At 41.6% G+C, this 72,089-nt stretch overlaps 2 protein-coding genes across 3 annotated transcripts in view; one reads left to right on the forward strand and one right to left on the reverse strand.

Moving 5' to 3' along the window:
• tcea2 (transcription elongation factor A (SII), 2) overlaps window positions 1–2,593 on the reverse strand; it is a 12,883-nt gene extending 10,290 nt beyond the window's left edge. For both annotated transcript variants that reach the window (XM_073470628.1, XM_073470627.1), the window contains exon 1: window positions 2,340–2,593. In XM_073470628.1, the coding sequence (XP_073326729.1) occupies window positions 2,340–2,408 (69 nt within the window). In that variant the 5' untranslated portion in view covers window positions 2,409–2,593. The remainder of the gene's footprint in view (window positions 1–2,339) is intronic.
• A 39,228-nt stretch (window positions 2,594–41,821) lies between these two features.
• sox18 (SRY-box transcription factor 18) lies at window positions 41,822–50,050 on the forward strand. Its single transcript, XM_073470596.1, has 2 exons — window positions 41,822–42,666; window positions 45,158–50,050. Exons 1-2 carry the CDS (start codon window positions 42,261–42,263, stop codon window positions 46,528–46,530), a joined length of 1,779 nt encoding a protein of 592 aa, XP_073326697.1. The 5' UTR covers window positions 41,822–42,260; the 3' UTR covers window positions 46,531–50,050.
• Window positions 50,051–72,089: the final 22,039 nt, after the last annotated feature.

Below are 72,089 nucleotides of genomic sequence, written 5' to 3' on the forward strand. Positions count from 1 at the left end.
GGAAGAGGTGACTGTGGAGGAGAGTCCATGACAGTCGGGACTCCTCGGTCTTCTTTGGTCGTCAGGTTCTAGTTGTGTCAGAGCTCTGAGGTGTGTCTGGACTTGTTGTCCTGCTGCAGGATGAATCATTCTCCACAAAGATCAATCCAGAGGGTGGGGATTGGCACCATGAAGGATGGAGTGGTGCTTCTCCTCGGTCAGGGTGGAGTCAGTTCTGAGCAAGAGTCCAAAACAGCCCCAGACTTGAATCTTCATACCACCATGTTTCACTGTGGTATCATTCTCTCTCCTGCCCGTCTCCTTCCACACACCCTCCGTCGCTGAAAAACATTGGATTCATCAGTAAAGACGACTTTATTGTGAAATTCTGGTATTTCTTAGCCCACCTCAAGTATTTGTCCTTGGTTCCCCTCCTGAGAAGTGGTTCAAAACCGGCTCTTCATCCTCTGAGACGCTACGAGACGGCCTTATTTTGACAGGACGACTGCTGATTGGAGTCTTACGTTCTTTATTTAATAAATCCTGCATCTGTGATGAAGTTGCTTTTCTATCTCTCAGGGGAATAAGCTTGATGTTTGGCTCTCCTGATGGTTTGGTCACTCTGGTTCTGCCGGATCGTACTTTGGATGCAAAGAGCTTTACGGTACAATCACTGCCCCGTTAGGAACCTTTAGTCCTGCCACGATTTGATGCTGAGAAAGCCCCTCATCGCTTAGAATAACAATTTCTGACACGTCCACTTACTTCCTGACTCCTCTCATTTTGTGATTATTCCAGATTTACATGACGACAATATTAGAGACTTTCAATGTCGCCTCAGAAACTACAAAACAGTTTTTACCTTCACCTGCTGAGGGAGGACAGTCGTCTCGTTGCTCACCTTAAACGAGACCGATTATGCTTTTTCAATTTTTTTCTTTCGGTCATGAATGTTAAAAAGCCCCAATTCTGTGCCAACAAAACGCCTCGTCAGTAGTCCGTCAGTAGCACTTTTGGCCACGGCGAGTCAAATCGAGCCGAGCCGACCTGCTTTTCTATCACCAGTTTTACTGCGCCGAGTTGAGCCGGGTCGCGCCGGTACTGCACCAAGCCGCCACCCCGCCTCCCAGCAGGCCACGGTGACGACTCGTGACTCCAGCCAACCCGCAACAAGCACCGTCTCCCCCTCAAACCGATACTCAACTCATGTCTGTGCAGGAAACCTGAGAAAGACGTTTCTAACTCTTTAGTTCCTCTCGTCCTGTTTGTTCTGCTGTGTTGTACCGTTTCACCGTGTTCGCTTTCAGCCATGTCAGGAGTCGTGTTTAGTTACTGCTGGTGAAAACGCAGCGTTTCCTGAAATGCTGCTTCATAATAAAAGCTTTTAAACGACTAAATAACGGGGGGCTTTTATTGTGAAGAAGTTACAATTAAACGTGTTTGTAACTGAATTAGCGGGGCAGCTTTGTTAGCGGTGATTCTTCGATAGAAGAATGAAGAATAAAGACTTTAATGAGATAAAACATGGAAAAAGACTCCAGCACGCTGTTCACTTCACTTGCGATTAAGTTTAACGATAATTGCAAGTGAAGTGGACAGCGTGCGGGAGTCTTTTTCCTGATTTTGTCGGCCTTTCGGTCTTCTCCTACACACCTGTCGACCTTCAGGTGTACTCTGTGAACGAGACAAAACATAAAACACAAAAAGCATGTGCGGAGGGGATGTTTAAAATTATGTAAATGTCACATAACAACCTCACAGGTTAACACTAAACTCAACATATCAGGTCAAACTTTGCCTCACACTTTCTTGCGTTATTAGACATATTTTCAAAATAAAGTTCTACATGTTGTGTCACTAATTTGCTGATTTCTTGGTGTTTGTCGTCCATTTTAAAAAGTAAAAACTGGGTTTTATAGAAGCTTCCTGAGAGCACATGTTGAGCATCATGTGCTTCAGAATAAACTACAGATAGACACAGTTTTAAGTTCACATGCAGCCTCGCTCACTCACTGTCAGCTCCATGTGAGTGTAACAGCCTCTGGATGTGCAGATAATAAACTGAGCTGAGTTGACTGGATGATTGACTCAAGGTGTGGCTGTTTTAATCGGCGGCTGCTGCTGTGATTTCCTGACAAACAGCAGCAGCAGTTAGTTGTGAGGTACAGAGCTCAGGCTCGGTTCTGTGAGCTCAGGCTCGGTTCTGTGAGCTCAGACTCGGTTCTGTGAGCTCAGACTCGCTCTGTGTGTGAACGCACGGACAGCCGTGTTTTTTCCAGAACGATCTCCTCTCGGCAGCTGAAGGTGGAGCTCATCACCTGATCGTGTTTTCAGCGGATGCAGCGTCTCTTTTCACTCACCGTGTTCTTCTTGTGCACCATTTTATCCAGCTTTTTGGCGATGCGCTCCACTTCCTGGTTTTTCGCCATGTCGAGCGTCACTTCTGCTCCTCCGCTGCGGTGAGAAGCTCCATGGATGTGGAGGAGAAACTCTCTCCTCCTCTCTTCTCTGCTCTCTCCTCTCCTCTTCACGGTGCAGCCCGTCTGTCTCCTTCCCTCCCAGCTGCTGACGGCCTCTCGATTGTTGTTGTGGGACGCTGAGGGACGCTGGGAGATGTAGTCTTCTGTTTGGCTCTGGCCAAATTCAGCCCGGACGCACTGGACCGAAACTTTTAAATGCGACCCAGCAGCCGTCCAGCGACCACAGCCGGAATTATACTGCGATAACAGTATGAGAATACTAGTGTGAGATGAACAGTAAAAAAAAAAAAAAAAAAGAGATAAAAAGTTTTAAATTAAAAAAAAAAAAAAAGACGTAAAAAGTAAAAAAATAAGAGAAAGTTTTTTATTTTTTTTTTATAAAAAATGACATAAAAAGTAAAAAAAAAAAAAACAGACAAAGTGTTTTATTTTCTAAAAAAATGACAAAAAGTAAAAAAAAAATAGAGAAAGTTTTTAATTTTTTTTATAAAAAATGACAAAAAGTAAAAAAAAAAACAAAACAGACAGTGTTTTATTTTCTAAAAAAATGACAAAAAGTAAAAAAAAAAATAAGAGAAAGTTTTTAATTTTTTTTTTAAAAAATGACATAAAAAGTCAAGATTATGAGAAAAAAAGTCATAATTGTGAGACTGAAACTTTTAAATGAGACCCAGCAGTGTAGTCCAGCAATCACAGATGAAATAATACTGCGATAATTTTAGGTTTAATCGCGATACACACAATATATATATCGAGCAAACCCAGCAAATAAAATGATGAAAACTTTGATTTAAAATAAATTAAAAAAAAAAAAAAAACATGAGTCATAATAATTATCAGATAAAAAGTCAAAATTAAGACATAAAAAGTGATTAGATAAAACATCCTAATTATGAGAAAAAAGTCACAATCGTGAGAAAAAAGTTATAATTATTACAAAAAAGTCAAAATGATCAGATAAAAAGTCATAATTATGAGACCGCAACATTTAAATGAGACCCAGCAGCAGTCCAGCAATCACAGATGAAATAATACTGCGATAATTATAGTCTGTATCGCAATACACAAGATATATATCGAGCAAACCCAGCAAATAAAACGATGAAAACTTTGAAAACCTTGATCAAAAACAAACAAACAAAAAAAAACATGGCGAGTCATAATAATAATCAGATAACACTCAAAATTATGAGCTGCACTGTTTTCCTGTGCAGCTCCAGAATCCAGAATCAGCGTCACAATCCTCATCACTGTGTGTTTTTGATGCGACTTCTCTTATTTCATGTTGTGTTTCTGTAACTTTGCCAACAAAAACACAACATCACAGTCAGACTTCATCACAGTTTACTGCAAAAGACTCTCATCACGCTCTTACAGCATTGTAGATGGCATCTTTAGGGCTGGAGGTCCACATCCACCAGCCCAACTCGACACCAGCAGAACTCTACTGACCGCTCAGAGTCGTCGCTGATGACAGAACCACAGTTTTAAGTGCTGCTGTGGGCTCATTCTCGACAGTGTGTCTAAATCCAGTGCAGACCGTCCTGCCACAACAGATCAGTACAGACAAATGACTACAGGATACTCCACACATGGGTGGATTACCCAACGGGCCCGCCGGTTCCCCAGGCCCAGGGGCCCAAAGGGCTCAGGGGGGGCCTCTAAGCCAGAGCCTCTGAGTGAAGTCACTGTTTTTTAACTTTCGTGTCAGTAACAGAGTCAGACTGAAAAAACTGAGGGAATGTCCAAAACATTCAGTTTGAGGATGTGAGAAGAAAGATCCCGTCCTGCCTCTCGACACAGAGACGCTGAGCTGTGAAACGTCTCTCTGAGCTTGAACTTGAAGTAAAACTGCAGATCTGTTTTAGAGACACAGCCTCATAACGGGAACACAGAGTTACATCAGTGAACGATTTAAGCAACAAGTGAGAAACATTGTGTCTGTGTTAAAAGGGAAATACACACCTTACACAAGGCAGATCAGACATGATCAGTTCCTCTGGATGTACTTACTCGTTCTGCCACTAGATGTCAGTGTTGTTATATTGTTTTGTACTTGATGTCTAGTGCATGTTGATACATACAGTACATTTATACTGTGTGTGTGTGTGTGTGTGTGTGTGTGTGTGTGTGTGTGAACAAACTCTGTAAATATATAATACACCATTTATTTAGACACTACTTGACTTATTGCTGGTTGTTCTGCTGGTTGTCTCGGCTTATCTTTGTTCATTTGGGTCCAGTGTAATAAAGTAATGATTGAGCTTCCTCAATATTCTGATATTATTTTGTAAGTAGCTGAAAAATATGAACCTTTATTTTCAACCCAAGTTCAAAAATCACACCACACAAGGCAATAAAATGTGATCAGATGGATTTGATTTATAAAAAATAAAGTGAAATTTAAATAAACCAAAATCAAAATAAGCTAAAGAACACAGGTACGTTTTAAAAGAAAATTAAAAAATGATACTGACTCAAAATTGTGGTGGTTTTCTCTAAAGTTTCATTTAACATGTGAAATAGTTTGATTCTGTAATTTCTGTTGTAGGAATTGAAGGTTTTTAGGTGATTTTAAAGTAAATAACCGACATATCTTCTCTGTCCCATGACCCAGTTACAGCGTAGCAGCTTTATTCTTCCAAGAGACATTTCATAAAAAAACATGTCAAACAAACATCAGTTTACTTTTGGAAATCTCCCACAATATTACACGTGCTTACAGTTTATGCCCATCTTTTACACCAAAGTCTGTTTTTTTAATTATTTTATTCTTCATGGGTCCTCCTGCATTATGTGAACAAACCCTTTAATCAGAGGCGGCTTCATCTGAAGACAACAAGTCTGAAAATGAAACAACACTGATGGTGTGGAGTCTGTAGCTGCTCCTCATCTCTGATTGAAGCCTGCTCCTTGAGGCATCTATCAGCCTCTGTTAGCGTAAAACACTCAGATCTCCGGCCGAACTGTTAGCAGTCATGTTGCATTGTGGGTAAGAGTTTTAACAATAAATAATGTGTGTAATAAAAGAGACAGTTTCTCTGGTTCTGCTGCATCTGATTGCGATTTTTAGAGAATTTGAAGGTCATAAACTCTGATGAGGTGTTACAAGACGACCTTGTGTCATTTTAACGGGTCGCAACCAAAAGAAGGTTGGCAACCACCACTGTGATCTGTTCGAGAGATGCTCCCTGTGAGACAGCGGGTATTGATTTATGTCAAGGACGAGCAAAAACAAATAGAAATGTCCAATTTTTTTATTTTCTTTTTTTTGCTGTAATCAAGAACAGATCTTAGATTTTTAAACAAACTTCCCCGACACTGCCTGCCAGCTACAGCTCAGTCAGGGTCTACTGTAGTGGTCGCGTCTCTTTCTCTCTCTCTCTAAATTTAAATCAGACTCTCCTCTCTGCATTCCAGACGAGTAAATAATTCTTGGAGAAACTTTTTTTTTTTGCTCTCATGAATTCTTGCTGCTTGATGTCTGCAGCCAAGAACCTCCTCCAGCTGAGGATCTGCAGAGCAGAGCTGGCAGCGACATCGACAGCTGCCGGGTGAGATAGCTGCCAGTCCGAGTGTGTGTGTGTGTGTGTGTGTGTGTGTGTGTGTGTGTGTGTGTGTGCGTGTGTGTGTTTACTACAGAGGACCTGCAGAGCTCAGAGGTATGCAACGAGGGGGGAAAAGATGCTCCTCCAAAACCTGATTGAAAGGAAACAAAAGCAACTTCTTCGTCCTCCTCTTCTTTTATCCTTCTGGACTCTTTGTCTCGTCTTTTTCTCGTTCTTTTCTTCTTCCTCTCATTAAAACACGAGGGAATATATACAGTATAACAATGAATATGCAACCGTTGTCATTTTCCCTCAAAGTCCCGAAAGGAAAATGTTTCCTGATACGTACCAAGTGGACGAGTATCAGACTTTAGCTTGACTTGATAGAATCAGTGAGTGAGTACATAATGTGATCGATATTATTTTATTGCATCTACCAGGTTGCTCTTTATAAAAAAAAAACTTTCAAATGCACCGCAAATTATCTTTTAAGTGTGCACAATGCCATGTGAATCCATTTGCAAAGTCATGAATGTGAAATAAAAGCTTCTCCAGTGGCAGTTCAAGTCACACCAGTGGATCTTGTTAAAGACACCTGAGGATATTTCAATCCGTCTTTGTCGTGTAAAAACAAGGTTCTTCTGAGGAGAGCTGCAGATATTTCCAGCGGGTTTTGTGGAGACCAAAACTAGCTATCTTTCACGGGAAGTCAGACCACCTCTATCCGCGATCGTGACGACCAAAACACAGGTATTTTAGGCCAAACCATGATGTTTTATCCTGTGCCTTGACCCAGCATGAGCACAGCGTTGTGACAAGAGAGAAATAGGAAAATTCAACATAAAGAAACGTTTGGTTTGAACGTTTTGCAGAAACGTACTTAGCTACAGTTACTCTATCGGCCGGGTCCTGAGGCAACAGGCAACAAAAATGACGAGGCACTGAAACATGACGCGTCTTCACAGAATCCTTCTGGATAATTCTGATTTTTAAAACATTGTCAACAGACATTTTTGATTATTTGACATTTCCAATGTCTGTTTATTACTTTCTAAATAGACAATATGACATTCTTACACTCCACATCATACACCAACGATGCATCATCCACTGAGAAGACTCAATCATGAAGCGAACATGGGTGTCTGTGTCATGGTTTACAAAAATCTCCATTTCTGTCCTCTCTTTCTTTCTTTCTTTCTTTCTTTCTTTTCGTTTCTTCTCGTCCCTCTCCCATCAGTCCTTTGCTCTCGTCCTCTCACCATCGCCCCTCTTGGTATCTCTTCTTTCTTATTTGTAACCTTTTGCCTATTTTATCCTTCCTCTGCACTTTTTCATCCTCTGTTTCTTCCAAACACGTGTAAAAGAACATGTGGCAATTGAACAGAATGTATCTGCTTATTGTCGCTGATGATGTTGATGATGTTTTTACTGCGCAGACCATCAGCAGCTTCCATTGAAGTTTATTCATACTTAAAATTGTTCTAGATTTCCAGCAAAGTAAACAGACAAAGGCAAATGTCGGAAAGGGCGGTGGATGAGGTGATAGATGATGGTAATATAATGAGAAAAACATTGACCACCAAAATCAAGCAAATGAGTCACGTCCGTCTCTACATCTGTGATTTACCAATCGTTTCCTGAGAACTGATGCAGTTTCAAGAAAACTTTATCGTAATTGAACTTGTTTTTTAATGAGTAACTGTGGAATGTTCGACAAACCTCAAGTTTTACTTCTTCATAACTCACTTCGATTGATGATGAGTTCGAAGTGGGCCGGTACTGACCAGTACGCCAAACCGACACTTTAGCATTTTATTTTTGGGCGTACCGTGACTTTATGAAACTTTCCATCAGCATGAGGGTGAGGAGACAACGACTGCAATTTCATTTTTAAGGTGAACTTATCCTTTAAGCTTTGTGGCTGTTGTGAACGGTGTTCGGATTCTTGGTTAAGTTCTTCTGCGCTCTCTGACCTTCGTCTATGGATCAACCCCTGACGGCAGGAAGTGTTGGCTCTACCTGCAGTAGATCTATGTATCCAGGAAGTGTTTGTTCTGCGTGTATTAGATCAATGAAACCTGCTATCAGGAGCTGGATTCAGGAAGTGCTCTCTTCTGGTGATCTATGGACTCATTCGAAGTCACCTCTGACGCCAGGAAGTGTTTCTCTGCTCCAAATGGATCTTTGGAGTCTCCGTTATTGACCATCCGAAGCAGGAAGTGCCCACTCTCCTTGATCTGGAGCTGTTCATTCTGACCCCTTGGCACCAGGAAGTGTCCTTTTCTACTTAGACTAGATCTATGGAGTCAGCGCTAGTTATGACCTCAGACAGGAAGTTTCCTCTCTGTTGGATGGATGGAGCTATTCTTATTTCCTTCAGAAAGCAGGCCAAGTATTGTGTGGACTCGGCTCCGTCTTCCGCTCTGATGGTAAATGAGTCTGCCGAGGCTTCGTCAGAACGGAGGCTGTTTTCATCATTTTTTAGATGTGAGTAAGATGCTTGTTTAGATTTGGTTCTTTCGGTCACTGACTGGACATGAAGAGATTTTCTGGGGAAATTTGATGTTGGGACATGTTCCCTGTTTTAATCTTTTACATTTTAGATCGCTGAAGCATTTTTTTCATATCAAACGCAACCAAAGCTGCAGGTAATATATCAGGATGTCATGCCACACAGAAAAATAATGTTCTGCTCTTGAATATTTAACATAAAGTAAATCAGATACATCTTTGGTTTTAGTAGGAAAACGTGTTAACAGTTGCCGGCAAGTACTTGTGTACTGTTTGTACACTTTTCTATTGATGTTATTGGTTCAGGACAATGGTGTCATTATATCGCGGAAGTTTGGCCACCCATAATGTTCATGCTGTAATACAGTTTAAAAACATCAAAGAAGAAAAATCCCCAATTGTGGGAAGAGGAAACACTGAGCGGACCGACGATCAATCTGCGGCATGAAAGGCCGTCTGACACCTGACAAGACGGAACCGAGACGTGAATCATCATGAAAAGTTCTGACGGGGTTTGCAGTTTGACAAAAAGGACTTTCTTATTCTTTATTCTTTCATTCGCTTAAATGCAATCTAAGTTTTCTTGTGGCCGTTAGAGGAACTGCAGGTTGAGACACCTCGAGCATCAGCACGACGGTGATCCTGCTTATTTAAAACATGTCTCTCAGTAAACATCTAATGGATTCACAGTCTTGTGTGCAATAGAAGACTCCAGTATTCATTAAAGGGGCAATGTGTAAGATATGGCCAGAATTTCAGCCCAATCAATTATCAAACAGAACATATTTAAATCTGCTGGATCCAGATTTGTATTAATTATGCTCACTCATAGATACCAGCCACCTAATTACCTTTTTTTCATCAAGGTCCACGCATTATTCCCTGAGCAATTAACAAAAATGTTGAAAAACAAAATGTTGCAGAAAGTGAGAAAGGATTCCTGGATATGTCCCTTTATTCTGGGCCAGGACCCATCATCCAGCCAAGTTTGGTGAAAATATGTTCTGTAGTCTTTGTGTAATCCTGCTGACAAACCAACCAACCGCTCAACCAAACAAACAGACACGGGTGAACAAATAACCTCCTCGTAACAAACTCTCCAACAGACTGTGAAGAAAGAAAAGTGTTGAAATTTTTCAGATGTCATAACACCAGTTTGCAACCAGATAACTTCCTTTGTTTCAGCAAGGACATGTGTACCCCTCCAACCATTGTTCCGACCAAACACCTTCTGAATTAAGTTTCTCAAGAATGTAATCGCCTCGTTATCTCATCATAAATCACACTTAATTCAAACTCCACATAAACGAAAAACAGTCACCAAAACCAAAACAGTCTTGGTTTGTCTTTCCAGTGTCACCAGGGCCACTTTGCTGTTGCTGTCTTTGGCTGTAGCTGACGTTAGCAAGTTAGCTCAGTTAGCCGTGCAGCTAAGAGTAATAAAAGCCTTGCGTATCTTCTACGGAAGGGTCCGGACTGCTGGAGCTGTAACGGAGTAGATACGCTGCCGTGGCTGATTGGCAACGGGCCAAACACGGATCTGGAGGAATTTAGGGGTTAGTCGTTATATTACCACCTACACCGATCTGGCATAACATTATGACCACCTGCCTAATATTGTGAAGGTTCCTCTTGTGCAGCCAAAACAGCTCTGACCTGTCAAGACATGGACTTAAGACCTCTGGGGGTATAGTGGATCCTCTGGGTCCTGTATGTTGGGGGGTGGGGCCTCCATGGATCAGAACCTGCTCCAGCACGTCTTACAGATGCTCGATCAGATTGGGATCTGGGGAATTGGGAGGCCCGGTCACCACCTCGGGCCCTTTATTGTGTTCCTCGAGCTGTTCCTGAGCAGTGTTTGAGGTGTGTCAGGGCACATCGTCCTGCTGGGGGGCCACTGCCATCGGGTTGTGTCGTCGTGATGAGGGGGTGTACTTGGTCCACAACAGTGTTTGGATGGGTGGTGCGTGTCAAGTGGTATTCACATGAATGTCAGCACCCAAGGTTTCCCAGCAGAACATCGTATTGTGATGAGATGATCAATGTTATCACCTGTCACCTGTCAGTGGTTTTAATGTTGTGGCTGATCGGTGTATATACACTCACACACAATCCAACCTCGAAAGGTGGCCCTAACTTACAAGATACACCTTAAAAGAAATACGAAATTATTTAAGATCATTAATGTTATTCCCTAACGAGGGATTGTATTTGGATTTCCTCTAGAATTCAGGATATGTATCTTTTTCTCTAATCCTGACCCTCATCTGGTCAAACCGCTGCTGCCAGAAAAAATCTTACGACCGTCCTGGGATTAAACATGAGTTATTCATCTGAACTGATTAAAGGTAACTATTCCGTCATGGCTATCCCTCGATACATCTGATGATGTCGACTTTGACCTTCTGTGTGTGTGAATGAGCCTGCGTAGGTACCAGTGCGTCCAAGCGTGTGTGCATTTGTTTGTTTCCCGGCCGGGTGCCAACATTCCAGCCAGGCGGCCCCACCAGGAGACAGGAAGTCAGGAACGAGGTGATTATTATGTCATCATCCTGGGACAGAGAATGAGACCGTCGGTCCTGCGTGGCACAGGTTCGGCACACGTCCAGTCATTCTCCGCACGGCAGGGGCTCCGACATGTGGCGCGTCGATAAACAGGACTCCGCCTGAGACACATGTGAGGAATTAAAAATTAATTTCAGTCCAGTGCTTCAAGAGTGAACCAGCTATTGACAACATGAGCGTCAGCAGGAAAGTAAAACTCATGACTCATTGCTACTGATGTCAAAAAAGGCTATTGGTATTCATACTTTCATTCAATACACATCAACAGTCCCCCACCCATCAAACATGAGTTGTGCTTATTACCTCACTGCAGCGTGTGAACAAGTTGTGTTATTTACTTAAAGTTGAAATGTACCCCTCCAGAAGGTCACAAGGTAAATCTGTAAGGGAGAGGAAAGAAGGAAAAGCAACACATTAAAAGTTCTGCACCACATATTTTGCATTCGTGTTTATTTTTCATATTTTTCTCCAGTCTGTGCTGTTTTGTGGAGTACTGAAGAGTCGGACTTCTTTGGGCCTCGAGCAGTTCTTTAAATTAAAACCATCTGAGAACATTTCGGAGGGGAAATGTCTTTTTGGTTGAACTGCTAACAACTCAGACATGTAAAACAAGACATGGGGCCCCAACCAGACACTCTATCTTCAAACCACTGTTCGACAAACTGAAACTTCTGGAAAACCAGCGGTTTAATCGTAAACAGCGCGTTGTAATTCATACACGCTAAAATACAAGCTTTTATACACAACAGCAAGTGTTGAGTCAAAGTGGGAAGTTACAAAAGTATCTCGAAATTAAAACTGTACTGGATCTGTTAATTTACTTTCCCACTTCTACTGGTTAACTGTCACAGATGATGTATGTCCAGAGTTTGATACTAAAAAGCTTTTTTCACATTCATCTGCTGAAGGAAGAAAAGTTTCTCTGTGTTCACCTTAATTCTCAGTTTAATAGCAAATTCATGGGATGTCGGGAAAATCCGAAAAATAAGTTGATTGTCAGCGACTCCCAAAACGACAGCGTACCAGCGACAGGTGTACCGGACGCCCACACTCTGGTTAGGAAAACGTCGTGGTTCGGCTTAAAATAACTTGAATACGTACGTGACGTCACTTAACACTCCTGGGTGAAAGTCATGTGCTTGTTTGACCAGACCAGGCTCTGTAAAGTATTCCTGAATTCCTCCTTTGCTTCCACAATGATCACTACAGCCTCTAGAGGTCACAACGTTAAAAGAAATGAAAATACAGGTCGTAATAAGCTGCTTTCACAGTCGACCTATATGGTCCTGGATGATTTTTGTGATGAGGACAGCCTAAAAATGTGCAGAAATTCCCCCTAAAATTGGAACAACAACGGGGGAAAGTTGGCTACGAGTTTGGTACAAGACTTGCAGACTTTGAAATGGTAAACAAATAAATATACAATACGATACGATAAGATATGGTACGATACAATACGATACGATCCAACTTATGGATGGACTTGAACATCTGCAATGACACATGCTTGCATATTTATTGAGATAGACGAGTACATGTTTTTTGGAAACGTGTCTGGAGAAAATCTTTCAACAACTTTTCATGCATGTGCAGCATGTTGTCCTGCAGCCTGATGATCAGAATCACATCTGATTTCAGTTTCAGAATTACAGTGACGTATATTACTCAATTAAATGTCACTGAACCTTTAATATGAACGTGAGATTGTAAATCTTGTTCGTTCAGGTCGACGCAGCGTGTTGCCGTCTGTCAAACACTCACTGAGTCTAACTTTTAGATGAAATGCTACAGTCAGTCTCTCTGCTTCGCTCGGTCTGCTTCCAATTTTCTTTTTACTGTGAAACGATTTGTCCTCATGAATGAAGACAGTGCTTTGTACAGTGTTTGCGTGTGTGTATGCGTGAGATTTCCTCTTGGCCAGGTCACAGCAGGACTGAAGTCGGCTGGTCGACTGCTGCGCTGTGGGTTTGTGTCCGTTCTGATGTGTGTGTGTGTGTGTGTGTGTGTGTGTGTGTATGTGTGTGTTTTATGAGTGTTTTAGGATGTGTGTGTGTGTGTGGGAAGGCATTGGCAGCCCCACTCCCACACACTTCCCTCTCACGCCCCCTCATATACATGTAGTCCACTCACACACACACACACACACACACACACACTGCTCATAAAGACATCCTGCATGTAGACACACAAGTTTTCAGTCTTATTTTTCACATTTATTGCAAATATTCTTCTTATTTTCTCACCTAAAGCGCTGATTATAACCTCTCTCAGTGTAATATTCTGGAGGTTTGAGCCATTAATATTCTATGAGGACACAAACAAATTAACGGATGGTGAACGAGGCCTTCGGGTCCTTCACTGCTCTATATGAACGTCACACCACTTCCTGCTTTGCATTGAAAATCGTCATTGGACGTAAATCCAGTTCTGCAGGATGGTCGAATATAGACGTTATTCCGAAGAGACTGAACTGAATTTCAGCAGAAGGACTATTGTTCTTCCAAAAAGGGGGAAACTGGTGATGAAGAACTATAGAAAATATATAAATAGAGTAAAAAAAATGGCAGTAATGAGGTAAAAAAATCGGGGGAATTCTGAAAAATCAAAATTTAATGCGAAAATGTGGAGGAAATTTGCAAATAATTGTCTTTATACGGTGGCCTAGAAGTGTCAAATGATGTGCATGACCAAAAAAGCTTTGCAAATTTGAAAAACACAAGCGTATGAACAGAAAACACAAAAGTATATTTATGTTCGTAAAATGTAACAAAATGAGACATTTCAGATGCACAAACACCCGCAACCCCTTCTGGTATGATGTTTATTGCTCTGTTTAGTTCAGTCGTCACTCTTGTTGTTCGTGTGTCTTCATGTGTCATGTATTGTTTGACCATGGTGTGTAAGTGTGTGTGTGTGTGTGAGTGTTGCTCCTCTGGGACTGCGGACAGAAGAATAGCATCGGCAGCTCTGCAGTGGTGTGAAACTGAGAAAGTGTTTGCTCCCTGCTTCTTCTTCCTGTCTCTGTGTCCCCCTCACTTCCACCCCCCACTTCCTCTAAATAGGACTCATGGGAGTTTAAAAAGTCTGCCTGTCTGTCCTTCGGTCGGTTTGTCTCTGTCTATTTTTCTTTTTGTTGTTCGGATCAAACAACCAGTGTTCAATCTGTGCTCCAGGTTTAATTTTGGTGAATTCGGATGCAGTTTGAATAATTTACAGAAAGAGTTTTGGATTCAGGGAATATTTCTATCCATGAGTGTCCTGGGGAGGTGATACTTCTGGTGCTCATCTTAAATAATGTTAAGTAACAAAGTCTCATAACAACTGATCACCACTGGCACTTTCGGGGCTTTGAAGCGTTTAAAATAGTGTTGGGGGGAACTTGTTTTGCACGTAAGGAGGCAAGTCCCAGCATTGAAATGTCTCAGTCCCCACAAAATAAAAGGTAAGACCTGCTAGCTTGTTTAGGTTTGTACTATTAGCAACCAGGTTGAAGATAACTAAAGGTAACTTTTCATCCATTTTCAGCGTGTAGGTTGCTAGCTTGGAGGCTGTTGTTTCACCTAGCGACGGGGACCTTCATAATGCTAACACGCAGATAGCCCTAAAATTCACGTGAACGCCTACTCGAGTCAGAGCATCAACTCGGAAAGTCAGAGAAAACGTTGGTACATGAGTTGCCAAGTTGCCGTGATGCTGAAACACGCTGTTACCAAAGTCAAGCGTGGTATAGTCAAGGTATCCTTTACTTTGCTCTTCCTTGTCACTCAAATACTGGAAACAGCTGTCGACATGTAGTTTAGATGCTCTGAGCGATAAAATGCCATATTCTAGCTTGACGCACACGAACACTCCAAAGTCGGAAGAATGACTTCCCACCTCGGGAAATGGGCACCATCCGTGGAGCGCTTGAATGCATCATTATATCCAACAGTCTCTGTTCGGTGAGTCAGACTGAAGGGAAAATCTGCTCACAGGTCTCAGCTATTACCTTGGTGAGTACGGTGTTATTGTAATGAAAAGAAACTGATGATGAGAGGCCAGTAGTGAAGTTTCAATCTCAAACAGAAGTCGTGTTAATCTGCAGTCTTCTGCTTCGTTCACCATCTGTGGTCGAATGAGGCAGGTTGACATCCAGCAGGTCAAACGAGGTTTTATAAGGTAAATGAGTCTCTGTCACTTTCCATCAACACAGTCATGAAGTAACGGGCTTTGTCCTTCTTTCAGCATGCCTGCCCTCATTATTCTGAGAGACAGAGTGCGCGTGTGTGTGTGTGTGCGCGTATACGTGTGTGTGTTTGCATGCAAAATTGGATATAGGTCAGACCAGGGTGTATGCATGGCTTTGTGTCCGTGTGTGTGTGTGTGTGTGTGTGTGTGTGTGTGAGTTGGAGTGTTGAAAAGGCGCTCTAATCTTCATCCATGTAACAAGTGAAAACAATGAACACACACACGCACACACACACGCACACACACACACACACACACACACACACACACACACACTCCACCCTCCTGCTGCTCTCAGCATCTCCCCACTGTGGCGGCAGCACAATTCCCAGAAACTGCCCTCCATCCAGAACACACACGCATGCCTATACACACACACACACACACACACACACACACACACACACACACACACACTATAGATTCCTATCAGCTGTGTGTATGTGTAAGTGCAGCACGTTTTACACGTGTGTCGACGTGTTTACATTGTGTGTGAAGTAAGTGCAGCAGGACAATGGTGGGACGCAGCGTATGTGACATGGCTCTGTGTGTGTGTGTGTGTGGTAATCGACAATGGGGGATGTGTGTGTTTTTTCTGTTAACCTGTGTGTCTTTTGTTTGTCTCTGCGCACAGAACGCACCGTCAGCTGTTTTCTGGTTGTTTGTTTCTGGGTGTTGATGAGCAGGTGACCTTATACAATAATGTGTGTGTGTGTTTATGGGATAAACAAATGACAGCGCCTTCGACATGATCACGTCCGTACTAATGAACATATCTGTCTTTTCCTCTCTGATAACTGTGCACACTGTTCTCCAGCAACTTTTTCGAAAACCAAAAACATAAGATCCCAAAACTCGTGTTGTCGTGGATGTCTTCATTTGCCTGAAAAGTCAAAAAGACAGTTTTCTGTTACCTCTGAGTCTCTTCCTGATCACTTAAAGCCAGTGATATAAAACTAAAATAAAGAAAAGAAACTCCGTCAGCTGCTGCCCACCGCAGTGCGGATCACACTGAGGCTACAGGTGGTTCTGTCTGCAGCACGGGAGCAGATTCTGGTTTCAGTAGCTGGAGGGCGCCGCGAAATCAGTTGTAGCATCTTTTTAAAGAATACTGCATGAAAGAGTCAATCAAAATACAGATGAGATGATGTTGAGACGATGAGAAATGATCTCTCAGGGCTGCTTGTGACACATTAAAAAATGCTACAGGATCATAAATAATCTTTATCACCTTCATGAACATCTTTCAGATAATCTCTCAGTAAAGTCTCACAGCTTGATTCAGACATCAGTGATCCACACACACACACACACACACACACACACACACACACACACACACAGCATTTCATGCAAGCGCTGACAGTGTTTCTCGAGTGTATTACACACAAACGCACACATCCAGAAAGTCACATGAGCACAGGCACACACAGTATATTGTTTAAAACTCACACACATGAACATCGTGTACTCGTACAGAGAATCCAACGAATACTTAAACAATAATGTACACACACACACACACACACACACACACACACACACACACACACACACACTCTCTCTCTCTCTCTCTCCACTCAGTGATCCCCTCCCTCCATCTTTAACATTTTCTGAATAGTTGCAGCGACCACAGAATACTTTCCCAACTTCTGTGGCCGACTAAGCTGGAGGCTCTGAGTTTGTTCACCATCCCTCCTCCTCCTCCTCGTTCCTCTTTCTGCTGCTCATCCCGTCCCTTTTTCTCGCCGTCTGTCACTTCCATAGTGTGTATATATATATATATCACTTTCTCTTCATACGTCCCCAGTTCACTCCTCGTTCCTCCTGTCATCATGTCATTTTTTCTTCTTTCAGTTTCAAAAGATCCTTTTAATTTCTCGCCTTTTCAGCCGAAACTCTGACAGTTTCCACATCTTTTTGCTTCTTTTTCTCTTCTTGCTCTGACTGTTTCCATTCAGTTTGTGAAAGATCTTTGAAGTTTAGAAAAAATCAAATGCATTGTAGAATTTTCCTGATCTTTTTCCTTGTCTGGAAAATGTATTAATCCTTTCCAAATGCTTGTCTTTGTGGTTAATGTCACATATTTTGTGTCTGTATTTCAGGAATAAAACAACATTTTAACTCCTGCAGATTTGAGCTGTGTCGATTATTTCAAACATACTTCCTTATTCATCCGATAAAAACATGATTCTCTTTTTAAAACTACGTTTCATTCTTCAACAAATAAAAACATGAAGGCAGTGACCATTTGACTCTTTTTTAAGATTAATTTCTGGCATTTCTGCTTGTTAGAGACAGTGGAGATGCTACAGGACTCACAGTTTTAGTATATGTCATAGCCACTGGGGCACCAGATGCTCATTCCACTTTTGTTTTGGTGGGCAAGACTTGCCAGTTTCTTTGGTTTCTTAAATTTTAGAGAACAAATTTGTGAAAAATGAAGCTGTATGTCAGATATTATGTTCAAAATAAAGTATATTTTGTGAAATACAATCATTCTTTATGTCCTATCACTAGTTCTCTGCACTGTGTTACATCTAAATTGGACAATTCTGCACCTCATCATTCACATCCACTGCCAAGATTTAGTGCCGATACGGGAGTTGGTGTGTCCTTTAGGTGGTGTGGTGGGAGGTGTGATAGACGACTACATCTCTTAACTTTTGCAGGACGCAGGACTCATTTCTCACTCCTCCCAAATGTCAACAACTCTTTGTGTGGACCTGCACGTCCGAGGAAGCTCGCTGGTTGCTCCATTTCTCCTGCTGGGGGGTTGGCTCAAAAAAGGCGTCGACAATAAACAAGTCGTGGGTGCAAAGAAACAGCTGACGGTCACTCGCATTCGCCTCACCATAACCCTAACTGAGCTACAACCTTGGGATGCACACTGTCTTTCTTTTAACTTTATTCAATAAATGCAGTGTTTTAGTTGCCTAACTCATATTTTACTGTAACCATAGTTTATTTGCCGTAACTACAATCATTACCGCACCTCAACTATACTGTAGTGGTCATGTGCAGGTAGATGGAGATTACAGTGATTATTGGACAACAAATCAAATCCAAAAATATAATATGTACATGTTTTTATTTTGTTATATGGCTGGTGGTATTTGGAAATGGTATTCCCAAACCATCAGCTGTAGGGACAGTTTTCACATAAAGCTGCTGCTTTTTTCCCTGTGATTTCATTTCATTTCATTGCTTTCATCCCTTTTACATGTAATTATTCATATTGACTTTTTGTATTTCACTTTTTCTCTTTTCCCTTCTTGTTTTAACTTCACCTGAGACGAGGCTTCCTTGTGTTTCCTGTATAATAATGTCTTCCTGAGTTTCCTGCTTTTGCTTGTTATTCAAAGCACTCTGTTTTAAAGGGTGCCATATAAATACAATTATTATTATTATCTAGTTTAAGCACACCATAAAAATGAACTGAAAGACAAAAATCAAACCAGTAGAAATGTCCCCAAAAAAAGGCCAATTCTTACATAACTGAACATTTAAAGGCACCATCAGAAAAAATAAGTGCTGACTATGATGAATAAGCTGTCTACAGCAAGTTTCAAGTCGCTACAAATTGATTTTAATAGAAATAAACTGAAACCGCAGGCTGCCTGGAAGGGAGGAAATCAAAATAAAAACTTACAGTACGGTTTGGAAAAGGTCGGCAGTAATTCAAAGTACACATAATTTGTATTAAATTGGGTAAAGCTTGCGAAGATACCACTATAATCCTTAAAAGGTCCTTTAAGGCAACCTACCACACTCTGGAAACTCTGGGATACACTTCACTGACTGACTTAATCCACCAAACATCACTGGACAATTAAATAAAAAACTAAAAAGAACCTGCCAAGAAAAATCAGAATCACTGCATTCCTCCAGTCCGTCTGCTGTGATGGGAGGCTCTGCTGAATTACAGCGTTTTAAAACCACAGCGCTGAGGACTCAGTAATGTAGCAGCAGCAGCTCTGCCTCTAACTGCTTCTCCTCCAAAATACTATCACACATCCCACTTCACATCTAAATCATCTCGAAGTGTCAGCCGCACTCAAAACAACCGAGCTGCGGCCCAGAACCTGGACAGACAGGCTTCAACACGCAACTGATGAAGACTGAAGAGGACGCAGCTCCAAGTCTGCAGCCTCACTGGTGCTCAGTGTGGCTGTAATGCTCATTAAACACCAGAAATAAAATGCTGAGTATGTTAAATCAACTTCTGCTTTTCAATCCTCACTAAAGGTGGGACGAAAAATCTTTAGGTTGATCTGAGAGTGACATCAGTCCACGTATCATCTTTGAAATCAACCCCAAATAACCAATAGACCGAACTGTATGGATGTTAGCTTTTAACTAGCTAGCAACAGATGCACTTACTGTGTGTGTATTTGTGTTTATGTGGCAGCTGAAGCCTCTGACTGAACTCAGAACTCACTACAAACTCCAGTTCTTCTGTCGCTGCCTTCCGGTCTCTTTACCTTTCCTCTTGCTTCTGTAGCATAACAACCCAGAATCTACGCAGAGTCTTCGTGGAGTCTGTATCTATCACAAACCGCATAACACTGAGCATCTAGCCCATGTTATAAAATGGCATCACTATCAGCTCTGCTGCCGTGGCGGATCGGAGACGGACCCAACACGGATCTGGTGGAATTTAGGGGTAAGGCCTCCGACCAAGCTGCTGTATCTGATGTTTAGATCAAAGAAAACAGTCCTCGGTTAAGCTTTAAACATTAGATTTTCTGAGTTATTCTTTATTTTTTAAGGTCTAGAAAGCTTTTCCTCTATTGTTGGTTAAAAAGGCAGAATTCCACACGTCTACCTCCCTATAAAGAGATTTAGTTGCGTGTGACGCTTACCTGGACTTTCCTTTATTAAGATCAGTGATGTTTCTCTATTCTGCAGCTTTTTAGCTACACAGACTTTGGATGAAGGGGAGTTGATTCTGACATCAAAACCTGACATGATGTTTTAAAGCCCTGCTCTCAGACTCCATGGAGCTACTGGAAAAAAAAAACCCTAAATGAACTCAGAAATTAAAATGTTAATTAAATGAAGTTAGACATGTTTTCAGTTCGATAATTTCATGCCAGCAATAGCACCTACAATTATATTTGCCCGTTGCCCGTTGGCCTCCTCTGCCACGCTTTAATCACAGATCGTCTGCCCTGATTTAAATTAGGATGTTTTTTGCTTCAGAAATGACTAGAATGAACATCATCATTATCCCATTTCACCTCTAAATCACTTTCTCTCCCCTCAACCGCACTCAAAACAGCTGCAGCCTCTGGAAAGTGGTAAAGTAGTACTTAGGTTTTAAATTAGTGGCTTTACTGGAGGAATGAGTTTGTGTTGTTTTAACAAATGGCCGGGCCAACAGTTTTGGGTGGGACGGAGGGTCGAAGACATACAGAACTACTTTTGCAGTTTAGAAAATAAATGAACTTTGTTTTTGATTTGACAGATAATTATGACAATGAAAACGCTGGAGTCGAGCACCAGCACTCGTCGATCAAGTGTAATTTGGAAAAGCTATCATCAGTTTTATATTTAACAGCAGAACGAAGGGAAAGATCAATATTTTTGCAAAGATTAAGAACTTTATTTTGCGTTTCGTGACATCCTCATGGTGTTTCACCACTGTAGACGATTTGCTGAAATGTTTTCCAGCTGTGAGCTGCTCTGCCATTCATGTTTTGTGGGAGAACATCCATCAACAAAAAATCAAACAAACTTATTGAGTGTCTTTTATTCACTAAACCCGATAAGAATCAGAATAGAACAAAACTGGGGCACAGCTCGAGTTTTGTTGAGATTATATTATTGGAATGAACAGCCTCATTATCCCACTTCACATCTAAATCACTTTCTCTTTCAAAACAACTGCAGCTGAGCACACTGGCCTAGATAATGGATAGTATTTAGGTTTTAAATCAGCGGTCTGTGTTGTTGTTTCACACGCAGCTCAGGGCTGAGCAGAGAAAACACTCGTGCATATAAACTTGTATTTGGGTTACGACGCTGTCGCGTCGCTGTTTGTGCTGACCTGTTTTCAATAATGATGATGTAAAAACAAAATGATGAACGCATACTAAAAATACTAAAAATGAACGTTCTCATTATCCAACTTTATGACTAAATTACCGTCTGTCCGCTCAGACACCCGGCCTGGAAAACAGACGGTGGTCAAAGCTGTGAATGTTTGCTGTTTTTTCTTCAGAGAGACGGGAAAGTGATTGCTTCAAACTCTACAACTATACTGTATATACTGTAGTTACATAATGGACAGATTGTTTCATCAACTGCAGTTTCCAAAATCAAGAATGAACTTTTAACCTCAGCTTTTACAGTAAGTCAGCTCAGAATCAGAGAAAGCTTGAACATCTACAGATCTATGGGAGCTGACTAGGACCAAACGATACGATCGAAAGCTCCAGAACAGCAACTTAAAGCAACATTATGTGTCTATTTTACCTTAAAATAAGAGTTTCAAAATCATTTTGATGGTACACTAACATGTAATATGGAGAATCATGCACTATGTACCTCAGGTGGGCAGGTAGGATCTCCCACAAGACGTGCGTAGACCCTTTAAGGCAGCAACTGTTGATGAAAGTTGATTATATTTTATCGACAAAATGTTTTCTGTTTTTTCCTCCAGCGGCTCTGCTTCAGCTTTCTGTGATTAACGGGTTTGCCTGATGGACAGTTAGCTTTTCTTGTTGCTAATGTAACTGCTAACTGTTGCTGCTGTCAGCTAGTTAGCTCAGTTAAAAGTGCATCTAGCTGACTGTGCCTAGACTGGAGTCGGAGCTTGGAGCTAGCACAGAGCTGACCACTGAGAGGAAGGTGGGGGGATTCACAGGCCTGGAGCAGGGAGCGAAGCTGGAATGGGAACCAGAACCAAATCTGGATGAACCCGGCTGTGCAGCCTCTACAGACATCAAGACAGAGGCGAAGAGACTGAATAGGACGCTGATGGAGGAAGCTGAGAAACTGAAAGTGATCCAGCAAGAGGCTAGAGACGAGAGTGAATCTCAGACTAGCTTTTAGTTGTCGGGAGATCTTTGCACTGGGCTGCAGGACGGTCACTGACCTGGCCTTCATGCTGTTGGACTAGTCAGTAATAGCTGGTTTGCTCGCACCAACTCGCAAATAATATAAATTCTTACATAATGGACCCAAACGTGTTCACACTTTGTGTATTTGGGTTCTGACAACTGAGGAATCTGAGGCTGTAGACACTCCAGACTTTAGGATTTTTAAGTTAAAATCATGAATCTCATTTGCGATGGATCATAATTTATTTTAAAAGATGCTTCAGGATTAGTTTCTTGAGTTGAAAGAACAAAGCTAACACAGAAACTAAATATATTCCCATATTTTTGGCCTTTTAAAGAGAAGAGGTTTCTCTGCTTAGTGTAATGAGATGTCCCCAAGAAACAGTGGACAAAGGGCAGAATATAAAAAGACGGATGAGTTCATTGATACCACTCTGTAAAACTCAAGATGACTTCAAATACCAATGCTTTATGTATGAATTCATGCTCTCTGCAGTCTCTGCACATGGCCACTATGTGGTGTCACTGCAAATAAACTAAGGTTTGTTTTTTCAGGGTCCGTTTGATCTCCAGCATGTCAAGTGACTTTATATCAAACCATCAGTTACCTGTAATTGTTGTGGTAGAAAAACACAAATGAAACAAATCACAAAAAAGAAAAAAAGAAAATCGACTTTATACAAAAACAAGCAGTCGAGATTGCTCCTTGAATCCGTCTGCGTCCTGTCAGCTGCTGCAGCCCAGTGAACAAAATACACAGTGACTGATTACACAGTGTTTAGCTGGATTTAAATTAGCGCCTATGGGCTGGACGTGGTGTTGTTTTAGTGTTCGGCAGACAAAAGGCGTCCCGTGGAGCAGGGTACTGTTTTTTTTAATCATCATAGATACTTGGCTCTGCCTTAATTAATGATAATGGTAAACCACAAATGACTAGAACAAACATTGTAATTATGTCACTTCAGATCTAAATCATTTTTCTTTTTCTCCCAACTACGCTCAAAACAACTGCAGCCCAGAGCGCTGGCTTACTAAGTGGATCGTGGTGGAGTAGATAGCACTTAAGTCTTAAATTAGTGGCTTTGCTCTAGGACTGAGGTTGTGTTTGTGTTTCAGCGCTCTGCAGGACTCTGGCTCCAAATTATGTAAACCTTTTGTTGCTCCACAGTTGGTGGGGCGGTAAAAGGGCAAAATTATGACCGACGTCTCAGCAAGATGAAGTGACATAGTTGTGTCACTTATGTTACGTGAATTGCGAAACTGAACGCAGTTATTTTAACCAGAAGTATCGTTTCCTAAACTTAACAGAGTAGTTTTTGTTCCTAAACCTAACCGAGGGTCGGCATCAAAGTCAGAATAAACATCAAGTTGATGAGGTGCATCATTAGGTTTATTGTCTTTGTGCTTTTTTCTGTCAGCTGAATAGACGGCGACGTCTTTGTCATGAGTAATGGTGACCAAAACCCAACGTCGGTTAAACGTCATAATATCAACGTCCACACTGCATGAAATTCTAACATTGTAAGACATTGATAGTTGTTTGGTTTTAAGTTATAATGCGAAGTAACCAAATTTCAATGTATTATCAGCATCGGATGCTGATGTCAACCTGATGTTGGGTTTTGACGTCAACCCAATTTTAATTTCCGACTAAATTTCAAACGCTTCCCAACAGCTGAGGTTGATTGATTTAGACGTTGAGCTGATTTTCAGTTCATTTCCAACAAAAATATAACATCTGTTCAATGTTCGAGTCCAACATCTGGTGCTATCTGGGTGGGTTCCGACATCGCATTTAATTGAATGTGTTCTTTTGCTCCGTTTACCTGCATGCAGCCAAAGCCCACTCAAACGTGATTGTTCAAAATCTTGTCCCTTGCAGAGAGATTTGCAAATTCATAAGCAGACATCTGTGTACAGATATAACACACTGACGTGTGTACACGGCATAAAGTCTGCGCTCACTGATGCTAAACTCAGCCACTCAGGTTACAACCACTGTGTTTCGTGTCATCACCACAAATCTGATAAACCTAATCAAACCAATTTAAACTTAACGCCTGGTAAGATCCTCATCTTCAACATCTGTCCTCTGCAAGGGAAGAAGAAATCGTTTAGGGACTCTGTGAGTCCTTAGAGAAAAGGTTGGCAGCTGCAAAGCTAAATCAGCCTCCAGTTAACCACACTGAGGACAACACAGCCAGACGAGTGGAGGGCAACACAGTGTTTAGATTTAGATTAGTGGGTATAGCGTTCAAGGCTGAGTTATTATTGGAGGCTGTGAGATAGTGAGTTTGGAGGCAGAGAGCGACACTGAGAAGCATTTTTTCCTCCTCCAAGACCTAAAGAAATGAAGAACACAGCCCATCATGTCACTTTCTTTAGCATTGACAGACTCAGATAAGCATTTCTTACATGTTTTATAAGTAATACAAATGTCAATATATAGATTTTTTAAATGGATAACCTGCATAGCGAGATTAAAGGTCAGGCATCCACAGAAAATTAAAAAATTATCCTCTGGGAACTATGAAAAACAGCAACAACAGTCTGAATTTGTTTTGACACATCTTATTATAGACAGACAGATGGACAAACAGACTGACCAAATGACAGACTACTGTGCTGCCAAAATCAAACCCAGAATGACTAAAAAGCCTCAAAGCCTTGAAAAGTTTAACTTTTAGAAGATTTAGTGACAACCACATGCTAATGTCTTCAATATGGAGATTGTGCATGGAAAGTTTTTGTTTTCCCACGATCACACGAACGTTATTCTGTGGCCTCGACACAATAAGCTTATTGTCTTAAGATCACAAGAAAAGTGTCTTTTTTTGTGATTATTTTATCTTGTTGCAACAAACGTGACTTACTGCCAAAAGAGGAAAAGAAAGAGAAAAGCTCCCACACTAATTATTTTGTCAACTCAACATGACGTCAGAGCAAAGTTTAATAAACTTAATTCTGTAATGACAGGAAAACAAAACCTCAGAAATAATTGAATGCATGTCCTCTGTGGTGTTTCGCATGTGTTGAGTCTGATAGATCAGGCGTTCGCTTTTGAAGAAACTTTGAGATACGACAGATTGAACAGTCGGAGGTTTGAACCCAAGCCAGATCTCGCTCTCTCCTGTATTCTACATTTATTTGTCTGATTGTGTTTTTTTTTCTTTTGTATTGGTTGAGTTCGGTATCAAGATCAAATTCCATTCAGCTTACGGGCTCCATCCCATTCTTTATCACCCCTCGGGCCACCATCGGGCCCCATCCCAATCCTTATCGTCCCCCCCCTCCCCTCTGAACCAGGGCCAGTGTTTGAGTGTGTCTGAGGCTGATAGCATTCACTTCAGGAATCACTCCATCTCATTCAGCAGTTCCCACAGGCTTGCCACAAAAGAAAAAAAACCCACACTTTACACACACCACAAAAGAAAAAAATAGACTTCACTTGCACTCCACAAAAAAAACTCTCTTTATCTCCCACCAAACTCCTCTCGCTGTGCCAAACAATCCAGAGTCCCACTTGTTGCACAGCCCCCCCTCCCTCCTGTGATTTTTTTTTTTTCTCGCCTACATTGTAGTCGCGCTCTCCCTCGTCTCTCTTGTTCAGAAGCACATGTTTGATGGGCAGAAGATATTCAGTTGTTGCCGGAAATGAACGCGGGTCGGAAAATTGTGGGGAGTTTACAGAACGTTGTTGTTAGCAGGGCAATACGGAGAAAAATGGGAAAAATAAGATAAGTAGAAATGTACAGTACAGACTAAACAGGCCCAGAGTCTGATTGTGAAAACAAAGAGAGAATACGTGAAATATCGCACAGACTCGCTGCTTCGGTCTGTGTGAGTACGTGTGAAAAAGCAATGCTGGAAACTGTTGACCCATAACAAGATGTCTTTAAACGGCGAGGCTTGCTTTGAGCATTTACGAGTATTTAATACAACATTTATCACAGACTTCCTTTTGAGTTTACATTTATCATTGAAATGTTATTTCTATGAATGCAAAGCAACATATTTGAGAATTATTGTTCAATCCTGAATCACAGCTGAGCAACAACTCAGGTAACCTTGCACAACTTTCCTGGAGTGACGACGCAGACATATGCAACAAAAACGAAAGATATCGATCGATGAACAAATAGCAAAAAAAATACTTTAAAACATGCATCATATATTTTATTTTTTATTTTTTAGAAATGCCGTTAAATCAGAAATGTTGGGCTGCAGCAATCCCAAAAAAAAGCCAGGAGGTTGAACACAAAAAGTGAGCTTTAACGAAAACTGAAATCCAAATACAAAAATTAGAAAAACATAAAATCAAAAATTAGGAAGGCATGCAGCAGAAGCAGGCTGAGAGGAGCATGGGGAGCAACACAGGTAGACATGAGTAGATCACAGGATCAGGGGACAGGTGAGACACTAAGGACACACAGGGGAGGAGCAACAAACCAAAAAACCCAGCATGACACCTGGAGGAACCGGCTTACCTGACTCTTGTTGCCCGTCATGAGCAAAGGTCTCAGTAGTCTGGTGTCTTTACCACTGTAACACCTCACAGGGAGGGACAGGGAGGACTTTGGGGTGGATGGATGGATGGATGGACAAACTTCATGACTATGGGAGACTGCTGTTTGATTCCCGTTCCTGCCATTTCTGTCCTTGATTTCTACATGATAAGATGTTTTGGGAAAAACGCTACCATGTTGTTGAAAAGCCGTGGTCCAACATAGCGACGGTAATTAAATGCAGGCGCAGGTTTAGATCAGTTATCCGAAGCATCTGCTTTATTTTGTCTTGTTTCCAGACATTGATTTCTAGAAATGTCCTGAAAACAAGAGGTGAATTATCTCCCCCCACAGACTGACTTTTGTTTTTTGTTTTTGCTTTGTTCTTAAAAATGTGTCTCGAGTATAAAAACAATCCTAAACTTTGTCATATTCCACTTATCAAACTCAGAGGTTACAACGTGCTAAACCTCTTTGCTCAAATTCAAAGCAGCAGTTAATGAAGTGACGACTCCCACTCTGAGATTCAAACTTGGCTGGCCTTTTTAGTTTTCTCCATGTGCTGTAAAGCTCCAGCTGCTCTAACAAAAGCAGAACTGATGTTGTTGCAAACACAGTGATAAATAATACCAACAGGGATCATGTATCAATCAGAGACACTCATTATGTGACACGAGAGCTGACAGTTTGAATCCACGGGTACATACCCAACTGGAAAACATAACAAAAATAAGTGGATGACGAATGATGCAACAGGAAATACGGATCAGCCATCAAAGTAGAAGTCAGCACAACAAGAAAATATAAGTAAGAAATAAGAAACACAATGTCTTTTCATTCTGAGCAGCTCACATGTACCAGGGTAGATGTGATCACTGTGGGCACGCTGGTTCGATCCCACAGTGAATGTGTAGCATCGTGCTGGTGTGAATCAGCGTGTTGCAGGAACTCGCACATGTCCTTGTGTAAATAAGACTGTAAACCAAACTCCCGATGATGAATGAAGCCGCCGCGCCGACGACAAGAGGTTATTCTTGGTCGTCAGTGCTGATTTCATTCGCAGCCTCTTCTTGGGAAGATGTTTATTAGGTAAAGTTAGGATTCTCGGGCCAAGTGTCGTTCTGAAGCTGAAAAATTAGAAATCTGTATCCTGACACTGTTATTGTCATTACAGACCGGCAGCCGAACAGATTCTTGATTTTGAGGTTTGGACAAAAAGTCAACAATATCTTGCTATTCTAGTCTAGTCAGTGTAAAAGGCCGTCCACATCGAGAGTGATAACTGCACTGATATGACAGCTGTGTCAGCACCCACGCTGATGGACGCTGACACTCTGCAAACAGTGGCGCCAAGCACACACCTCCCGCTCCTCCAGCTGTGTCAGCAGCTTATAGGAAGATGGATTGTCATGGCCCGAAACATAAAGAAAACCAGAAGGATACGGGTTCACCAAGAGTGTTATAGGAGATGCCAACACTCTGTTAGTTGTCTTCTTTTTTTACTATTATTATTTGTGCTGTTAAACAGGACAGTTTAGAGAGGGGAGGGTGCCGTGCAGCAAAGGCCACAGGTGGGATTCAAACCGTGGGCCGCTGCAACGAGGACACAGCCTCTGTACATGAGGGGCACGCTCTACCAACTGAGCCACCGGGTCACCATAGAGATGTCTGAAGACTAATGTTACACCTATCAGTATCAGTGAACATCATCAGTAAGGACAAAACCATCAGTGGCAGTAAAACTCAGGTAAAATGTCATTTTTCGTTATGTAATTTGTGTCGATGTTGAGTTATATAAGCGTTTTAATAAGTGGTGAATGTGAAGTGAACCCAATGATATTGTTCTCCAGTGTTTTAAAAGTTGTGGTATTTTTGAACAATCTGTTCATATGTTGATATATTTTAATATGGCCGCTCATTATAATCTACGTAATGATTTGCTTCAGCTGCACCTCAGCTTCTTAATCTACAACATACCATTGTCAGTTGAGAAAACAAAGTAGTTAATGTGTCGTGCCACTATTGTTTGTCTTAGGATGTGTCTTTATTATTCAGTTGTTAAAAGATTATTCATCTTTAACACTTCTGCTGCACTTTGTTGTACAATATGTTGCAGCTGATGTTTGTTATCTTGGGCTAAGCTTGATATTTTGTCATTATTAACCACGGTGTTCAAACTTGCACGAAAATAAATGATTAATAAAAATGTATCTGGAGCTCTGCCCTGCACAGCCCTTTAAATGCACATTCATGGAAGCAATTTCTCCTCGCTAGCGATCCAATGTTCTGACTGTTGCTGGCACCGTCGGCCACACTACGCACCGACCATGTGTGCACTGAGTGGACTTCATGCAATCTTTCTCTTACTTTACACCGGCCTCTCTCCCTTTTCCCTCTTCTCTTTACGTCTGTGGTTGGATCCCCGACGCCTTCTGCTGATCAAGACACTGAACCACAAAAAGTTCTTCCGAAGGGTGTTTAGGTAAGTTTGTTGGACAACACGTTAAATAAAGATAAAGAGTCCAGCAGCTAAAATTGAGCTGTTTACAAGGCATGAATGTGTCGTCACCTCATTATGCATTGCCGAGGTTGAATCTGCCGCTTTGTATTTGTCCATTGATAATTAATTTACTCAGAGAACTTGTTAGCTACCTGTTTTCAGGACGCTGCTACTCAAAACACTGTAACTTTAGAGAACAAGATTACAACAGACCTGTTTTGATTTCAAATCAGGATGGAGAACGGGTATCTTAAAAAGCTGAGCCTCTGTTCTCCAAGAATCCAAATATGAATATCTAATCTTGAAAGTAGAAAGAGGGGCTCTGCTGGAAGGTCAGTGGCGAGTACTAGTCTGAAGGAATGTACGTGATTGAAGCCAAGAACATGCGGCTCACAACAATGCAGAGTGGGGTTTGAAGGAATTCCACGGCAAACATGTCTGAGTCATAATTTTAAAGAGTCTGTGTGAAAATAGTTCAGAAAATGCTGGGTGGCTCGTTAAGACTTCCATCCTGTCTAAAAATCTAAAAGTGTTGATACTTTAGTTTACTACCTCCTAGAAAGCGTACCCCAATTATGATCTTGAAGTCAACCTAGTTTGGCGTAAAGTAACGTGGAATGAAAGAGTTGAGCCTGTAATTTACACGTATAGTATGTGTGTATTTAGCGTTTAACGTATAGTCGGTCAACACCAGACGCAAACTTGGAGCCGTCTCCGTCACTTTAGACTGTTTTCACTCAAAGTATTTTTGTTTTTTGTGCTGAGAAACTGCCAACAGCAACTCATTTTTCACTCATTTTAGTGTCGGAGTTGTGTCTGATTCCAAAACATATTGTGCACTATAATACCTTTATTTCGTTATTGTTGCAGATTTAAGATAAAACATATTTACTTGGAACATTGTTGATATTACCGTTGCTCTGTCTACTCCATGTGGATGAAGATGTTAGACCAACTTGATATCCCGATGACCATTCACTCTCGTTATAAGATCGCTCCTCTTCAGTCCAAGAGAAAGGACATCCTTGGGGCGCGTTTGGCCGAGTAACGGTTGGCGGCAGAGAGTGAGTGGCTCGTCTCAGTCGTTTGGACCTCACAAACTGGATTATCAAGATACAGAAAGAGTCAGCTCAGCAGCTGACTGACCAAGAAGTCTTGGCTAACTGCATCCAGTGACGCTGATTAGCTTTCCCTGCCTCATCAAACCCACCATGGATTCAGATATGAGTGATTTAAAGCATATTTCAGGAAAGTCTGACACAACGGTCATTTTCAATACTGGATCAATATTTAAGCCACCACTGGCTGTGTCTAAAAGCCGCTTGATGTAGCTGGAAAAGATTCTTACCTTGTCTGACAGCAGCAAATTGAAAAATAAATTAAAACATTATGAGCTGTATTCATTCCATGTCAGCAGAATGGAAAGAACGGGAAAATTGCTATTCCAGTTTGGAAATATTCAGGCATTATTTCAAGATGGTTTCCTACCAGATAATTAGAAATCAAGCATACATAGAAGGGCCATGAGATGTGATCATAGGCACCCAGAATATTTAAGATGGTTCAGTTTCTCATCATCGCAGATCAAGACCTTCTTTTGGTTTGAGTCCTCATTCACTCAGCCGTGAAGTCATTATCGACTTACAGACACATCTTTTTAACCTCTGTTAAAAATACCATATTGGTTTAAATACTTGGTACCAGATGTGGTCATATGTGGTCGCCGACTTGTCAGCAGTGATGAGCCGACTGCGACAAAATGATTTGAACGCAGGAAAACTCCTCCCAGCACAATCCCGAGATGAACTCCCCGAGGAGCCCCCAGTCTGTGACCATGCGTCTCAAGGGAAGACATTAAAGAGACCACACGTGGTTTTTGTAATTTTAAACATTTCCTTTAAGTCAGACGGAGACTACTGTAATCTCTAAATATTTGGTGGTAAGTTTTTAAAAGTCTGGGCCAATTCTAAAAATGTCAGCATGCTTCGACCGAAAGTCTCCGCTGCCTCACCTCTCCGGCTGTAGATTGAGAGAAGCTGCACCTGATATATTTTTTGATAGTTTTACAAAATCAATATTCACAGTGAAGTCTGCCAGATGTGTGGTGGTGTGAGAAAATCTACATTGGTCACTTTTTGGAAAAAGGTATCAACACTTTTGCCTTTCGATATGATTGGATTGCACTGAATACATTTACATGCACAAAATAGTTTTTGCCCATTTTTCCTGTCCTAACATGTCATTTATCTTAACTTATGAAGAAGAGGAATGGCTGGAGTTGTATCTCTTCTTCTGCATCAAAATAAGATGTTTTCTTGACTTTCTCCTTCTCGATGTTGTGATATGTTGTGCCTATCCACAACCAGTTGAATGGCACCAGTCTTTCTGATGTTTAAAAGTATGAAATGTGGTCTTTTCTTTTGAGCTTACATCTCCACCCCAGCCCTGCAACAACTGTTGGCTAATTGGTTTGTTGAGGACAATGCACAGCGCTGATTCAAAATGGCCCACTTCATATTAGGTTTAGAGTACGGCAATGAGAGACATTTTTGTGGATCTAGATATACATGCCTACTAAATCTGTTCACCGCTCTTGCCATGTGTGTCAATTTTTGTGACTTTTTGAGCATCCATTGCCTCTCAACAACAAATTTGTCTTTCATGGCGAAACCTCTAAATTTGCTGCGCTGCCACGGACCTGCCGTAACCATCCCATTTAATAACTTGTCATTGTTAAGGTGTTTGCGGTGCACTGACCCAGTGTGAAGTCAATCCAATTAATTATCTATGAGGCGTTCTAAGAAGACTAAATTTAAATTGTCCAACTTCCTCTTGGGTCTTGGACCCTAACAAAGAGAGAAATTGCCCTTCAGTGTGAATGTCAGTGTGAATGGTTATGAATAAGCCAGTAAGATATACAGCTGGATGATCAAACATGTTTTTTTGGGTCTCTTTTGCAGTCAGACTCAGATTCCACATATTCATTGGATGCCAGTTTTGCCACAGTACAGCCACTTGCATGCTTCATTGAGATAACTTAGTCTTCTAAATGGTTATTAAGAAAAGCAGAGTGTTAATTACTTCTTTAGGGAGTTAGATTTTCCCAGACAGCGCAGGGATCATGACTCTTTGACCTTTAACCTGTTATTAGGCCAAGTGGCACAGTTTGACAGGGGCTGACAGAAATTAAACTCATGTGGCTACTGAAGTAAAACTACCCTTCAGATGTACTTCTAACGTATAACTAAACAGCTCTGCAGAGGTTTGTAATTTAAAGTTTTGTATATAAATGTCTCGGGGGGCTGTCAGCAGGCACCATGACCAACACGCAAGTATGTTGATCCATAATATGTATTTTATTTTCCAGCCAAACATTTGACGACATGTTCAAATGTCACCAGCGTTTCCTATATATAACTCCCGCAATTTGACAGATTTATTTTTTTTTCCTGTTGCCACCACATTCTTGGCGCCACATACACTTGTAATCAGGAGGAATGGCATTCCTTGGCTTTGGCAGTGAAATATGCAAGATTGCTGGAAGGTTTTTATTCCCAGAGAGAGTAATGGGAAAGGGATGCGAGGAAAAACCTTTTGGAAGTCGTATAACTGTCATACTTGAAGTTGGGAACTTTATTCAAACTCTTAACAGGTCACCACCCTTTAAACTTTATGGTTGACTTATATGGTCTTAATTTTGTGTCCATTACAGCCACCTTGCATCGTCACTATATGTCTTTGATAGGCCTGTGAGCGGTGCTTCAAATGCACAGCAAATACCTTGATATGAATTGATAAGGGAGGGGGATGAAAGGAATAAAAACCAAAATGACATTCAATGCCGTAATGAAGTTAAAAAAAAAAACATCTCCATGGATTCAACTGGAGCCCTTTTCTAAGTTGTTGGACATTTTGGCAAATTTTCACCAGACATTAGTGTTGCTTTAGGAGCTAGCAGTCTTTGTTTGCCCTTAAACTTATTACTTTCTATACTAGAAAAGGAAAACACAACAGATGACTCGACAAAGACTGAACTGCAGACTGGGCCTCAATACAAACTTAACTTATGAGGGGATGAGGTGCAGGTGGAAAGAAACACAGGTGAGGGTAATGAGTGGAAAAACACTAGGAAGAAAGCGAGGCTAACGAAGGAGATGCAGTGCAGGTGTGGAGGGAAAACAGACAAAGGGAGGAAACAGAAAAGTGAAACATGACACATGAGGATATGAACTACAAAATAAAAGAGGATATCAACAAACCAAATAACACAAACCATGACAGAACCTGATATACAGATCACCAAAACATTTCTGAGGGATCATTATTTAGTTTGTGTTTTTTGTAGACTCAGTTCAGAAAACAGTTTATTTCAAGGTAACTGTCTTCAATAAATGTTTGAGTTTTGAGTCAAGTTCAAACTTTGCTGACCAGAAATCTTTTGTTGAGATTGTTTACTTTCCTTCCTGAAGAAAGTTTAGAAGTAAAATTTAAAAAATGTTCATCATGAGCTGTGAAACATGATCTGTCATTAATTGGGTGCAAATTTAGTAGCAATTGCAAATTATTAATCATTATTCTCAAACGTTTTTCTAAAGAAAATAGTTAAAAAAATCAAAGATTCAAGTTTTGAGTTTGACTCAATTCCCCTAAAACTGTATTTAAGACAGTTACCTTAAATCATTTTTTTTAATATACTGTAGTGGTACTTTATAATTGTCACTGTCATCACACAATTTATACTTCTGATTGAGTGGATTTGTCACTTTTAATACAAACACATGTTTTTAAACCCTGCGAGTGCAAAAAAGGACCCGGCCCAACATTTGAACCAGGACTTTCTATCTGTAAGGTCACGTCTCTAACACTGAGTCACTGATCTGCTCGTCATAAAATGTGAATCACACCATCCTGCTCGCAACATCACATGGCCCACAGGTCACTTTCCCATAATGCATCTCTGCTTTATCTCCCGACCCTTTTCCGCTACCTTCCAGTTATGTCGGTGTGAGCACGTCTGACTCTGAGAAAAATCAGGGGGGTTTCCAGATTTCCTGAGACTGAAATATGAAAAAGAAAGAAAATTATACTGGAACACAGAGAGAGATGAGAGGAAGATGAGTGGAGAGGAATACGGAGATTTAAGATCTGAAAAACAAAAAAATGAAAGAGATACAAACTAAAAGATGTGAATATTTCTGTTTGTGTGAGAATAACTAGCGTGAGAGTCACTGAGAGAAAGAGAGAAAATGACAGGGGCGAGGAGAGAAGGAGTGAACAACAGGACACAAGAGATGAGAGACAAAAACAAGTGTTCGACTCGAGAACAGAGGCCTTGTGTTCAGTGGGAAAGGTCGTATATTGTCCTGCGGTGCTGCAGTGCATTAATTACAGGATAAGAAATGATAAGCTGTGCTGCGGGGCTATGAATAGACGGGTTAGAGACAGACAGATAGCTGACAGTGCAACCGGATGCTGACTGTCTCAGGGTTACTCGCAGTTTAAGATGAAGTTAGAAAAGCGAGCTGTCGGGGCAGGTAGAAATGAGTTCGATGTCTTTCTTGCCAAGGACGGACACACTTGGCAAACCAGTGTACGGTTATTTCTCTGCTACTCAAATACCCGACAGGTCTCAAATAATATGAGAAGAAACAAAGTATTTTCCTGCCACGAGCAAGGCAACAACACTCATATTAAATTGATTTATATAGATGTATAAAGACAGATGATAAAGAAAACAAGGCCTACGGACAAAAAAAAAACAGTGCTGACATTATTTCAAACACGTCTACGTATGGTGTTGCAGAGATGTATCATTGTGTCAGTATTTGACGAGTTGGGAATGAGACTCGATCATCAATTATCTTACAAACTGGACATTAAACATTTACTTATTCATATTTATCTTATTGTACTCAGATTGTTGTACTGAGTGAGTCAGGTCAAAGACACATTGCGCCATCTTGTAATGAACAATGAAGCTGACTGATCAGTCATGCGACTCTGAGTGATCGGTATGAAAGCATCTGCATCAAGTTGTTCTATTAAAAACTGTGTGCCAACATGAGCGTGCAAGCTTAGATTAAATGTGCACGACCAGGAGGTAAATATTCTGTCAAAATGTAAATCTGACGGACACAACAGTTAAATTGTTACGACATCATCAACACAATAAGTAAGAGAGTAAAACCTCTCCACCGACCATAATCAGTATTTGTTGCAGCCTTGGACCATCTGAGCGACAGATTTCAAACAAGGACTGAAGTTTTCTTCATGCCGCTGTGTCTCCAAAAGGCGGATAATTAAGTTGTTTATCACCCTTGACAGCAGTTTTGGATAAACAACCTCATTTTCACCATTTTGTCCACATTTATGAAATTATTCCATCAGAGTGTGGAGCGACTTTCATCCACTCCAGGACCCTGAAACCGTAAAGGTTTGTGTAAACCTCCAGTTCAAGGAGAAATTAAGGGAAAAAATGGTTCTTCTCAATCACGCCCCTCTATTTTTGGATCATAAAACATCACACATAAACACATAAATGACCGTTCAGACAGCTAACACAAGCAGAATTCAGAAAAACAAACTTGTTTTTTTCCAACGAGCGGCATCTTTTGAATAGTACAGTGGGTTTCGAATGAGTTTCATGGCATCGTGAAACTCCTCCTGGAGCCCACTCAGCATGCCAGAGACTTGAACAGAATAAAGCATAATTACATCTTATAAGAATATAAGAAGAAGGTTTATTCATGCAGTGTCAGCAGGGTGCAGAATTGAACTGGAAAGAAAAATAATCAGAGCTCTAAAATAAACTTTATGCAGCGGTTCACACCTAATTCTGTGTTTTCATGTCATTGTAGCATCTCTTTTGTAGCTTCTTAATTATGATCATTTTTACACTTATATGTCAATTCCAGGACAATTTTGTGCTTGCAGCACGGCAGTGTTGGTCCACCACTTTGGTCCAGACTTCAACACCTCACCCCATAAAACCTGGATTAAAATATAAGTGTTTTTTCAGATGTTTATGGCCACAAGAGGATTAATCCTTCTGACTTTGGTGATTTTCCTTTATTTTACGCGTATTATACAACACAGGGTTGCATAACAAAATGAAACTTACTTACTTAAGTAACTCATCCACAAACATAGAACAGATATACAGTCATAAACACATGTACACCCAGGAAGACATTCTGTTGTGCATTTTTTAAATTTGCTCCTGCAAAAGCAGCAACAGGATGGTGAAAATATGGTCAGTAACTTCAAAATAAAAGTTTGACATCTAGGAAACCCTGTCCTTCAACTTTGACTATGTTTGAGCACCAAGCATCAATGACGTACACATGGAGTCCACCGCTCCACATTCTGTTTCCTTTTCTAATGCTGATGAATGTATTTCTGTCAATATCCAAAACATGTTTCAGCGACAAAGCTGAAAGTTACATTAATAGTGAAAAAACAAAAATGTAGTGGATTTGAAGGAGCACGACATGACCAACACGTCCTCACTCACAACCTGTCGAATACGGCAGCTTGGTCAGTGGCCTTAAGCTTCAAGCTGTGATGCTCTACCTACCCGTCCATCATCAGTTTTGCACGACTTGGCTCCATGGCCTATTGGTAAGCAATAATATATAATATGCAACGTCCTGTTGGACTTTCAAATAAAGCTTGCTGACAAACTGTTTATATTGCCATTTCTGTTGGGTTTACACTCCAAATGACTTGGTTCGGTACAGGAAACTATCAAACTGTGGGTTAAAATAACTATGTTCAGTCTCGTCACTTACATAAGGTAAGATACGTCATTTATGTAGGTTCAGTTACTTACCCAACATAACTTACAAACAAATCACTCCTGACTCTTGGTCACAAATGGAATGCAAACTAATTTCTTCAGAGGGAAAACCCAGTGTATGACCCATCACACCACCCTGACCATAGGCTACCATGACATACTGACAAACAACTGCAAAGAAATACCTGCAAAATGTAACGCACATCTGATCCGACTCACCTCTGTTTTGTGTTCGGTGCTAATTAGCTAATGTAAGCTAGCTAATGTTAGCATGCAAACATGGTAAATCTAAAGATGCTGAAAATGGTAAACAAGCACTTACCATTACTCAGTTTGGACAGCCATATTTACTTTTTATTATTTACTATTATTTCCTTAGCTTAGCATCACTGGTGGTGACTTTAAGTACTGATACATTCATTTAGACTGCAAACAAACACGTATTTCAGATGTGTTCAGTTAAACTATCCTGTACCTCAAAGTTTCAGTGGTCGTTGCAGAAGTACAAGTAGTGCACAGGAGCTTACACAGATTTCTGTTGCTCCTGAGGGCTCAAGAAGGGTTTCAATGTCCCATTTTTACAGGTCAAAGGTCATACAAATGATGAGTGTTTGGTTTTTATGTGCTTCTGTGTGTCCGATGTTTCTTTTGTGTTTGTCCATTATGCAAGTGTGTGTTTGTGCGTGCGTGTGTGTGTGTCTGTTGGCGATAGAGGTGGGGGATTCCCGCAGCGACCCGAGTTAACGGTGTGTATGTGTGTGTGTCTCCCATCCATCATCACACACACTTCCCTCCTTCAGCGCATTCGAAAATAGAACGGTGTGTGAACATGACCTCTCCCACACATAAACACACACACATACACACACTAGTAAACACACCCATTACGATGCCATTGTGTCTTGGTTTTCTCGTCCAGAATGTGGGTGCGTGTTTGTTTGTGTTTGTGTGTGATTGTGCGGAGTGTGCGTGTTTGCGTGTGTGTGCTTGTGTGTGTGTGTGTGTGTGTGTGTGTTATCAGGACCAGGGAGGAAAAATGTCCCCCGTTCCATGTCGTCCCTCCTTCTTTCTCTCTCTCTCTGTCTCTCTTTTCTTTCTCGCCACAAAGTCTGGAGTCTCTGCCAAATTTCCTTTGTGGCAAAGGTGTGGTGCCACGACACTGTCTCTCTCTCTCTCTCTCTCTCTCTCTCTCTCTCACACACACACACACACACACAAAAATGCCTCCTTGTGTAGTTATAGAAACATCTGTGGACTTGATATTAAGTAATAATGAGCTGATAAAAGGACCTAACAGATTAGAGATGGAGCTGAAGATTGCTGGGTGCCGGGCGGCGATGTGGTGTTTCCTCTGCTGACCCCATTATTTCTTCCGCCTCTGATTACGTTATCGTGTGTGAAAGCAAATAAGTGAATTGATTAATAGTAATAAATAATATATGAATTCAAAAAAAGGGAGGCTGCTACTTTTGTGTGGCTTTATATGGCTTTATCTCAGTAACCACTGGATGGATAAGCCATGTTTCCATTAACATGTATTCATGTGCATATGAAGTATTGCATTAGAAAAGGTTAATGGAAATGGCAAAAAAATATGAAATAAAAAAAAATATCTCCAAGTTTCTCAAGAAAAGTTTCACCTTATTTTCTGCATTGTTTTTTAAAGTTATTTCAAGTTCATCATCTCGTTGCACTCTCTTCTCTTGCAATGGCTTTACGACTGGAGAATTGGCGCCACCTACGATGAACAAGTTTCATTTATATCCATGCAGTGATAGCTTAGAATAAAGTAAAAAGAAGCTAGGGGAAAAGATCCTCCTGAAATGCACCGTTATAGGTCACCAATTAAAATATGTATTTGTATATGTTTTTTTTCATACAGACACAGTGAACATTTTTTGGAGGGGGGAACTTCAAGCTGGAACTACCACTTAAAAACTGCAGTGTATCCTTCCACACTGGGCAGATGGCGACGGTGCAGGTTGCCAGATTGAGTCGGGGAGCACAGATGTTAGTTTTTGTGTCGTACAAGCCTTTTTTTCTTTTCCACCAAGAAAAAGGAAGCCCTTCTAAAACCACAAATGTCACAAATGTGGTATCAATCTTCTCATCTCACTGATGGAAAGATAAAATGTCCACAAGTAATTACTCCTGTACCTGCAATGATCACATCTGAGTGAGTGTAGATAACAAAGGTAAACTAGTCTTACACCCTTTATTGTGGTATTCACATTTCTACTTATTGCTGGTTCGATGCCATGTTTCATCCATTTACCTTTAAAAAACTCATCTACAGACACAGCTGCTATTTTCTATTTTTGAATATTTGTCTTAATTATTTAAAGGAGGGCAAAAAACTCTGTTGAATGAATTAATAAAGTCAAGCTATGATATAATTTTCCAACGTATCAAAGACCCATTTCTAATTTCCACAATTGTGACACAAACGTCTACATAGTCATTTCTATAATTAGATGATGTAATATGTATTAATAGATTCATATCAGCTCAAACAGAAGCAAAAAGTTGGAGCTTGAGACTCTCAGTTGTGTTTCTGCTTGATTAAACATAAATGTGTATTGTTTCACCTCAACACAGTTACTATAATCACACACTATAAAATCCTACAGACATAAAAATGCAGCAGATGCAGTATCTGAACACACACACACACACACACACACACACACACACACACAGGCAGCCTGGGACAGCAGTGGTAAGTGGGAGTAGTTCCTGGTTGGTCGAGCAGGAGGCTCGGAGACGCCGCTGCAGTCTCCCCTGGAGCTGGGCGTGGGGGACGAAAGTACTGTAAGTGTGTGTAAGTGTGTGTGTGTGTGTGTGTGTGTGTGTGTGTGTGCAGGGGGTCATTATATTGTGGTGGAGGGAGGGGGGTGGGGGGCATGTCCTTGGCAGACAGACAGACACACCACATATAATATTCATCTGAAGAGGTCGTTTAGGTGACGGATGAGTTTAAAAATTACTTCTGACTTTAAAGCAACAGTTTTTTATTTCCACTTTGTGGACAGTAGCTGCGTTCAAGAACTCAAGAATCTGCATCTGTATTATTTGCTGAGCTTTAAATTACACTAAAGGTATAATAAAGTCTTACAACACTGATATTGATTTAATCCAATGAGCTGTCAAAATCCCCCCAAAAACTGTTTTATCATGTGAATATTTGATTATTGTGCATCTTTTGGGATTCATTTCACCAAATCTGTAAGTAGCTCATGAATGCAACACTGTTCTGTGTTTGGATCTCATGATTTAAGATTCACTGAGCAGCACATGACACCACGTGACTTTGACAAGGTAACTGACAGATTATTTCACTGTGACGCTCGAGAGGAAACATTTCCAGCTCAGGTGCAAACATGCATCCTTTCCTGTTCATCCATTACAAACTGTAGTGTGTGATCGCACGCTGCTCGGGTTAATTGATGCACGAAAAATGTTCCTATGTTTAAAAAAATGTATCAACTTTTTGAGCATTTTTTAAAAACAATACATTTTTCCATCTGACCGACAGAACAAGAGTCAAATCTGTTCCCTCCACAGTGAAATTCTCCTGTTGAATATTTGGCATTTTGGCTCCACAACTAATTTAACCATAATATTAAATCAATATAATTTAATATTAATCACCCATTGAATCACTACATTCAGCTCCTGGCTCATGATTCACACTCCCACAGTCCATTTTCTTTAGTTCAGTTCAGCGTCTTGTACGAGGAACTGGCTGCTGCTGCTGCTTCAACCAAACCTCGAACTTTACTGGTGGGGTACAGAATGCCTGAAACCCTGTCAGCACCACCACCACCACCACCACCACCCACCTCCTATCCAGCTCTCTCTCTCTCTCTCACTCAGTTGTTGTTAAGCTCGGCCACTAATCGCCTCGGTTGGGACTGCGGTCGACTGTGTTACCGCTGTCCTGCCCTCAAATACACACACATGCGCACACACACACTAACGCATATACACACATATACATTAGAAACACATACTGTATGTGTGTATATCCATGTTTCGTCTGTCATTTGTGTGCCGACTTAATTACACATGTGTCGTCTTGGTTTTCATTTTAATGTGTTTGTTTCATGCATGTGTGTTTAGAGTATGTATCTGTGCATTTACGTGTGTGTGTGTGTGTGTGTGTGTGTGTGTGCTAGAGTTTGCATGCATGTGTGTCTTGAGTGTGTGTATTTGTGTGTGAGAAGCTCCATTCTCAGTTGGGCAGAAACAATGGAACCTCTCTGATTACATCTCCCTGTACAGGCGGACAGGGTGTGTGTGTGTGTGTGTGTGTGTGTGTGTGTGTGTGTGTGTGTGCGTGCGTGTGCGTGTGCGTGAAGCTTCACGGGGGGAGGAAAGGGTGGCGGTCGTGGAGGAGGAAAGAGGGGGAGGCAAAGCTTGGACCTGCCTCCCCCACCACCACCACCTCCCTCCTTTGCTCTGTCTCCCACACACACTCGTCCCTTCCCCTCGCGCCCGCCTGGCGTCTCATTGGTTAAATCCCCGGCTATATATTTATATGATTGGTCAGGGCGGGGTATATATACTCAGCGTGGGTCGGTTAAATCTGGCCACAAGTTTCAAAACTTTCAAACAAGGCAGACAGACGGAGAGAGACAGTGAGTCGGACGGGCCTGAGTGACGGCGGGGGAATCGAGCTTTGGACAAACCGCTGCACCACACACTCCAAACAAGAACTGTTGTCTTTTGAGAGAGAGAGAAAAAAAAAAAAAAGAAAGCAAAGCGAGTGAAGAAAAGAAAGAGGCAGAGTCATTGTGGATCATTTTCAGGGGGAATATCCTGCACCACAACTTGTTTGTTTTCTCTTTTCTCTCGTCTTCCCCCCTCCTCTCACATCTCGATGCTTTGCTTTGGGATTTGTGCTCCAAATCCATCAAATTCCTCTTCTGATCTTTCTCTTTGTCATCTGAAACATTTCGAGTTACAAATTTTTTCCAGAACTTTGCAACCCAACAAACTGACACAGACGTTTGCAGGATTTCACTCGGACTAAAAAAAAAAGAAAAGAAAAGTTGAATCCAAGCCCGGTTCTGGAATGAATTTAACGGAGCCCAGCTTGTCCAGAGAGACTCTTCTGCATGCCAGCCGGGTGTCTCTCGGGGGCCCCTGGGCGTCCAGGACCCCGAGCCCTGCCTCTGATTCTGAGATGGGTTTCGAGCAGAGCCTCTCCGGGGATTGCAGTTCTCCCGACGGCCTCGGAAGCGGGAGCATGAGGAGAGCAGAGGCGAGGATTTCTCTCACGCCCAGTTCGGGGGGACAGAGTCCAGACTTGACCCAGGCGGGAGGTGCGTCCGCAGGCGCAGGCGATGGGAAGGCCGCGGGGGGCGAGCAGAGGATCCGCAGGCCCATGAACGCCTTCATGGTGTGGGCTAAAGATGAGAGGAAGCGACTGGCCCTGCAGAACCCCGACCTGCACAACGCTGTGCTCAGCAAGATGCTCGGTAAGACAGGAACACATTAAGCAATTAATGGAAGTCTGACTGTGGGGCTTAAAAACTTTCTAGTGAAACCAGAATCATGAAATCCAAGTAGCTTTTCAAAAGAATCTGACAAAGTTCAGTTATTATTTTATTTTAGAGTGAATTCTGTTTTCTAAAAGCATCTTCAGGCTCTGATGATCTTTCGTTCTGAGTCTGTGGTTTGTTTGCTCAGATAGTCTGAAGATGGTTCTTGGAAACGGGGCCCTGAACAGTTTTTGATTGTCTGAACCAATATATCAAACAAAAGCTTTGTAATTTGACTTTCAGGTGTTGTAGCTAAATATCTGAGCAACTTTTCTCTCACCAGTGTCGCTCAGTCACAAACCCCACCCGTCTGTGTCACTGTAGTACACTAAAAGTACTAATATGAACCATGAGGACACTGTAGTTTGTATCACACACAGATGTAACTATATGTATAAGAGTGTGTAACATTTTATAACAACCGTCATTAATAAATAGTAAATGTATAGTTAATTAAACTTCAGTTAATAGTTATTTAACTGTTAACAAACAATGAAATCCTTATAAACTGTTTATTACACAATTATAAAGCTGTGTTAACATCAGTTGCAACTTTGCTCAAATGATTTATAAAGAATTTCATTGTTAACAGTTAAATAACTATTAACCAAAGTACTAATCAACTTTAATTTGCCATTTGTTATTGTTACCTGTATATGTACACATAGTATGCACATTACGTCATCCATCATTTAAACCTGACTTAAAATAAACACATTTGCGGTCCCATAATATTTATACGTACAGTGTGAACTATAATCATTAAGCCCATGTGTTCGGCCCGTCAGAGACAAACGGCTGGAGGGGTTTTACTTATTAACAACTTCACTCGTGATTATGTAAGCAGTAAACTGACGTTTGTAATAAATTGAAGAACAGCCGTGCAGTCTCACATGTTAGCTGATGAAAATCATCTTGCAGAAAAGATTAATTAAAGTAGTATTTCATGCTCGGATCTTCACATTGAAGCGATGGAATCAAAGCGACGCTTGAAAGGAGTGAAAAGTTTGTTGTCTCTTCAGTGTTTGTGTCCAGAGAAACTTCTCAAAGCGCTCCTGCAGCATAAATCACTTCTCCACCCGTCACATGTGCTCAGTATGTTTCAAACTCTGTCGTTTTGTTAAAAATACGCCGTCACCAACATGAATACAAAGCGATCACAACCGCTGCTCTCTACAAACTTTGTCTGACCACCTTTTAACTGTGCAGGGGGTTGATGGTTTGATATAAAACATCTTGGTTGGAGTTTTCAGTGAGATTTATTTACATTTAGTCGTTTTATTTAAACAGATGTAACCAATCAGAGCCAGGGGTGAGGGCTGACGGTGCATTGTTAATGTTGCAATGATCTGATGCAAAAAGGTCAGATGCTTATTTTTATTTATGTAAACGTCAAATGGCATCATTTTTCAGTGAAGTGTTTAAAAGACTGGACCTCGTGTGTCAAAAGAGCATTTGTATTATTTGATAGTTTTCAATTAACAGCTCAGAAATCATTAATTGCTAGTATTTAATGAACGTTGGTCGCTCTTGTTAACATTAGAGAAGAACAACAAGAAAACATGCTCTATCACACTTCTTAGTGCAATCAGCGTCTTCTGAGCAAACCATGAAGTTTCTGGAAGGAAACTTGTGGTGCTGACGTCTCCAACCATAAGACAAAACTGGGATTTCAAGCACTTAACGTAACGTGTAAATACGGGTGGCTAAGATTCACAGCAGTTAATGCATCTGTGCAGCTTTGAGACCAGATGACATCAAGAAAAACCCACAAAATTAAGATTTGTAGACTGTGATATAGGCTGAATTACGAACCAGGTTTATTTGAGTGCTTTGAACGACACACAGACATGTAGCGACATCTTTCCTCGAGCTCAGGTGGCGATGCTGCATCACTTGAGCTGTTTGATGTAAACTGTCACATTTTGCTTCTGTTGTGAGTTTGTTTCAGTATTTTTCATCACTGCAGTTTGATTTGTTTGGAGCAACGGACTGTTCTGAAACTACAGCAGCATCTTAAATACGTACACTGATATTACCAACAAATACCAACGATTGATTGATCAATTCTTTCTTCAAGTTAATTCTCAGCAAAATGTTGGGTTTTTTGTCTTCTTTGACAGTAAATTGACTAATTTTGTTTGGACATAACAAGCAATTAGAATAAGGGTCTGTTTGTTTCCCCATTAGATTTTTTGTAGACCAAACACTTAATTGATAATGAAGAAAATAGAGGTACGATTGATCGATAGTAAAAAAATAATACTAATAATAAGTTAGTTGCAGCCTTAGACTCTACTGTCTGATGAGGATGATGTTGACTTTAATTTTGATAACGATCCTTTTCTTGTGTACCTTCTTTCTTTGCTGAAGGTCTTAAAATTATGAAAAAATAATATTAACGATTTGGTCATTTTGATTTTTCCAGGTCAGTCTTGGAAGTCCTTGAGTGCTCCAGACAAGCGGCCTTTTGTGGAGGAAGCAGAGCGTCTCCGGGTCCAGCACCTCCAGGATCACCCGAACTACAAGTACAGGCCTCGCCGCAAGAAGACCACCAAAAAACTCAAGCGGGTTGAGCCGGGGCTTCTGCTCCACAGTTTAGCCCAAGGTGGGGCATCAGGCCTTGGATTAGGACATGGTGTCAATCCCTTGGGTGCTGATGGCATCTCTGGAGGTGCTTATGGACATCCAGGCGGGCACCACCATCACTCTCACCACCTGCTGCCCTCTCTCGGGCACTTCAGGGACCTCCAGGCCCCAGGACACCCAGAGCTGGAGAGCTACGGCCTGCCCACTCCAGAGATGTCGCCTCTGGATATTCTAGAAGATGGAGCTGGGGAATCTGTGTTTTTCCCCCAACACATGCAAGAGGAGGCAGGAATGGGAGGGTGGAGTGGGTACCACCACCACCTACACCATCACAACCAGCATTACAGCCATAATTACAACAACCACAGTCACCACAACTCTATACACGGTGCAGCAACATACGGTCAGAGCTCAGGAATGAGTGTCGGGCCCAGTTTGAGTCCTGGTAGAAGTTCTAGAGTTGATTCAAGAATGAGTTCTGTTGAGTCAAATATGGCCTCAAGCATGAGCTCTGTCACTTCTGTTCTGGCGAGTTCAGTCAACTCCAGGTTAAATCCCACTCATGCGACAAGTCACCACATCGCCTTGAGGAGTCCTGTGAAGTGCCCACCACCTCTATCCGACTCCTCTTCCCCTGTTTCCTACTCCCAGCCCTCCATCAGCCTCCCCGAGCCCATAAAATCCCACCAAACTCCACATCAGGCCACAGCTCCCGTCGGCTACTTCGGCCAGATGTACGGGAGCAGCGCCCCGAACGCTGCGTATTACATGCCCTCTCACCTGGGGCAGCTTTCACCTCCTCCTGAAACTTCTCCATCTTCCTGCTCCTCCTCCTCCATCATCCAGTCAGGCTTCCCTCCCACTTTGTCCTTAGACCACTCAAATCCAGAGTCCTCCGGCCATTTGGGGTCTTCTTCTTCTGCTGAGTTTTGGTCCGAGGTGGACAGGCACGAATTCGACCAGTATGTAAATGTTGGAAGGAATCGAGAGGAGATGTACGGACGTGGTGGGGGCTGTGGGAGTGGGCTGAAAGTCCTGAGTGGGCGCAGTAGCAGTAGTGCAGGCAACAGCATGAATAGCAGTGTTATTAACAGGGATGTCAGTAGCATTTTGAACAGTGCTGGTGGTTGCGATGAAGGCAGCAGCCCTCTTATATCTGCTCTCTCTGACGCCAGCAGTGCTGTCTACTACAGCGCCTGTATCACTGGATAAATACTCCACAGTCTCATCTCATAGTTACCTCCTTGCATACAACACAGTTTGGTTTGGTGCCATTGAAGTATTGTTAGTACGTGATAGGGAGGAAGTACATCAGAAAGGCTGTACTTTTAGTCTTGTTATTGTCCTTGTTTGCTTATCTTTCATTGATTCCAAATTTAGTTTCCAAAAAAAGGTTTTCTATAAATGCTAAAAAAGAAAGATGCTGATGAGAGGTTTTCATTGTAGAAATGCTGACTGGAGCCAGAGCTGAGTAGAGCCAAAAAAAACCACAGTCGTTGGAAAAATGTGCCAACTTGTAGAAGAATTACTGACAAAGAAAGCACCTAAATAAATATATAAATGCTAATTTCTTATTTTCAGATAGCTACAGAAAGCTACAGGCTAGTGTGGCTAGTTTTAGATTTGTGACGTTAGCTTGGGTAACTTGTAGGATATGGATTGATTAGTAGCTCTTAGCACCTTTTGTTGGCAGGAGCTCGAACAGCAAGTCATGATTTCTGCTGAGCGACTGCAAAATTTAGCTACTGTCAATCACTACGCTAGCATAGCAGATGATATTAGCTTATGGTGTTCGCTAACTTAAGGAGAATAAACTCCCCATTTCTGTTGTTAGTGTCACTCTGAGCTTGATGCCTTTTATTCAAGATATTGTCTTTTGATCCAAATGAATAGTAACCAAAGTTTTGAGGGAGAGAAAGGCAAAAGGGCAGCTGGGCCGCACCTTAGCATAGCATTGTGTTTTCAGTTGTTTATCAAGGTGTGCTAATGGTGCATTTCATTTGAACTGAAGAAGTCGGTATTTGCGTCTTGGAAAGTCGGGCGCACCTCACCGATCCCGACCCCAACGTCCAAGATGGCTGTTCTGTGCAGCAACAGCTTTGAAAACTGTTTACTAGCATTTTTGTCAAATTTTGTCCAGCTTATCTGTGGACATGTTGCTTCAGTGTTTGTGTGGGCAAAATACCGCGTAACACATTGTTATCAATTGGTATTGCTAACAATGGCTAACCTGACCAGACCCATGATGTCATTTTGTGCCCCGATTTCCAACTTCCGAGGCAAATGAAATGCACCATAGGTCTCTGTGTTAGCACGTGTAATGCTAATAAATCAGGGGGTCTTTATCAATAACTGGATACATTTATGATGTGGGATTGTTCTGGTGGCTGCACAGTCTGAAGGAAGTAGGATAGTAACAAATACTTTTTCTGAAATGAGGTGCCACGGGTTTTGTTTTTCTGCACTCTGACCCCTCTGGTGACGAACTATAGGAATTTTTTATGCTAGCAAACCTATTTCTTCAATTGCACTGTGTGTACTCGGAAAATTACAACAAATCTGAATCTCAAGATCATCTCATTTTTAATTTTTTTTTTGACATTTCATCTCAGGACCAGACACGTACTCATCTCACTGAACTTTATTAAGTTTAGATAATTCATCTCATTTGTTTAATGGGAACAAAGAAGGACAAAGTCAGGAGATGGACAGTGAGAAAAAAGACTTGATGGGAGAGGCTTCGATCCAGCCTCCACATATCTTCTCCGCAGTGATGCCGGGAAAAGCCTTGGCCACAGACCCAGAGCAGACCACTGATGTCTCCCACAAACTATCAGGATGTTTTACAAGCCGGGTCGGGTTCTTCTCTGACCGTGATACATGCCGTTCCCTCTCGCTCTCTCTCTCAGTCTCAGTCCATGAGAGCCTCATGTCAAACTCCATGCCAAACTCTGCAAGTTTTGAAGTTGCTTTGCTTCTTTGGCAAGATCATGGTTCGAAAAGATCATTCTTTCAACCAGTAAGCCTCTCTGGTTCATCGGGATATCACTTGTTTAAACAAAATGTTCTTTTTCAAAGCTCAAAAAGTGTAATTTAGTCTGACAAATAACAGAAAATTGGGTTCTGCGTATCAATTCCTTTGTGGTTTGATCCTGAAAACATCAACAGCGTCATTTTATACTTGAATTTCATCACGCAAAGCAACGTTACACTCCCAGATATTGGTGAGCAGTTCGACCTCTCCAACTACAAACGGCTCCATTTATAAGTTCATAGCAATTATTACGGGAACTGAGGGATAATGGTTAATGTGCTGGGGTTTTATGATATTTTGAAACATTGATTTGATGTTTACTGTATATATATAGATGCTATGCCTTCTTGGCAGTATGTGAAGGAGAAACTGAGACTATGAAATGTTCTCTTTGCACTGGGTTTAACGTCTTAGCTGTATAGAAGAAACACTACTTATCATAAGTCAAACGTCCATAATTTTAAAACATGTTTTGTACAGAAAGGACTGTGTTTATTTTGTTTTATAGACTCTGTTTTAAGTATGACATTTATGGGAATAGGCTTATTTGTTTCCTCTGTTTTCTCCGAGCAAGAAAGTAAATGAGCAAATTTTCCAAAAAATGTTGAACTGTTCCTTTAAAGATTATTTGAATATAATAGCAGTGGAGCAGAGGGGTTTCCACTCGTCTCTTCTTTCTGCTCCGCCACAATGTTGTGTATTATAAACTCGCCTTCAAAAGGAAGTCTGTAATTGTAAAGATCTCCTTCAGATCTCAGTGGGTCTTCGGGGGTTTATTGGGGTTACATGTTACAGTTTGCTCTCCCAGTGACACCAGCGAACGATAAAACTTTCCCTCCCACACCGATGTTATTCACCTAAATGACTGGAAATTAAAATGAGAACTTGTGGTTTTGTTTGTGCTGAGAAAATCAACAGTTGGAGCCACTGTAGAGGTCTCTCTGTGTGTTTACGTAGCATTTATCCTGTAATATTATTGTATACAGCGGGGGCAAAAAAACAGAAGTCTCTCTCTCTCTTCAAGGATTTTATCCGGCATCTGTTCCGCATTAGTCCGACAGACAATACGTTTTTTTGGACATGAAACAGTAGAAGAAAAATCGAGGATCTCGTACAGTGAAACAATTTATATTTACCACACTGTTCATTGTGGCTGCCGCTGGTTAAAAAACAGAGAAACAGTAGATTTTTCCGAACATTTCCTCTGGAGGATGGAGCCACAAGCAGCAGTTCAAGCAAAGTATATAAAAAAAAAAAAATACTTCTTACATCTGCATTTGACATTCTTTTGTGTTGACACCAAACACAGTCTTGTTTCCATTTTAATTTATTGTGACACATAAAGAACATCAGAGAGACAGGCGTTTTTTTTTTGGAGTCGTGCAATAACTCTGAGGCTTTTGGTAATAATTATCTGAAGAAAAAAAAAACAAAAAAAAAAACGAAACACCCAAGATTTTGGGATGAAATCAAAGGGGCATTTTCTCAGCAGTCATATATAACGACAAATTAAAACCAGGATTTTCCCAGAAGTGTCACTGTGATGCCTTTAAACATGTCTGACAGGGACCAGTGTTGTATTTTTCTGTAGTAAAATTGTTTTGTTTGTGTTTATATTTGAAAAATGTGCGTTGGCTGTAAATGGATTTGTTCTGTTTTATAAAATAATTTTACAAAATAAACACTTCTAAGGTTGCACTTTTGGTTTTGTGAGTCTCTGGAGTGAAAATATCCACATTTTTGTTGCGCTTTTGATCCAAAGACGGTTTCATATTCAGAGCCGAGCGACACGACAGAAACCTCTGAGAACAAATCTGTCAAGAACAAATAATTCTGTTTAGATTATATGTTTAGTTAGTTTGGTAATATATTGATTTGTTTATTTCCAAAACTTGTGTTTTAACCACCTTGAGTTTCATTCTGAGTATCATTCACATTATGAAAAGTGTGTTTAGCCACATTCTTTGTGTTTGGACAGGTAAAGACAATATTTAGTTCATTAAATATTCATTTTTTAGTTTTGGAAAAATACAATTAAATTATGATTTTGGAAGCAGGTTCATTGGTTTCAAGTTAGAAATATAATAGTAAATCTAATATGAGCCAGTACCTGAACATGGGTGATTACTTTCAGCTGAACCGGGTAAATGTCAAACCACTTCCTGTTTACAGTCACGGCTCCTTCCTGTAACCTTTCAGTAATGGTGGTCCACCTTCGACAGTTCTTGTTATGTTGCTGAGAAAACCCACCAGGGCTTTATTTTGGAGTTTAAGTAGAGATCCCAAAATTTCAAAAGACACCAATTCAGGTCGACTATTGAGAATACATGCATGAATAACCCAGAATATTTCCATTTAATGCGACAGCGATAAAAGGGAGGTAGTCTCCTTTTCATTGTTACGAGCCCAGCTCCCGCGCACCACCGGCAACGAAGCATTTGCAGCCATTTTAAAGGTTTTATTTAAAATATCTGACAAAGAAGCAGAACGCTGGCAGTCCGGCTGAAACAGTGGAGAGAGGAGAGCCCCCAGGAACTGAGAGGAGCCGGTCTTTAAACTGCAGCTCGGAGGCTTGAACCAATCAGCTTCCTCCGGCCAAACACACCTGCAGCCAATCACACACTCACACAGGTACCAGAACAGAGAGGGATTAAATCAAAGCTCAAACATTTACAGAAATGTTCGTACGACCTCCAGGGTATATGGTGTAAGATATTTCCTTTATTGATCCCAACAGGGGAAATTAAAATAGGAATATGTTTGTGACGTTTGTCCAAAGCTGGTCTGAGAGCTGCTAAATGGATTATTCAGCCTAAACTTTCCCATCTGCACTCACAAAACCTCGTTGAAGCCATTTACAGGCCAGATCCTGCTCATAATCTGTCCTTTTTGTGCCAGAAGACAGCCGACTGCGCCGACTGTGGCACTGAGCTGCAGCAAATTTGGCCATTTAACAAACACCACATAAACCCCATGTCTCTGGTGATGCTAGAGAAAACATCAGACGGTCAACAAAATCATTTGTTTAGTTACCAGAATCATCTGTTAGGAGCATAAATTTCCACTGGAAGTTCTGGAAATTCATGCAGTTGTTGTCAAGATACTTCAGGCCACATCATTTTGGATTGACCTCACTAATAACCTATAAATATCAAACAAAGGCACATTATTTCAGACATTGTCTTCCACCCAGCAGTCTTCCACATGTGTGGTTGTGTTAATTTCATTTTGTTTTATTTCAACAACATCTTACTTGAACCACTTGTTCGTTGGTTTACCTCGGCTCTGCCCTGGAAAGCACTTGAATTTCATTTTAGTTTCACATTCATTCAGCCTGACATCGCGCTCTTACATTGTTTACTCTTGTTTTGTTTTGCCTTAACCAATCAGAAGCAAGTGACATACCCACTTTTTCTTTTTGAGTTGACACTAAAGCTGTGGCTGCGGGTGCACGGAGCAGTTAAATGTACATTTCTTTCACATCGATTTTAAGCCGTCTGCAAGAACTTGTGCAGGTTTTTTCTTTTCCGATGCTTTTGTTTCATGTCTGTGGCAAACCCATTCATAATCCACCTCCAAAGCAACACATGAAAGCAGTCACCGATGACATCACCAGAGCTATTTGCAATTGCTGAACAAAATCAGAGCTGCAGGTGGTGACTCAGAGGTCTGGGACCAGGTTCAGATCAAAGTGTTTGGAGCGACAGATGGACTGAATAACTTTCTAGAACAATTATTGAGAATGCAGTGAGAAAATCAGCATCTGCAGCTGAAGTGTTTTCAGCGTCCACTGTCAAAGTTGTGTATCTCAGTCCTCTTGTTGGTTTTAAAGGAGGGGTGGGAAGAGGAGGACAGCACAGACGGAGAGACAATCACCTCAGTGTTTAATCCTCTGTGATCTGCTCTGATTCTGTCCTCTCCGGGTCTCCAGATCCGACGCTAAACGAGTTTGGCTCGGCAGGACAGTTTCCCCCCCGAACGAACCGCCGACGGACTCAAAAGAAAACATTTGGAACAAGGAAAAACTGTTCTCTCTTTCTCTCCTCTCCGACGGCCTGTTTTCTTCTTCTTTTGTTGCAGTTTTTTGGTTCTTGTTTTATTCCCTCTCAGCCCCCCAGTCACTGCAATTTTTCTCTTCGTTTTTCTTCTCTTTCCCACGAGTTTGATTCAGTTTGTCTCTTGTTTCATTCCATCTTTGGGAATTTTCTAAACCTCTCCACCTCTTTCTGCCAATCCTTTATCCCATCTTTCCTTTTCTCTGTTTGATTACATCTCACCTCTTTCCTCTTCTTGGTCTTATATCTCTCTTTTTCCACCATTTTCTTTCTGCTTTGTCCGTTACCTCATTTTTACTGTCTGAATTTCACTTCATCTCCAACTCTTTCATGTAACTATTCTGCTTTACCTCCTTTCATCTCATCTCCTCCCAGCCTCTTTTTCTTTTTGCCTCTACCATCTGGTTTCTTGACGGTTGTCCTCTTACGTTGTTCTTTTTTTCATCACATTTAGGTCTTTTCTGTCCACATCATATTCTTTTCTCTCCCTTCTTCTTTCATCCCACGCTTCGTATTTTCTTCCAGCCCCTCAAACAAATCCCCTCTGGCTTTTCCCAAAGTGTGTTCACTTTCCCCCTTTTCCTTTTCACCTTCCAACTTCCAATTTTCGTTTTTCTCCTTTCCTTTCTTCTTTCAACCAACACCCTTCTTCCAATCATCCTCTTTTGGTCTCTTAATCTCTTTTCTCAACAGTTTTCCCATCTCCGTCTCGTTTTACTAACCCATTTTTCATTGTTTCACCTCGCTCCCTCCCTCCTCTTTCTTCCTACTGACCTATTTTTTTGTCTCCATTCGTCATCTTGTCTGATTCATCCCTTTCTGCCGTCTATCTCCCGCTGACCGATCCACTCTTGTTTTCACTCTATCATCTTTATTCTTCTTTCATCAAAACCCTTTCATCTGTTCTCCTCGTTCATCGTTTCACCTGTATCACCTCATCTGTCCCCCTCCTCCATCTCTTTATCACATATTTGCTTTTAATTTCCCTTTCCACAGTTTTCCTTGTTTTTCCCTCATGTCTTCATTCCCTTTCTCTTCTTTCGCACTCTTTTTTTCCACCTCGTTCATCTTGTCATCCAACCTCTCTTTTTTCTCCTTATTCTGACTCCTTTTTTCTCTTTCTAGTAAACTTTCCATCCTTCTCCCTCTTTCTCCTCGTCTTTCCTCCAGATTTTGCTTTGTGTCACCCCATTTACCCCCTTTTCACTTCACTCTTCCCCCTCTTTTCGTCTGACTCGCAACTTTTTTTATGAACATTTCCATCAGATTCAATTATCTTTTGGTTCGGAGAACAGAAGGTTTTACAAACCTTAACTGGGCTATAAAAACCAAGCTGGGGATTGTGTGTGTGTGGTGTGGGGAGTGTGTGTGTGTGTGTGTGTGTGTGTGTGTGTGTGTGTGTGTGTGTGTGTGTGTGTGTGTTTTCCTACATTGGGTCGCACTGTGCTCAGTGTGTGTGTTAGTGTAAGGGCTTTTTAACAGTGTGTATGTGTCGCTGAGGTAACTGACAGGAATGTGAGCAACGAGAAGGAAACTCCGTGGAAGTTTTGGGATGTTCGGAAAGGGTGTGTGTGCCTCTGTGTATGTGTGTGTGTGTGTGTGTGTGTGTGTGTGTGTGTGTGTGCAGGGAGAGAGAGGAAGAGGTGTATATTTTGATGGGAACACCTCACCCCGCTGCTTGTTACCCTGACTGGAAAAGATAACACAACGCTAGATTCCCCTGCTCCCAGCTGGAAATGAACACACGTGAGCTTCCAGGGTGTGTTCATGGTGTGTGTGTGTGTGTGTGTGTGTGTGTGTGTGTGTGACTCAGTGAACATTGAAATGATTGTACCACAACTGTTTGCCTGCCCTGAATTAAGTCATGTACTGTATGTATGTCATTAATTTATGTGATTACTTTTGGCATGAAGTAAACCATATGTAGCTCGATGTCCCTGGATGCTGTGTTTATCATTTATTTCATGTATATAGTTTCATATATTCCTGTGATTCCTTGTCTTATTATTCTGTCCATGTTTAAAAGATGTATTATGAGAATTGCCAAATGTTTTAAGTGTGCATTAATGCTTCAATGCATCCAAATAAGGACTTTGAATGTGAGCCACCTGCCACTCCTCTGAAGGATGAAGCCAGCGTTAAAGTCCAACCAGACGACAGCGCTCCATCTCTCAGTATCCTCCCATCAGGCGTGATCCTAGTTCGGCCTGCGACAGCCAAAAACACACGGCTGCGTGAAGAGTCCTCAGTGAAATCCACTGAAAGGGACACTAAGTATTCGATTATCTGAGGACTCAACCACACGTGATAAGTAACAGTCGCCTCCACCTGTGTCTAAATTGTTGTGCATTTTGGAGTATGGCTGAGATGTGTAGTGTCCTTTGATTTTCAGAAGACATCGGGACAAAGAAGAAGAAGAAAAATTGCATCCGATGCTTCTTCTCTTGGAAGACGACGATTAGGGAAGTGTGAATTCTCCCTAGGCTGGAATGGGTTTTCCCCGGGTTGCTCCGGTTCCCCTGATGTTACATTTGTAACATGAAAAAAAAGCTAACCCAGCCACTCGAGGCAGCAGCGATAACTACATTAGTCCGACGCTTCGTCTCTTGGATGAGGAAGACCTTCTGCAGAACAGAAGTTCTGTTCTGTTTTCTTCTGTTCTCCCTCGGCTGGAATGGGTTTTCCCCGGGTTGCTCCGGTTTCCCCGACATGACATTTGTAACATGAAAAAAAAAGCTAACCAGGCCACTCAGAGAGCTTCAAGAGAACTTCTTTTAATATCTTGAAGCCTGTCCGTCCTGGGAGAGGGATCCCTCCTCTGTGGCTCTTCCTGAGGTTTCTTCATTTGTTTTTTCCCCCATGTTAAAAGCTTTTTCTTTCTCGTGGCAACATGGCAAGTTTTTCCACACTTGAATCGAGGGTCTAAGGACAGAGGATGTCTTTCACTGTACAGATTGTAAAGCCCACTGAGGCAATGTGACTGTGATTTTGGGCTTTATAAATAAAATTGATTTGATTTGTTTCTTAGCCTTTGTTTCTTAAATCACACTATATTGCTCTCTCTCTCTCTCTCTGTTGGTATTTTGCTCGGGGTTTTCAGTTGCTGCACATTCCTGTTTGGTTATGAGAACAGATAGATAGATAGATTGTCCACAGAACATATTTTCTTTCTGAGCGCCAGCATCTTCGATCAATTGTCTCAGTTCTCTGAAGTTATCAGAGAGACGCTGGTGTGGTTAATGTCCATCTTTTCAAGCGACCAATCATATATTAGATGGGGTGGGACTTGTCACCCTTCACCCTGGTAACCAAGAAAGCTTGTTCTGATAGTCTCTGTCTAATCCTGAGCTTCATAACAGAAACAGAAAAGCTCTTTATGGGAGAAGGTGACTGATTGTTGCTGGTGGGAGTGGTGCTTTTATTGCTCTACGTATTGAAAGCTTGTTTTAAGTTGTGTAGTCAACCACACAGGAGCTTCTGCCAAGTGTTCCCTTGCGAACATTACGTTACGTGGACACGAGACCAAAGACTTCTCGAACAATCTGTAAAACTATCCAAAGTTTGACACAACCTTTTGCAACGAGATATAGAGGGTAGAAAGGAAAGTCTCAGCTCAGCAAGTGTTCACAGTGAAACAGCTCCATCATGTCTCCATGCTTCAGCACCTAATCTTGAGGCTCTGTGTTCCTGATAAAGGTTTTTTTTTGTCAAGATCTTATTGTGAAACCTTCGTCATTTTAGGCCTTATGGCTCCGTGCCGGCGATAGCTGCTGTATTATAATTTCGAGTCTGTCCATCCCATTCTTGTGGACGCAATATCTCAGAAACACTTTCAGGAAAGTTTCTTCAAATTTGGCACAAACATTTACAAAGAGGAACTGATTTGAATTTGGAGGCCAAAGGTCAAAGGTCATAGGTCATTTTGACCCCAGGTCCATCCCATTCGCATGAACGCGATATATCAGGAACACCTGGAGGCAATTTCTTTAACCTTGGCACAAACATCCACTTGGACTTGAGGAAGAGCTGATTCGTATTTGGTGGTAAAGGTCACAGAGAGCTCGGGTCTGTTTCATTCTCGTGAATGCCATATCTGAGGAACACGTGGAGGGATGTTCTTCAAATTTGGCTTTGCTGATATTGAGCTTCAGGTGTTTGTCATTGTACAAGACAGTATGTTTCTCACTGGAAGTTGTTCACTGGACTCATACGTGACTCTGAAACTCAGAGCTCACACGTGTCCCTAACGACTCTGTAAGGACACTCCCACGCAGAGTTTAAAAGCCTGCCTACGATACAGCACTTAGATTTTCCATGACCTGGATGACTGAGAACCTTCATCAACATTCGTTATATGAGTCTGAACAGAAATTAGCAAACTGCACATTAACTGTAGGAGGAACTAATTGTAGTTGTGCGATGCGATTGGATATTGTGTTTGATTAAATTCCCACATGTCCAACCGAGGACTAGGTAATATATACACACATATTTGGCCAAGGGGCCGAGTAGCCATGTCCGTGTAGCTCCTTTTGTGAATGAGCGATGGAGACGTCTTTGATTTTGTCCTCACGGCGTGAAAACATGGTGAGAACAGAAAGACGGACCTGGAGACACACATTAAAGATGCATATGGAGATAGAGACACAGAGGAACAATAAAAGCTCCAGAGAGAAACACAGGGAGAGGCAGCGAGAAAGCAATTTGTACATCCATGTGTTGGAGAGAGAGAGCGAGAGAATGAGAGTGATTAAGAGAGAGAGACTATGCGAGAGACTTCAAGGGACAGAAAGAGAGAGAGTGAGGGATTTTCCCGTCTCTTTCTGTCTCTGTGGTGTTTTATTGGCCACATGTGGTTACGATGTCAGATCAGTCACCACAACTACACACTGACTCACTAACGTGTGTGTGTGTGTGTGTGTGTGTGTGTGTGTGTGTGTGTGTGTCTGCGGTCGTCCATGTGTGTGTGATTTCAGACTGTGATGTGAGATGACAGTTGGTTTACACTGTCAATGTGTTTGTTTGTGAATTTGTGCAACCTGCGACTTCTTTGTGTATAAACACAACATATACATGCATGCATACATACACACAGCACCGAAATGTTCCTGCATAGACCTGTGTGTGTGTGTGTGTGTGTGTTTCCAGTATTTGCATGCATGTGTGTCTGTGTGTGTGTCATTATACTGTAAATGTGTGTGTAAGTGACCAAAACTTTCTTTTTTTATGTCCATGTGCTTTTGAATTTCCACTCTTGACTCTAACCACCGAACATGAAATAATGGTGTGTGCGTGTGTGTGTGTGTGTGTGCGCGCATATTAAACTGGAATTGATGACAGATACAGTCGAGACTCAGAGTCTTGCTTCAGGGCCTTTTTTTATGTGCAGATATGTGACTTTTCTTCTGTGAATCTCTTTTCATATTTTCTCTTTAAGCGCATTCACATTCGGTGGTCTAATAAACATACCTACTGTATCCATCCGACCATCTGTTTATTTGTGAGCCTCGTCAGAATGATTCAGGTCTTTTTAATTAAGTTTCTTTTATAGAGATCAAAGTTTGCACATGTGCCTACATTGCCAATTCAGTTCCAAGCGGAGAAGCTGTAGCTGGAAATCTTTATATTAATGTAAAACATAAGATCATGTGATTGTTATAAAGCCATCTGCGTTTTCCAGCTTTTTACATCTGCTTCCATCGTGGAGGATTCCTGTGTCAGTTAGCTGTTGTGCTACTACGGCTTTACATAGAAACTACACTAAACTTGACCAAACACATAAATGGCCGACATGTCAACAAGTTGTAAAATTTTCCTTTTGCAACACATCGAATAAAATAAAAATGATGGATGCATGATGGGAACCGAAAACGATGTTGCAAGATAGAGCATCTTCATTCCAGTGAAAGTTGCTTACTCAGTGGCCATGCTAAGAAAAAAGAAAAACAAACTGTCTATTCTTTGTATTTCACATTTTGTTCACCAACATAAAACATCAGTTAATACCCCAAGTGTAATTATACAGTGTTAACATGTTTATGTACAAAAGGCCGCTGCTAACAAGTGTCTAAATGAGACTAGAGAGGTTGTTGGGAATATCAAACATCATCACAGCGAACACGTGGACCCATCCACTCACTAGTCTTTATTTGCAACTTGCTTTCCAACAAGATTGCTCAGTTTGTAGTAAAGTGTATATCTTCGTGCAGTAGGACTCTTGGTGTTGGTGACCCTGAAGTCATGTGAACATGATGTAGTCTGTTTATAGCCTAACATTAGCTTTTTGCCTCTGGCGATGTCATCTAGGCTTCAAAACTCTTAAAAGTGGTGTTCTGTGAAGGTTATCTCGATGAACAAAAACATTTAAGTATCATAAACTCATGTTTGCCGCAGATCTTTCTGTAATTATACAAAATCCAATTGAAAAATCCCTTTGGCCTTTTTGCTCAGGATATACAGTATGACTTCAGCCTTCATTACACAGCACTGAATAAGCATGACACTGTATGTAGCCATCAAATGCATATCTCAGACACTTTTGCACGTTTCTTATTTTAATTAGAGTCAGACAGAAATATTAAAACATCAGTTAGAAACAGCTTTAGACAGTTTAAAGGCAAAGCTAATTAGCTAGCTGAGAGCTACGGCTGATAAAGCAGCAGGAGGTCATTTCAGCAAAATCAGAAACAGAAACCAAAGAGAAATTAAAAGCTGCTCTTGTGTCAAATCAAGGAGCCATTGTCTCAGTAATTAATTCCCAGTATTAAATCTGTTATCTGTTGCGTTATGTGCTTTTTCAGGGAATGTGAAGCTTGGCAGCCATAGCAACAGTAACCATGGGGATGGGAGTTGGCGAATAGTCGTTCGTTCCTTTAACACTAAACCAGTCTGCAGCCGGCCTGCTGTGCAGCTCTGGTTGGACCAGATGATGTCATGGTGGTGGTGGGGGGGGGTTTCTCTCTTTCCCTTCTCTGCCGCAGGATGTCAGGCTCTCCTTCATGCCCCCACTGCTTCCTGTTTCCTGTCTCTGCGTTCACTTCCTGTCAGAGAGGCTGCTGGGGACAGGAATGAACGGAGAGAGGACGTTTACTGGAGAAAGAGCTTGTGGTAATGTTTTTCTGTAAGACTGTATGAGCTCACAGGAACTCTTTATCCTCTACAGTACATGAGACAGAAAGCTCTCTTTACACTTAAATATGTTTAACGGCGTAATAAAAGTGCAGAACATGAAAGGAAAACCATCAAAAGTGAGGTCAAGGACAATAACTCAGAAATCATTCCAGCCTCTGTGCTGGATTCAGACTGTGGGATTCAGATTTTCCCTTCAGGGAGGAAGCTGAATTGTGTCGACTGTAACCTGGTGACAGTCAGTCTATTTCCACGACTCACAGGAAAGACAGAATGACCTCTGACCCCCGACCGAGGCTGTCTTTACTTTTAATAGATGCCAACGTGACACATAGATCTGACCACAGGACTCTTTCTCTCCTCCCACTGCCCTCGTTCTTTCTCTACACCTCCCCATCATTTCCTCCTTTCTTTTTATTCTCCTGTCTTCTCGCTCTCTGTCACTTATCCATCTGTCCTTGTCCTTTCTCCTTCTCCTCCCTGTCTGCTACCAGCGTCCTCACTCCTCCCTCTTCTGTCTTCACTCCTTTTCTCTCCCATGTTTTATTTTCTTCTCTACCTCCCACTCCCTTGTTTCTGAAGGCTGTAGTATTTTTCCAACAAACTACTTTGTGCAAAGCAACGTCTGATCTTAGTGTTGCTCTGAACAACTGCAGTCATTTCATCGTGAAGACGAAGTGAATGCAGTGGGACTCGAGTGATTCACCTCTCAAGAACTGTGGGACGGCAGGTGACACGAAACAAACATTTAGACTTTATTTAGATAAGTGCAATATTTGCAATCACGTATCAATCCAACGTTGAGTCAGCCAATGGTTTGTGGACTTTTTTTTGGCTTTCCAGCCATCACCATGTTGTTTTTAATGGAGCCAGAACCATATTTGGATGAAATGGGTGGAGCTGGAAAGGATATCCTGATTGGATCTGCCTGAGAACATACCCTGCTTTATCATCTAGTTTGCTCAAAGTTGGACCATAATTTAAGAACATAAACTCATTAGGAAACGGTTTAGGGTCATTTTCTCATAAGCTTACATACATCAGACTTTGAAACCGGTAGAGTCGCCCCCTGCTCGCCGTTATAAAGAATGCAGATTTAAGGCGACTATACAGATTTTATACAACCAATATTTGTGATTTGCTGAAGAATTGGTGATGCAGTCTTGGGACAGGAAGTAGTTTTATTCTGGAAGTCTTTTCTAGGTGTTGATGAAAGTCTTAAAGTAGAGTACTTTGATATATATCATGTCTCCAAGATCACAGACTAAACAAAGCCCTGCTTGGCATGTAAGCTGTTGGGGAAAAGCAGACTGTCCTCCACAACACAAACAACAGCATAAATCCTTTCAGTGAGTTTCCCCACAACAACATATGTTTACATGCATGTGACTGAGCCAGATGAGCCAAAGTAATTACAAAGAAGTCAGGTGGCGTTATAAAGTGATACAGTCGACAAATCATCGGACTTTAATGCGAGGAACTGCTGCTTGTCTTCTTTTTCCACCGACAGTCAACATTTCTTATGACCAAGACTGTACCCGAACCTTTACCACTTGTTTACAGCTGCAGCATGATTAGAGGCAGCGTATCACCAGAGAGTTGGTCCGTCCACCTCTACTGTAGGAAACAATGAAATGCTCAGCCCCCCCTTTCGTTTATTTTGCTACTTATCAAACACATTAATACTGTCAATGTTAAACAGTTAGCTGCCTTTATAAGCTATTGCTAAATAGCTTTTGCTGTTTACTCACCAAACGTCGACTTTAATTATTTTTGTTTCTTTGTTTCTTTCAAGAAACTGAAACAAGTCCATTTGCCTTCGATATTTAACACTAAGCCCTAAATTCCACCAGATCCGTGTTCGGTCCGTGTCCGATCCACCACGGCAGCGTAGCTGATAGGTTTCACTCTAGTCTATGTGTGAACTTCCACTGGCTCCGCTGCGTTGCGTATCTACTCCGTTGCAGCTCCGGCAGTCCGGACCCTTCCGTAGCAGATACGCAAGGCTTCTATTTCTGCTGGGTGGGGATTGATGGACGATGGAGCACGGACCAAAACCGTTGCGGAGCCGTTCCGCAATGTACATGCAACCAGTGGATTTCCCGGGTTAGCATTACGTTGACCTGGATGACTGAGAACCTTCATCAACAACTTTAATTCACTTGCTGCATGTGGTTTCTTGCCAGAAGCCGGGTGGTTAGAAATTGACCCCTCGATTGACGTCTTCGACCTGTCATGTTTCACCGAGGGCAGACTGGAACGCTGCAGTGATTCACTGTTGTCTCTCGTGGTAAAATTGGTATTACAAGACAGAAAGGCAGCGAGGCTAACTGGTTAGCATGCAAACTTCACTTGACATCTCTGAAACACATCACATAGATGTGTTTGAAATAATGTCAGGAATGTTGTTTCTTCACTTCTGTTGATGATGTTCGTTCATTTTTTGAATGTTTTGACCTTAAATTCTTCCATGTGGCTCCTTCCAGTGGGTGTGACGGTGAGATTGAGAGTTTTGGATCGCAATAAAACAATGTTTTTATTCTGTTTTTCTTCCCCTTCCTCTCCACCCTCTCTCGCTCTCCTGTCCCGTTTCTATCTTTTCGTCCTTCCTCCCCCTCTCTCCCTCCTTCCCTCCTCCCTCTCTGCTCAGTGGGAGCCAAGGTGTGGGTGTTAAACCTCTGAGGTCTGCTGGTTTGGTGGCCTTGGCTTTGAAGGGCTTGTGGGTTGCGGGTTCAGATCCCGGGCAGGCCTGACCGCTAACCCTGACTGGTGGAACCCATCTATCACCGTGGAAACAGTCAAAACGGCCAATCAGCGAGCCAGAATCTGAGTCAGCAGGAATCCAGAGAAAGGGACCAGTTTCTGTTTTTTTATTCTTCCCTCTCAGACCGAGTTCACTTTTCTACTTTTCTATCTTCATCAGTAATTAGTTTCAGCACTTCGAAGATGTGACAGAAAAATAACAAGACGTTAAAGTGATGATAAAAGAGGTGAAAAGTATCTGAAGTGTTGATTCATTCTTGGGTTAAACAAGGTTTAAACATTTTTGTTTAAATTTAGGTTGAGGTTTTGGTCAATGTGTTATTTGTTTAACTAAAACACACAGCGGTCCGGAGATTTTTCCTGCAACAAAATAAAAGCATTTAGCATAGCATTTTGTATATTGATGCATTTCAGGGCTTGATGAAAAGATAATTGCTCATATTTAGATCTTATTCAATGTTTTCTTTTTACGGTTTCTTTTTTCAACGTTTTGCAATTCCTTCTTTCCTTGATCACCTTCAATGTTTTTGTCGTGCTTGTTTCACATTCTACATCTTCTTTTTCCTCCTCTCTCCTTTCTAATTGCATGCCTTATCTAAATGTCTAAATGTCATTTCCCCGAACAGCTAAACAGAATTTAAGATGAGAAACAGTTTAAAACGTTGAAAAAAAAACCAAAAAAAAAACGTGGGAAAAGCAGAGCCTACGAGAGAAAACAGCAACCTAAATGAAAGACAACCAGCCTGTGTGAGAACAGACGAGGGCATTTTTTTAGGGACTTCAGGCTCTCTGTGGTCTCCACCGTCTATTTTTAAACCCGTGACAAAAGTACCCCGTGCTATTTGTGGCCGAGTGGCTCCAAAACGTTCTGTTATAATTCGGTCTATTTATCTTTCTGGCTCCCCTGGCTTTTCCTAAAACCTACATGCATGTCTAAACACGGGGTTTTATGAGCGCAGCGCTGATGTGGAAATCTCCTAAAATTAACCGGAATTTCAGCCCATTTTTATATATTTGTCTGTTGTTGGTTTGCGTCCGCGGCGTTGTCACTATAACAGGCACTGACGCCGCGTGGGAGTGAGTGTGTGTGTGCGTGTGTGTGTGGCGTGGTGACCCAGCATGACGCCGTAGTAAGCATCGCACACGGCTGCCAGCAGACAGAGAGAGAGAGAAGGAGTGTGGGAAAAAATGAAAGAAGAAGAAGAAGAAGACAAAAAAAAGGGGCAAGGAGGAGGGAGGGAAAGTGATGGAGATGAAAATGTAGAGAGGGAGGAAGGAGAGGAAGAAAGGGAAACATGAAAGAAATAAAGAGAGGGGGTGAAGCAAGAGACAGAAGAGAGTGAAGCCGAGTGCGAAGAAGAAAAATCTGTGTCCTAATCAGCAAAAATGTCCGACGCAGCAGGAGGTATTGTTCTCGCTGTAATTTGCATTTCAAGGCCTATTTTTAAATGATAAATTCTTGTTTCTCAATGGCGAAGCGCTGGAGTCTCATGGATAATTGCATTTCTTGTGGCCATCAGCTATAAATATTTCATTTTCTTCTTCTGAGAAATTATATAGTCTGAGTCTGAAACCATGGGATCATATAATATTCAGAAACACTGCTGCGATCGGTAACAAAGACGACTTTATCTGGAGCTAGCCAGTGGAAAACCTTCTGGCTTCTTATACTGGTTGTGGTGCGAACTGTACTGTAAATGCTGTAACGAGACGGCGACAGAGTAACACGGAGAGACAGAGGCAGTGACACAGAGACAGGGCGTCCATATTTTTTGGTCTTTTCTTGTTATTGTTTTTCTTCTTCCTTCAGTTTTCCCCGGCTCAGGTTTCCCCCTCACTACGTTTCCCAACATATCATTGGCCTCAGTGTGTGTGAGTGTGTGTGTGTCTGGAGCCATGAGATGGAGAGTGTGGTTAACCCACTGGTGTGACCAGGGACACAGGGGCACCTCGCTCGCTCACTCTCTCTCTCTCTGTCTCTAAATGTCTCTCTCTCTTTTTCTGTTGAGTCCAAACTCCACTTAACTGACCTGACCCGTTCTCTTGATTGTTTGTTTGTTTGTTTGTTTGTCTCGTGACTGCTCATGATAAACCTCAGGTATTGTAACATTCTGCTAAACACATTATACTGTCGATGATTTCCTGTATCAGATCTTTGCTTTCTGATGAGTTACTGGATAATTTAACCTTTTCAGAAAATACAATAAAATATAATGATAGTTGAACTGGTCTACTAAAACGATGCAGGGTCACAGGGAGGCACTGCTTTGTTTGAGAAAGAGAAGAAGGGTTGCAGCTTTTTGAAAGATAATATGTGATGCAAAATGACCTGCACGATGATTTTGAGCTGGATAATGGAGACCGGTCATCAAGGAGACGTCTAGTCTACCCATATAAATGCCGGTAAGCTTTATACCAGCTTGTGGGGGTCACACAGTCTCTCTCCCTCCTGGTTTTCACTCTTTGGTCGGTTGCATTCAGACATGTCAGAACATCTGCTGTGAAAACCTGCTGCTAACTTTTGCGCTGAAGGTCTATCGTGTTGTGACTGTATGTGTGACGTGCATCAGGTGTGTGTCTTCCAATCAGGCACACCTGTGTCCTCACTTTGCTTTGCTGGAGGTGAAGATGGATGTTTAACTATGTTTTTTCCCCCATTTATTTTGTTTTTTATTATTATTGTGATTTCTGGAGTTTGATTCTTGTGTTTTTTTTCTACTTTGATTTGTTTTGGTATGATCTGTTGGCTTTTATCTAAACTGATTAAAACACAAGTTATTAAAATGCCATTTTTTTGTGTTCTTGTTTTTTTTGTTTTACTGAAATTGGCAATAAATCAGTCTCTGTGGCTGCTTGAGACCTGCTCAGTTAAACCTCTGGGCTTTTCTCATTTTGTGTTGTTGCCACCCCAAGACAAAAAAACAACATCTGGCATCACCCATCTGTCAAGTTACTAAAAATAGGAAAATAGTTGCTAAATAAAGCGACGATTCTCACAGGATGTCTCTTTTTAATCACGCTATTCCAACACCTGCTGAGTCATCCTGCGTTTCGAGATGTCCCCAGCTGGTGCAGGGATTTACACCAGCAACTTTCCAAGTGCGAGCATCCTTTCCAAAGCCTAAAACCTCGACTGAACGTCCTAATCGTCACGTCTGCAGCCAGGAGAACCACCGGCCCAAACCGAACTGACTCCCAGGAGACCTCGAACTCTCAGCGGCTCCGAGGAGCTTCCAGGTTTACAGACAGTCAGGATCTGATGTGGATCTCTCAGGTCAAGCTGGAAATTAAAGAAATACTATGTGTGCATAGTCTTCTTACTGGTCATTCTGTATTAATTTTGTTCTTTCTTTCTACACTTTTTGGGTTACATAAATAAAACTGAACCAGAGTCATGAAAATGGAAAGTCCTAAACTCATATTTTAGCTAGAACAACTCAAATTATCTCCAAATACACTGGTTTGGTTTGTCGCTGTTTGGATCACGTTCAGCTGATGTAGTCGTCAGGCAGCAATCAGGACAAATCCCATATCTCATCTCCATGAAAGTTATGTGAATGATATTAATATTCATTTGCAAAAAAAATTAATTCAAGCAGTAAAAAGTAGACTGAAGTAGAAATAGATGTGCTGCCTGCTGTAAAGTTTTATAACCTCCTTCCTTTTCTGCACAACACAACTTTAATGGTCTGTGTGTGTGTGTGAGTACGTACTGTACATGATGTATTTTCCTGTTTTCCTCTGAGCTGTGATGTCTTCATAAGGTCACACACACACACACACACACACACACACACACACACACAGGAGGAGGAGGATGCAGTAGTAAGCAGCAGCAGTGACGTCAGGTTGATGTGTGATCAACAGCCGGATGAGAGGACGAGTCAGGGATAAGGTCAAGGTGTCCTCTCTCTCTCTCTCTCTCACACACACACACACACACACACACACATTCAGCCTTGCTGCAGTTTTTTTTTTTTGGCCTCAGAACAAAAGCCAGAGGAAAAGAAGGAAGAGCGAGGGAAGAAAGGGTAAAATTATTTATTAGATTATTTTTTACTTTTCTTTAATTGTTTTGCTCTCCGCTCATGTTGAGTTCAGGACATGCAGCTCGTAGTCCTGTCAGTCCTGTCTCCTTGTTTTATGTATTTTCTTGGTTTTGTGTCTTGTTTCTCTGTGCTCCTCCCCACCTGTCCTGCATCTGCTTCGTTAGTCCTGCCCTGTTTCCACTGCTCTGTTTCCCTCCTCCCCGCCTGCCTTTCCCCTCTACACCTGATCTGTATCAGCTTCATTAGCCCGGCTGTTCCCAGTGTTTTCGTCGAGTCCTTTCTTGCTCCTCTCCTGTGCATCTCCACCTCTCTCCACCTGCTCCTCACATGTTTAGTTTGCATTAAGTCCAGTCTTTGTTGCGTTTGCCTGTTCTGTTCAGTTACCTGTCGCTGTTGTTAATTATGGACCATCAGGGCGGGACGCTGACTGAGACTTAAGAACAGATGCTGCATCAGAGCCAGTAAGTATTACATGAATAATGAAATGAAAGATGACCCACAGATGAAATGGCACAACCCTCATTAAAACAGTCTCAAACAGCGGTGTCACCGAGCTGTAACAGCACCACCATCCCCTTTACCTCCTGACAGCTGAGGTCAGCTCAGACATGTCATGGGATATGTTTTGAACAAATCCGTGATTTGCAGAAACATAAAATGCCAACATCTGATTCTCAGGACCGGGATTTTTCCCTCTTTATGTTTAAGTTTCAGAGAGGTCTGTTGTACGAGCCAGCGGCCTCTTGACCTCTCCGGTCCTGTCACATTTGTTTTACTACACTCTTGTTTCGGCTAAACAAACAGAAAAAAACAGCAGAAAACTTCAAATCATCCAGAGAGTAAACAGAAGAGACAAAGAGGAACTGTACGAGCTGACAGGAAGGAATTTGTTTGTTTGCAGAATTATTCTGGTGTCTGGTGTTTTCTTTCATCATGTATGTTTTGTTCTGGTGTGTACTGGAGTCAGAGCGTGCAGTCAGTTTGGCTTTCTTTGGTTCAGCAGTGAACCTGAACCCAGAAACCTGGAAAAGCCTCCGAGAGCCTCTTGGAGCGGTTCTGATGTTGTGTTTATGGGACGAGTCGTGGTTCTGGATGTGTGGTCTGCTGCTTCTTCTGGCCTCAGACGAGCAGCAATAAAAACTTGGATCTCTTCTAGAAGCTGTCATGGCTGTGACAGTGATTCAGCAGAAACCAAAACCAGAACCGAACAGCAGCTGCGTACAGATATTCATCAGGTGTTGAATACGAAAAGGATTCTCTGCTCGCTTAAATTCAAATAGCAGCGGGTGTCTTGAAACATTTGCTACTGTTCATGTTACTTTAGGAATTAATGCCACGAGCTACACTGGGAGCTTTACAGGCCCACAGCTAACTTTAAATCTGCAGAAAAAAACTAAATTAGTCCAGTTTTATTGAACTGAGTTTGAACAGTCTAGCCACCTGAATAAAACGTTGGAAGTTAATGTTTTTTGATAAGTTGGGCAACAAAAACAGATATTTTAAGCTAAAACATGAACTTTTCCAAACCCCAACCAAGTGATTTTGTACCTTTTAACCTAAGCAGACCATCAGCACAGTGTTGTTAGAACATTAAATAGAAAATAGAACCTATAAAGAAACTTAAAGAAACTTAAAGTCCCAAGTAACGAAACGTAAGTAGTTTCAGCTTTTCCGTGGTTTGCAGAAACATACATTGCCGACATTATCCTGCTGATGGGATTCATTTATTTCAGCAGGAAGACGAGACACAAACACTGGTGACTGACACGACGTTAAGTCCGGGAAGTTAAATTGTGGCGGTCTCATTAAGCTGCTGTAAGTGTTAAATAGCTCTACTGTATATTCCAAACTTAATAACTGTGTTTGCAGTCAGTCATTATATGATTTTTAGTTTGTTTCAAGGTGTGTTTCAGCGTTTTGGTACAGAACCTGTGAAAATATATGTGATCAAGTCGACATGAGACATGTGCTGAGGACATTTGTGGCTAAAGGAAAGAGTGGAAACACACCGGGACGCACCAGTTATCAATTACTCATTGATTGTCAGTAATGATAAAACCTGAGCAGCTGCCTCCTCTCAAACAATTTCATTAATTTGGAAACTTTAGAATGAAAAAATTATAGAGAATTCATCAAAATGATGGATTTTGTTTTGTTACAATGTTCTCACAGCCTTACTTTTTAATTTTTTTGTTGTTTTTTTTAATCAACAGTGAGCTGGACAAATAGTTTGGGAGTCGTAGGCTGGCTGGAGTACTTCACAGGTCCTGTGACAGGAGGGGTCCCACTGCACAGAAAATCCTGCTGCAGACCTCATCTATGTGTATTTTGTTTTTGCACAGTACAGTAAGTCAAGATCCAAAATCATAAACTATGATTTGTGAGTCATCATGTGCAATTAAGTCCAATTTCATGTTATGTGTTTCGAGCTAACGGCTCTGAGAGTGAGAATAACATCAACAGCAGCGGCTGCTTCTTCCAAGAACAAAAAGAAAATAGATAAAAGACCTGCTCGTCTGCAGAGTCCAGTCAGTCACAGAGAGGAACAGTAAGAAAATAAAACATCAATTGAACTTTATTTTGAATCCAAGTGGGAGAAAAACACCAGACAAAGAGAGAGAAGCCCTTCAGTGTGAAGAGGCTTCAGATCTCCTCCACACTTCAGCACATTTTAACGTCTCAACACCTAAATGACTTAAACACCGTTTGGTTTGGAACGCGGGCAATAAGAAAATAAAGTCTAAGTAATTAAAGTGATTTCAACTAGTATTTTGCTCAGGTCTGGTCCCATCTGAAACGCAGGGTTAGAAGCCATAAGAGCTTCAAGAAAGATCCAGGTTTTTATTGCTACGTTGCTGAAGCCAAGAGATCCACTAGACCACAGTGTGACCTGCAGACGTTCTTTAAACTGTACAGTATGTGTGACTGCAGATGGACCGGCCCAGGTCACATATGGTTAAACACTTAAACAGTTATAATACACAGAGTTTACTCTACTATGATGTTTACAATAATAGTTGAGAAATACTTAAACAGATGTAAAGTCCAAATTTTCCATGCTTTCCTCATTCAGCTCCAATTAGCTTGAACACATACACAGAGCGATTCTTTGTGCTAAATGCTAATCTCAGCATGCTAACATAATCAAAGTGGCAATGCTTAAATGCTGATCTTTAGCAGGTATGTTAAAACATGCTAATAGTTGCTTATTAGCTTTAAATACAATGTACAGCTGAGCCTGTCATTAGTTTTCTGAGCTTGTTTTTACCAGGTTGGTAATGATGGTCTCTGTGATGTTGATTCCCAGGAACCTAAAACTGTTCACCTGCTCCACCTCAGCTCCACTGGTGTGTATCTTTGCCTCCTTTTCCTAAAAATCAACAATCAGCTCCTTGGTTTTGCTGATGATTGTTGATTTCCTCCCGATATGAGGTCCTAACAGGGTCTTAAATCTGGCCGATGATGGTGGTGTCGTCCACATACTTCACAACAGATTTCTCTTAATGTCTGGGAGTGCAGTCATTTATTTATTTAAAAGGATCCCTGTTAGTTTTGGGTATACGCTGTGAACAGCAGGGGGCCGAGCACACAGCCCTGAGGGACTCCCGTGTTCAAGCACTGAAATAGAGGAGGTGTGACTGCCAATCAAAACCGTCTGGGGTCTGTTTGTGAGGAAGTCAAGTATCCAGTTGCAGAGTGTGGTCATAAAGCTCACAGTACGAGTTTGCCAATCAGTTTTATTGCGTGAGATTTAAAAATGTCATGGAAATCAAACCAGTTGTGGAGATATGTAAGTCTGGACCTGAGTGGAGAACCGGTCAGCTGACACTGCCTCTCCAGGAGCCACACTGCAGCCTAAGCAAAGTCAAATATTTGGCTTTAGATTAAAAAGGTCCTCTCCTTCTAGCTTCTGAGGTAAGAAGGACTGGAGCACACTGTAATCTTTATCAGATTAAAAATGACCTTTTCTGAATAACAGATAAATGTCATTTCAGCTGTCTCTTTCTTTGCACACTCAGCATCTTCCAGTGTGACAACCCAATAATGACAGTGAGCAGCTCTTTAGTTTTCCATCCAAACCAACCAGAGCGTGATGACTGTGTTTGAGTCATCTGCAGCTGGACGGACAGAATGAACTCTGACAACACCGAGGCCTCCAGTTTATTTATATATATATCAAACCTTCGGTGACAGCAAACGATCTCAAAAGGCTTCAGAAAGGCTAAATAAGACATACAGTGATGTCCTGCTTGTCTCAGCTGAAATGTGAAAACAATGCTGGGATTGTTCAGTCACAAGTGTCAGAGGTCAGATATATTGTTGACACGGGGGTGTGAGAGGGCGAGCACAATAAAGAGAGAGGAGGAGAGGAAATGGAGAAAATGGTGGCGAGAGGAAAGATGTAGAGAGAGATTTGAGACCTCCTGTTCTCAGCTCTAAACATCCTGTCGGAGGGAAAATCCCCCCGGTGCTTTACAACAGGTGTTTACTTTGCTTCACACACAATGAAAAGTAATATCAAGCGAACACATGTGAACGTTGAACACGGTTTCCTCTTTTGTTGCATCGCGTTCCTGCCTACAGTGAACGATCACGGAAAAGAGAGTACGATGCGCGTCCGATTTCCTGAAGCCGGACACATCAAAGCTCCACGAATCACTGATATGAACACAATCACTGCTCTGATGCATCCTGTGTGCTGCAGCATCAGACGCTCCCCAACACAACCTGAGACCTGAGACTGTCTGTACAAAGTTACAAGACAAGGTGTTTCATTTATAACACAGACTTCCGATCAATTTTTAATCATAAGTCTGACTTCAGCAGAAAATAACGCATAAGTTATTTATAAACCCTCATAAAACCCTTTACTTTAACCTGGAAATGATCTTATCTCTCAGCAAAGTCTCCTGTCAGACCTCACTGTAATTTACTGACTGCAAAATGCCTTGTACTTTTTTTACAGTTCACTACTGTAATGTGCAATGCATTCTGGGTATTGTTTATGACATTTAAGGGAACACTGTCTGTAGCGCTGCCAGTGAGTTATGCAAAAACACAAAAAAGGAAATCTAATTACAGTAAAATCACTGACCTGTTATTATACCTTAAAATGAAACTGCGGTTGCATCGTGCTGCTCCGGTTAAACGTCTGCGTTTATGCCTGAAGTGACCTTTAGGCGCGACGTGTGTCCCACGTCCTTCACTGCAGCGGTGACACACTCCCAAGCTGAGTGTTTGGTTTCGACTCGCTTCTTAGTCCACGAATTATAAACGTTGCCTGCTTCAGTCTCCTCCACCATCGCTGCGATATCTTCTTCCAAAAAGTTAGATATTCACTTTTGCTTTATGCTTATTTCTGACTCATTTGTGCTGCATCACACAGGAGGAACTCACAAGGCAGGCGCTGTCAGTTTAAGTTGATTTGAGATTTATAGATCACAGGTGTGTAGGTTGTTGCCTAAAGGAAAAGAAATGAGCACCTCTGAGCAGCTCATCAGACACATGTTGATGTTTTGCAGGTACGTTTTTAAGTGTGTCAGAGCTGTTTTTACTATCCGGCTCTTTTTTCCCAGTCGGTGTCTGTTTGGTACGAGCTGATGTGCAGGACAAGAGACAACTTCACCCAAAAAGCTGATGTGTGTTTAACAGTGTGAGGTTGTTTTTGTGTCACAGGCTGCTGTTTGTTTATTGGATTGTTGTGTGATTGCAAAGAAGTTCTCTGTCCAAGTGTGATTCACT

This window comes from Pagrus major, chromosome 7 (genome assembly GCF_040436345.1).
Source record: "Pagrus major chromosome 7, Pma_NU_1.0".
Lineage (NCBI taxonomy): Eukaryota > Metazoa > Chordata > Actinopteri > Spariformes > Sparidae > Pagrus > Pagrus major.

Bases quoted from the DNA above. Each gene is read 5' to 3' on its own strand.
- sox18 (XM_073470596.1), top strand. From the start codon at position 42,261: ATGAATTTAACGGAGCCCAGCTTGTCCAGAGAGACTCTTCTGCATGCC. The intron at 42,667-45,157 runs GTAAGACAGGAA...TGATTTTTCCAG, and splicing joins TGTGCTCAGCAAGATGCTCG to GTCAGTCTTGGAAGTCCTTG.